The following is a 72,089-nucleotide window of genomic DNA, read 5'->3' on the forward strand; positions in this document are numbered from 1 at the left end:
TAAGAAGACCCCTATCATATTTGATTTAAAAGTGAGGGCAAGCATAGGTTTGGACACAGACAAACTTTAGTTTTGGACTTATGGACATCGATTGCACTTAGAAGCATCAGATGAGTGAACAATCCTCTTAGAGTTAGGGCCAGGTAGGCATTACAACAACCCCACAAAGTTTGATAATAAACGTTTTCAAACTGTTACTTTTGAGTCTGTGGGCCTCATTACGAGGAAGGCAGTAGGGGGTTAATGGGGCCAGTAGAGCTGCTGGCCCCGTTAACCCCCTACCACATCTTTGCGAGGTCCGCTCGTGGGACCCGCTAAGGATGCCTGGTTTTACCAGACGTCCTTAGTGTGTCCCGGGAGCGGTCCAGCATGCTAACAACGGGCCTGTCATTAACGGGCCCGTTGTTAACATGCTCCCCATTCCCATTGAGCCATATGGGGTCTAAAATGGTAATGGGGATGGACCGGTCCGGGTTCCTTGAATGGGGAAATACCGGGCCCTCCAAGGTCCGAATGGCCCGATATTTCCCCATTCAGGGAACCCGGACCCTGTACCCGGAATGGGGGTAGCCATGCCCTAAAAAGCGGCATGGTTACCTCCTTCCTCGTAATGAGGCCCTGTGTCTCTCTTAGTATGGTATGGTATTGTTTATTTATATAGCGCCTATATACAAGCAAGTGTTTTAAAGCGCTCAAGGAGGGTGGGAGCATGGGGAAAAAACAAACAGTAGCTCTGAGCCCTTGAAACTCTAAGACGATACAAGTCTGCACAGGTAGAGTAAGAGCGTAGAGAAAACATTTAACAGTTTGGGAGACAGCAAATAGGCCTGGCTGTGATTCTGCAGTTTAGCAGTGCAATTAAGGGGTGAACTTAAGGGAGACCAGACATACAATCTTCAGGCGTGTTGCGTACGGATCGAGCAAGTGCAAGAGGGTCACAGGGGGAGGGATCAAGTGCCCCCGGTCAGTTGAGACTGGGCTAAGTGCAGAGAGATTCACTCTCTAGGGTTAATTGTTCAAGTGCATTGAGTGTGTGTGTGTGGTGTAGGGCCCTGAGGCAAGTGCGAAAGAGGACTGGCGGTGGTGCCGGGGACCAGTGAGACTCTGAGGTACACCTGGTAGCCAGTCAGCATGCTGTAAGGAAGAGAAGGGAAGGAGGTGATAAAAACAGAGAGCTGGGTTAGCACTGTAGAGGGATAGAGAAGGAAGAGGAGAAGAGGAAATTGTTTAGGAGTTTCCAGCATTTAAGGAGATCTGGCTCAAGACGGAGGGCTGCAGGGAGGCTATTCCAGAAGGAGGAACCTGCTGAGGATATGATATCATATGATAGGTTATTTATAACGTGCTTGATACCCAGAGGCATCAAAACGGTGGTGCTCAGCGTCGTCTTGCTTCCAAGGCGAGCACATTGCCCCTGAGCTATCCTCCTGAGACAAGGATAAGGATCTCCCTCCAAGGAAAAGGATCTCCCTCCAAAGAACCTCTGCCTGGAGAACGGGCCCACTCGCAGAAGGTTGGAGGTAGATGGGTGGAGGGCTCATGAAGGACAGTATTTAGGTAGAAAGTATTGCAGGTAGGTAGGTGCCAGGCCCCAGAAAGCCTTGTAAACAGTGCAAAGGGTCTTGAATTTGATCCTTGCAGCCATGGAGAGCCATGGGGAGCCAGCGAAGGGATTTCAGCACCAGAGATATGCAGTCCCTGGGCTTGAGGCCAAGGATAAGTCTCACTGTTCTGTTGTCAATGAGTTGCAGAGGTCGCAGGGCAGAAGAAGTTAGGATGAGGAAAAGGACTCTGGAAACAGTGAGCCTCTGGGGAAAATTGAGAAAATGTAGAGTACTTCTGAGGAGGTGAAGCTGATAGTTAGATTTTTTTTAAAGATGTCTGAAATGTGAGAGGTGAAGGAGAGAGTGGAGTCAAAGATGACCCCCAGGTTTCTTGCTTTGCGGGTGGGAGTGGGTGCAGGTCCAAGGGAGGCCAGACAGAGCAAGAGTGGGAAAGCATGTGGGATATTTTGACCCATTCCAATGTGACCCACTGCATCACTTTACAAAGCATGAAAGAAACAGCCCAAAATGGATGCACTGACTCCAGTGTCTGCCAAAATCTTCAAAACTGCGTTTGGGTCACAACCAGGAAAATGCTGCACACCCTGCCACACACAGTCAAGGGGGGGTGAATACAGAGTTATCACTGCAGGAGCATGCCAGTGGGCTCTGCTACATTCAACATGGAGCAAAGTATCAGAATTGTGCTGAAAACCGAAAATGCCTTTTTAAATGTTAGCTTTGCAAACTTCAAAAGTGCTGTTTTTGGCACTAGATCCATTCATTTCCATTGAATCATTGAGTTTAAAAGGGTACTGAAATGCCAGGATCACCCAGTGTGGCTCAGAGGAACCAGGCCTCATTGACCGACAGCTTCATAAAAAGTATCTAAGCAAAAAGCAGCCCAGACACAATTGTTTTCATATTCACAGGAAAAACACAGCTAAAATTGCAACAAATAACAGAATGAGCTGTGCAAGCAGAAACGTTAAACAAAGGCAAGATACATGTATCCAGACTGCAAACAATCCCAGCACTCAAGGAAAGACCTAATGCTGAATCAAACTGTGTATGTGCTGCATAAGAAAATCGGATTTAAAAGAACTCAGTTTAATGTGTTTTTCCATGAAGAAAGTGCAAAATTGGCTGTTTTGAAAGCATGTTATTGTTGAAAGCCCTAATTCTTTAATAAATGTCAAAGGATTGCTAATGTAAAAATCCACCTATGAACTGTGTTGATTTTATATGTTTAAATGAAAGATGTAGTTAAAACTTAAAGTAACCCAGCTTGGAGATGATTAACTATTTAAAAAAAACAATTCTACCAGTTGACAGTCCTCAGCCTGGGAAAGGTTGACACTTCACTGCTGGCAGGAAGGCCTAATTGCTGCTGGGAGGCCTTGCATACCCATGACAAAGGACTTAATCAGACTTTGGTCTGGGCCACAGGCAAAGACAATGGCAGGCTTGAACACTCGTCCCTACAGGGGAGGAGCAGGATGCTGGGAGAGCCTTCTAATTGAACTTCAAAGGACTGGCCATTTGATCACACTTGGGAAGTAAGAAGAAAACTGACATGGATTTTGAATTTAAAAACTTCATGACATTTAACGAGGCAGCAAAAATAAGTAAAGGAATGAAAAGTACATACATTGAAATCTGAATTTATGATAGACATGCAAAGACTTGGTAGGAGTTCTTACTGTGTAAGGACCAGAAGTTATGCAAAAAGACACAGAAACTATTAATGCTGCAAATCTGATATTGTGTACCCATGTTCTAGGGGTGATTGCACATATATGTACCGAATTAGGAATTGTTAGGCCAAACCTTTATGATTAGAGTTGACAAAATTCCACAGAAAGACAAAGCCAGGTCCCACCGACTTGGGAGTTGGATGTAAATATAACCCACACATATACAATGTATGTGTCTGATTTTATTAGAGGGCATAATTATATAAATATGTATTTGTTGGAAAGTTACATTTTGGTCCAAAAAACTATGGGAGGTTCCCAAGTCACATCATAAAATACGACATCCCTTTCTGCCACCCAACCAGCAAAAGCAAGGCGGAAACTGTGCTTTTGACCAATCATAGCCTTGTGGGTGTAGGTTGTAAGTCTGCCCCTACCGTAAACTTAGTGATGTCATTTGACAGGATAAATAAGGGAACCTCACAACACAGAAGGACACACTGATTCCTGACTCCATCCTGATTTCCGCGTGGTGCTCTGTTCCTGAATTCTTCATCCTGTTCCTGTTTCCATATTTCTTTGCAAAGCCAAGGCCTCAGCATTGCTGAACTCTTCTTCAGCTATGCCCAAATCCTGAAACCATCCCAAACTTAAGGGAAATAATTCTGATCCAGTCTGGCTTGCTACCATGAAGGCTTGCCTGCTGAAACTCACCATCCCACTGATCTACAGTGACCAGCAACCAGAAGGGCCAATCCAATCCAATCCAGCCTGAAGTGCCCATCCAATTGACCAGAACCACCCAGCTGACCTATCCCGCCAGAAGTGCCCTGCTGTCTGTAGACCCTTTCAGTGATGACGAGAGCCCTTGACAGTCCAATCTTAAATTAATGTGGACTGTAAGTATCAATAGGAATCCTAGTAAACCATAGTATGTTGGCCTTGCCTTGTCCTATCCCTATCTATAACCTATTCCATCTTTAACTTAAGAACCACAATATTGTCAGAACCATTCTTGCAACCCTGTTTTGTGATTCTTAGTATTAGCACTGATTTTCTCTCATTTGTTTTTCTTGAACCTACGTCATTAGTGATTTGGAGCACCTAAAGTAATTCCCATAAAGAAAACATCGTATCCACCACGTGAAGGGTTACAAGCTGCCGTGTGTAACTGTCGAGATTCACAGGTAGCATTCTCTTTTTCTTAGACATTAATCTAGTGTAAGTAAAATCAACCTGTCATTTTAAAACTGATGTTCTGCTTTCTCTGTTCTATTTTTCTAAAAATGCCTCTCATTCAAACTTGCATAACTTCCTCAAATTTATAGCTAGAGACTTAATGTCAACTCTGACTTAAACTTAAGACCTTTAGCTACATCCACACCTAAATACTGTATCCAAAAACAGTGTATTTATCTTAAAAATTACATAGTAAAATTTAGGCGGGAATTTGCAATTTTGCAAAAGTTTTACATATGTTTTCCTATTCAAAGTATTTCCAAACTTCCATTCTGATTCAAAGTGTGTACTGTTGCTCATATTGTAGCTTATGTTTGTTAGGATCGTTTCCCTGTTGCTCCCATAGAGATCTATACCAATTTAAGGATTTTTGCACTCTTTTCATTGTTTCACAAAGCCGTTTTCAAATGTCATTTTAAAAGTGTACAATTTCCAAAACGTTTTTCTCTCTTTATTTGGGGAGGGGAGATTGCATTTAAACCCTGTACACTGTTCTATATTCCTGAATACCTGCTGCTTACTTGCATCTGTGTAGAATTGCTTCTTTGTGAGTTGGGAAATTTGCAGGGGGGAAATCCTAACTAAGCGCTATCTTTTCAACAAGCCAAAACTTTCCTTTCCCTGTGTTTTCTATTCTGTGTTGCTATAAGTGAAATCAACTGCCTTACCTACTTTCTGATTTGTATTGTCACCACATTGGTGATTGCTGCCCCATATATTAAAACCTGTGTTTGATTTGAGTTTTAAATAAATAAATAAATATTACCTTTACCAACCAGCCTGATTCCTGGTCTATTGTGACCTGGGGGTATTTTGAGAAGGGGTGTGATATGAGTGGTATATCACTCAGAATATTGAACCTATAGACACAATAAATAAGTCTTTCATTTGTGCATTGCATGGTAGGCTGTGACCCGGGTGTATTGCCTGATTGAAATCCTAAACAGATTTGTGGGCTCGTGCTGTGATTTTGTGTTCGAGTTACCACCCGTGACAGTCTAACACAGCAGACTAGCCTGCAGGGTACAGACACCTTGTTTGGTTGGTGTACTGTACCACACTGTACAAGCACCTCTCAAACATATACTCCAAAATCAGGCCTGTTTGTAAAGGTAAAAGCAAATAAACCCTGAAATAATTCATAAGAAAATTGATATTTCCAAAATGGCGATCCCAGTAGAAATCAATATGGCTAGGGAGCACCTCATGCACAAACTGTTTGTCAGGGGTGAGTGGCCAGAACAGAATGAGCAGGTCTAGCTGCAGGAAATCAAAGAACAGGTCACTGCCATGGACCTGGATACATGGCAGGACAAGGGCCCATTACACCAATCTCTTAGTGAACTGTACACGGCTCCAAACGTGAAAGAGGAGCAGAGTAAAATTGCCAAAATAGCAGCCTACCTATATCTTCACATAGGAGTAATGCAGGAAAAGCATGCAGAAAACATAGTTCTGGCAAAGAATGAAGTGGAAACACTAGAAAGAATCCAGACTGATCTGGAAGTGTATCGCAAGTGTACTGTTGGACTGTACACTGGACTGGACTGGACCTCGCACCCAACTGTGCTTTAGTGGACTGCATGTTCGTGTACTTGCTGTTTTTCACTGACCCATACGAGTGCACAAGAGGAAGGTCTTCATACCTCAAAACACACTGTTGCTGTTATCTTTGAACTCACTAAAGTAACTCCCTATAATCTTTACTTAAGTACTCACTAGTGCTGTTAGTACCACTGCCTTACTTGTCCTTGCTTGTCTATGTCCGGACTTGCTGTTCTATCACAGTAAACAACCTCTCTATCATTTTTTAGCCCTTCTCCTAGACACCTCCCCACACCGTCATCAGTCCCTCCCTCCTCCTGGAATCTGATTGGTGAAGTCAGCTACTACCTCTCCGGTCACGCGCAACTCGTGTGCACCGGAAGTGTATCGCAAGTGTACTGTTGGACTGTACACTGAACTGGACTGGACCTCGCTCCCAATTGTGCTTCAGTGGACAGCATGTTCGTGGACTTGCTCTTTTTCACTGATCCATACGAGTGCACAAAAGGAAGGTCTTCGTGCCTCAAAACATGCTGTTGCTGTTATCTTCGAACTTACTAAAGTAAATCCCTATAATCTTTACTTAAGTACTTGCTAGTACTGTTAGTAGCACTGCCTTACTTGTCCTTGCTTGTCTATGTCCGGACTTCCTGTTCTATCACAGTAAAGAACCTCTCTATCGTTTTTTCGCCCTTCTCCTAGACACCTCCCCACACCATCATCAGTCTCTCCCTCCTCCCAGAATCTGATTGGTGAAGTCAGCTACTACCTCTCCGGTCACGCGCACCGCGCACGCACTGGAAGTGTATCGCAAGTGTACTGTTGGACTGTTAGACGGTGTGGCGGGTGCCGGGTGGCCCAAATATAAGACAAATCTTTTCAAGTAAGTTGTGTTAAATGCACTTGTCTATTGTTTCAAAATGAATGTGCTGACCTGTGCATCTTCTGATTGTCTATATTGGATAGTGTGTGCTTCTTGTGCTGGTTCTAGCCTACTGTTTGATCATGGTTGGCAGTTTAAGAAGTGGGAAAAGTGTTTCCAAAGCTAAGTCGGCACTTGACGGTACAGTGCCTGTTCAACTTCATGATTCAACCTTGAACAAATCAGTTCCAATGCTCTATGACTTGCAATGAAAGGAACGAGAAATGGATGGTAACACGGTCCCATATAGCCTCCAATCATTGTCTGTTGAACCGAATGATGATGTAGGAAAATCTATGGGACCAAAGTTTGATTCGTTTATGGGAAAGGCTCACATGGCATGGGAAAGGCTCACATGGAGGATGATTCAAAAAACACTATATATACGACTCCATTCAAAGGCATACATTCCTTTTCCTCAACTACCAAGATTAAAAAAATTAGCTATCTGATGTTTCCATTTTGGCTCCAGCACTTATTAACGAATGGGAAAAACGCTGTCGTAGTTCCCTGGGACCTAGTTCACCTGCAGTGTTTCACCCAGCTCACATTGAAAGCATTTACTTACACAATCTGGATAACTCCTCACATGGTGCTTCCTCAATATACCACGATATTCCACCTATGCCATCACACTTAGGTCCCTCAACAAGCTCTCCCTCAAATCAAACTATGAGGGAACTATCTGGGATTGGGGTGGTCGGGCGGGGGGAGGCTAGAAATCAGAACGAAAACATGAATGAAGAAGATGAGGTAAATGATCAAATTGCCAATGAGCCACCGATCATTAACTCTGATATTGATGAAAATAATGGATTTAGTCCTACGAATGTGGTTGAGGAAAATGCGGCTTTTCCAGTAATTACTTCTAATCTAAATTTATTGGATAAAGGACACGATGTTACGCATGTTTATTTGAATTCTATTAAGGATAACATATCAGATCTAACAGGAAAAATATGTAAAATTGAGGGTTTTATGTTGGCATATGCCACCTGCCATGCAGAAAAAATGATGCTATTAGACTCTCACATATTCAAAATGGCGCAAACACTGCATATAGTAAATCATGATTCTTGTACTCAGACTGAAGAAGTCTCATATGCAAAAGCTATCACCTTAGGACCAAATGTCAAAAATATAGCTCCAAACACTTCCACCTGTGGGCTGTTAAAGCTAATTCAAGCTAATTCAGTGTTGTATCGTCTGACAGTACAGCAATGTTTGCAGAAAAATGGAGCTGCACCTGTTACTTGTGAGATAAGCCATACTATTCCATCCTCTCCTCATTCTGAAGACCATTTAAATAGCCCTACTCCACTTCTGGACATGATGATGAACGCTGAAATAGTACCAGTTAAAGAGGAGAGTGGCAAATCGACATCGGTCAAGGAAGAGGTTATTGGCCGATGTCTCAATATTGCCGTGTTGGAAGAAAATACTACTAAGGACACTAATGTAGGCTTTTTTTCTCGTAAAATGAAACGTGCGTAAGCAAAGGCCTTAAAAAAATAAACCAAAAAAATAAACAAAGTCCTGTCCAATCTGCACAGGAGTCCACAAAATCTAAAAAAAATAAAAATAAGGGACCACAGAGTAGCATTTATAATGGACATGAAAAAAAAAGTCAGATCATTCGAATGAGTCAGGTAATGAGCTGGTGATTGATTTATCACAACTCAACGATGAATCAAAAGCATTGTTGAACTTGGCTCTTCCAGGAGAACAGAAACTAAAAGGCGTAGGAGCAAAGCCTCTGGAAAAGGAAGGGAATGGTAAATTGAACACTGTTTCTGATGATCCAAATATTCATAAGCAAGGGCGTCTTTCCACATACTATCCTGATGTTAAAATTAAAACAAGCAGAAATTAAATAACATCTGAGCCTGAAATAAACTCACTTCTACCAGTAGGTGATTTGGCGAGTAATGAACAACCAAATTCGACTGAAACAAAACTGAGTACTAAGCACGGAAACGTTGCTGATGCTCAAGTCAGTGGAAGTAACGTAGACACTAATTTGGTCAATGAAATTACCAAAAACATTCTAGGTAGTGTAGAAAAAGCTGCCTTCTCGCAAGCTAATTTGAATCAAAAACAGAGCAATCCATCCGCTAAGATCAGTCACGATGAAATTGACTCCGGTTGTACAGGACAACTATCACGTAAAAACTCTGAGGCGACTTCGGAAGAGTTCTCTTTTTCTAGGGATGCACGTTATATACTGGGATGGCAAAGTGACCATCAAATGAATGGTCAACAAAGATTAAATAGATCATTCATATTTTTAACGTATTCAAAGGAAGTCCCCAACTGAGAACTCTACATTCCGATGACATTGAATGGATCAGGCTTGCAAAGCACAATAATCTACGCATGATCTGTGCTCCCCAATCTCTAATTATAACGAGGCTGTTTTGGGAACATAGGAAGGACTTTGAATTGCGTGGATTAGAATTAATTCTACTGAGAACTGTAGAAGAAGCTGATGCATTCTTGGATGCTCCGCTTCTTCGTGACCAAAATCAACCTGGTGAAAAAAGCCAGACGGGCAGTCCGGAGCAGGAAGTAGAATTTATCACTCAGATCTCAACACTTGTAGGTGCAGCCTCCAATCTAACCTGGTTAGCACCATTAATGACTTCCTTAATAGACATGGCGGAAAAACAAAAACAATCCTAATGAAATGGATCTTAGTTTCACCTCATGGAATTGCTGTGGGATGAAAAACCTTGGTGACTGGCTCAAGGGTTCGGTTTTTATACAGTCACCAACGATTTTACTCATACAAGAAACAATGTGTCCCAACACATTCTTTATCGATGGATATGAATCCTTCAGTGTGCCTGCTTGTCAAGGGCTCACTGGCCATCTGTCTGGGGGTGTGGCAATTCTGATCAACAACTCCAGCAATCACAAATCAAAAATTCTATACACCACAAGAAACTTATTGGCGATTGAATTTTATGTATGTGGACATCCTGAGTTCACATATTTATTGGAATGTGTATATTTTAATCCAGCTGATTGTTCTCTAGAAAACCTTTTGGTCTTATTAGATTTAGTTTTCTTGGCCTCAAACGAGAACAATCCGAATTATATGATGCTGATTGGTGGAGATCTAAATTCCTTATGTCCTAGTCCAGGGCACTCTGACACACACCCTAACACTTCCAAACACAAAGATACTCTTATTATCAGAGGAAAAAAATGGATTCAGTACTTTAGGGATTGGAATATAGTTCAGGTGGACTTTGATTCTGGACTCCATACAGGTACATGGTGTAGAGGTGGAGTAACATCCTATCTCGATTACTTTTTTGTTTCAGAACGTTTAATGGGGCGTGTGAATAAGATAGTTATATCTGATACTTTATATAGTGATCACGCTCCTATTAGGATGACCGTTAGAACAACTTCCTCATCCCTGGAAAGAAATCCTATCCTTAAAATGATAAACATCAAACGCTCTCATTTATCAGTGGGCCGGTCCCCGTTCTTGTGCAGACAATTAAATTATATGGTACATAAGGATCTTTGGAGAATTCCCAAAGGAAGCGATTTAAAGCTTAATGCCCAGCTTCGCGAATATTGGAATAATTTGATAATTAAAAATCATCCCTGTCTATAGCTAATACTTCACAAACTTTTCTTACACGACATTCTCACCCGTATAATGCCAAAATAGCTTTGTCAAAACGCAAAAGAAACCTTTGTCTGAGAAAATTGCAAAAATTGTCTTTGAATTTTGACATTTATTCACAATGTAAAAAGAAAAGTTGCTTAAAATACAAAAATAAGAACAAATGTATAAAATTTAAGAGGAAGTTATTTGACAACCAGCAGACAATGAAAGCATTAATATCTAATGACACCCGCCGGCTATGGTCGATAATTAACAATACCAAGAAACAGGAGATCCAAGAATTAAGCGCCTCTGTATCTGCTGATTCATGGATAGAATATACCTCTGAGAAATTTAAACTACCATCAAAATTCCGCAATTTTAACTCGGATGTTCTCAATGAACAATTCTCTGATGACTTTTCTTTCAATATGGAAGACATAGTCGATGCCATTAACACCTTAAAATCCTCAAAAGCGGCAGGACAAGATGGGGTACCTTCGTGCGTTCTAAAAGATGATCCGATCTTCTGGGAAGCCATTCTTTATACCTAATTTTATAATATCATTGATTCAAACTGCATTCCTGTTTCATGGCGGGATGCCATCATTGTACCAATTTATAAAAAAGCTGATTCTAAAGATCCGTCAAATTTTTGGCCGATCGCCCTCATGGACGCCTCAGCAAACGTTTTTGCTATTTTGCTATTGGAAAAACTGCAAAGCATATTGATGACAATGATATTTATTTGAAATTTCAATCGGGTTTTAGAAGGAACATCGGAACATCTCTCAACGCAACCATTTTAGCGCATGTATTTGCTAACTCAAGATTACCTGCGACTTGTCCAACATATGTCGCATCATTGGACTTAACAAATGCATTCGATTGTGTGATAAGAGAAGTACTATGGGCCAAACTTTTGTACTTGGGATTTCCTAAAAGACTTATTCAATTGGTAGCAATGCTCCACACTAATACATCTTTTCAAAATAGAATAAACCAAGGGTTGACTCTTTACAACAGAGTCAGCAGAAACTGGTGCATCAATTAAATTATAATAGAGTCCGTGCAGAACAGATAGTCACCCTACAAAACCACATACAATCCTTGAAAGTGGAAAATAATAAATTAATTATTAAAGACCTCCACTCTCAAGAGGAATTTGATGAGGAGCGGCAGAAATCCAATGCATTCAAAAACAAAGGGATGACCTGGCCGAACAGAGGGGCACCCTAAGTCAGGAAAGGGACACCTAAGGCCAGGAAGTAAGCCAATTAAAAAACAAGCTAGAGGGAAGAAAGATGGCCCTCCGGGAGCTCAATGAATTAAAAACAGAATATGAGAAGCTACTAGAGCACACCAAAAGGGTGGAGGATGCTCTGGAAAATAACACCCAGACCAATGAAGATAAAACTCAGGAGTTGAGTATCCTGTAGCAGAAATTGGCCCAGTATTTCCAAACCAGGCAGGAAGTGCAGAGAGACAATGAGGCTCTCTGTGAAAAGAATGATGTGCTCCACAATCAGGCAGCAATGCAAGAGCGAATTATTGAGACCAGTAAGGCCCTGATAGAGGAACAAAAGGCTCAGATTTTGGCATATCACCAGGGAATGGGGGCTGAAACAGAAAAGGTAGAGAGGGACAGAGAAACCCCTGAGCATCACATAAGGACCCCTGTAATCAGGGACTCTAACCCCTTCAATGCAATGAACTCTGCCACCTTCATGCCCACTGACTCATATGAACCAGGGGCCATGAGGATGGTAGACTTCAACAAAATGGGTAAGATGAGACTGACAAATCAGCCCCTCCCAGAAATGGATGGACGGGCATCTCTGTACAGATCCCCAAATGTTAGGGCTAACGTCTCTGATCAGCAAGACTCCTGTGAGGGGAGAGTCAGGGAACTGGATCCACAAAACTTCTGCCTTCCCAGAGATCAGTTTGTTAAATGTGGTGGGGAACTCCAGGAAATAAAGCCCAAAAAGAGTATCCTAAAGACCTCTTCCCAGCTAGGGCAGTGGGGGGGGGCTACTCTGCCAATCCTGGGAGCAGGGGAGAGTCAGAAGACGGTTCTAAGCACCACAGGAATAGGGAAACTAGGCCCCCACATTCTGCAAGCCCTTCTCAAGCTCACAGAATCAGGGAGGGCCTAGAGGATCAGATATCCACCTCCAGTAGTAGTGTCTATGAGTCAGAGGATGAGTGGATGTGGGTGACTAAGACCAAAAAGGGCAACAAAATCAAGAAGGCTATACAAAAAGATTCAGTATTCAGTCTGGGAACACCTTGAATTATACAAACAGATGATGGATACTTTTCATCTGAAAGATAGTCAGAGTTGCATCCAATATGTGAAATGGACATTCTCCCCTGAGTACAGTGCGGCCATCTTAAAACAGTTCTCTGTCCATAGAAATCCCCAAGAGGTCCGCAAGGCAGCCTACAATCTGCAGTGTGGGGAAGATCAAGCCCCACAAGAATGTGTGCAGGAACTCAAACATGCCTTTGCGCAGACCACCTGGAGGGTGCGCACAGATTGTAGCGAGTTCATTGACACCATTTTCCATGCACTCCCCAAATACATCATGACTCGGCTGGTGAGGGACTTTCACGAGAAGAGATCACTGGACTGGGTCATAGAACAGGTGAGCCGTATTTATGAGGTTCTGAAACCTGTAGATAGTAAGAACACCAATAAAAACACCAAACCGGCCAACACCCCTGCTGCTGCTAATGTGGCAGAGGTGAAGGTTGCCCCCATTTTAGATCTGGAGATGAAGGGGGCCTAAAATTATACTGGTACAGAATCCTTCCAGCCAAAGAACCAGAAGGCCCTTGGGCCAATCCTAGACAGGTAGTCAGGAAGGTAATCCCACAAATGGGACCCCTAACTCCCCTGAATACATTAGCCCCCGACAGAAAGGCAACAAACCCATCCTGGGATATGTGTGGACGCCCCCAGCCCACGGGCGGGATCCAACTAGGTAGGTACCAACCCAGGAAACTTCCCTCCTAACTTTCCCCAGGAGGGCAGTAAGCCCGCAAATACCTGGTTGAGTTTCTTTCCCCGGTACCCTCAAAACTTCAACCCACAAAACAACCCTCCTTTCTTTCTCCACTTTCCTGAGCCCAGACAGCCCAATCCGGGAGAGGGGAGGCCAAGGGTGGAGGGTTACTCAAACTATCCAAACCCAGGGTACTATACGAGAAGGGATAGCTACCGTTCCCGTGATCCACCACGGATAGTCCAGAGACCCCCGTATTAGCCAGAGCGGGTATCCCAACTGGAGCGCCAGGTCCAGAACTTGTCCCAGGATCTGGGTTGCATTTTGAGGGCTCAGCAGAATCCTCAGATGACCATGGCGGCTCAGAACTCCACAAACCAAGGGTCTGGTATTCCAGAGCAATGACGGGGAGAGAACCCCGACAACTCACCGGTTCCAAAGGAGGAGGCATGGGGGGAAGGGGGTGTAAAGCCTTAGAGGAAGCTTCCTTCCCCACTTGTGAAAAGCCCCTGGAAACCCAGGAACCGGAACCAAAATCTCCTGCCCCCGAAAGTCTACAACCTAAGGAACAGAGGGTGAGTAGGAGAAATAAAAGACCTAAAAAGACCACTTTTGTGGAGGAGGTTAGTGTCCTCCACTTTGAAGGAGAGGGGTCCTCAGAGGACTCTGGGAAAAAGATCTTCTCCTAAGTAAGACTGGGTAAATGTGGGGACTGAGTTAGAATCGCCCATCATTGAACCCCAGAGTGATAAGCCAGAAAATCACCTTGCCCAAACATATTCTGGGGACTTCCTCTGAAAAGGGGGGAGCGGCCCAGAATCAGAACCAGGGTAGCCCAAAACTCCCCCAATATCCAACTGCCACATTTTTCTTACAGATGCCCAATCCCCCACACAGAATCCTGTCCAAACTACCCCGGTGTCAGAATCAAGAATCAAGAATCTAACCCACCAACTGGCCCAAAATGCACATTATCTTTGCCCCCTTGAGAAGAAGGAGGGAATATTTTATGGCCCGGTCCAAGTACAAGGGCATTGTACATTTTTGCCACTGGTGGACACTAGATCCCTAGCCACTCTTCTGTCAAAGAGAGCCTTTGAGCAGCTGAATTCAGGAAGGGGGGAGAGATACCAAATCCCTCTCACCCCACTTCCTGTACAACTTCAGAACTTCGATGGGAATGAAATTCCTGTCGAGGGGACTGCGGATTTGGAAATAAAAATTGGGAGACACAAGGTGAAACACCCGGGCATAGTTGTGACTCCGGAGGGCACACTATGTTTAGTGGGGAATGACATCCTGTGCAGATTGTCTCCACTAATAGACTGTGTAAACAAGGTCCTCTGGACCCAGACTAACGGACCAATAAAATTAAAACATAGTGCCAACCATGTTAGTTCAAATGGCACATGCCACATGGTTGGACAAAAAAAGGATCACATTGAGTTCCATTTTCAAAACAACCAAATCCCTGATGTGACAGTAATTGCAGTCGGACAACAAACTGGTGATGGGAATTCCTCTCTATTTCTGAAAATCAACCTTCCTTCCAGTTTCACATGGCATTCCACACTGGCAGGATATACTCTGAAATTCTGTACTAATTCACAATCAGAAAACCCCACTTCCATAGTCCAAAATGATGAGAAACCAGCTCAAAGCTTAGCTGACAGTCAGAAAATTAGAGAACAGTTATACATCCCTATTCAGTTAAATGAGGTGAAGGACGCTGTTCTCGCACGAGTGTGCGTGAACAACGGTAAGAGCTTCATCAGTGAAGCCATGTTCCGAAAACTCCCAAAAATCCAGCCATTCCCATATTTAAATTGATAGACAAATGGGAAATGGACCTGGAAACTCCCAATTCTAAACATCTCCTGCCTAGCAGGTGCCTGCTCAAAATTTCTGTAGGCAACAAAAGCATAGTACATAACTGTTGGGTGGTGCGAGATGTCCCTGTTGCATTTTATTCAGGCAGTGACATTCTCAATTGCTTTGCCATTAGTTTGGACCTGATAGACTTCAAAGCCTGGTCCCAATTAGGGGGTAGTCCAATGGACTTTGATGATTCAGAATAAGTATTTCGCTCTGCTCAATTGCTGCCGTATTCAGTTGAAGTTCAAATTGGAGAGGAAGTCACCATCCCAGAATGGACCCGACTATTCTCACTTGAAGTAAACATTAAAAGAGGACAGAAACTGCAAAATCCTGATGCATATGTTCACCTCAATGCCCATCTCCAACAGAAAGGGCTGGGGTTAAACCAAAATCCATTAGTCAATATAGAACACAACACCATTGCAATATTGGTGGATAACAGTGACCTTAGGAGTATCACTCTGGGCACAGGCACCATTATTGGAATAGCGGTTGATGACCAACATTTTTCCATAGATTTAGGTAATTAACTGATAGGACCCATCCCCAATGACTGTTTTGACAGTGATAGCGACAATGACACAACACCAGACAGGATCTTCACCAGGCATGGGGGGAATTTCCTGGTGTACTCTTTCTGCCCTCATGGTAAGGAAGAGGTTGCCTGTGACTTCAGAAGGGATGAGGTGATCTTCCAAGTCCACAAGGACTGCCTTCCCTGCCTGAAATCCTCTGTCCAGGTCAATACTTTAACCAGAGACTTCTCCAACCAGATGGAGGAGGCCGCTGAGATAGCCAAACCAGAAGTCTTTCCAGGCTTCAGGCAGACTGTTGAAGAGAGAGTCAACCTAGCTGATGCCTGTGAGACTCTGGAACATAAGCAAAAGTTGAAACAAGTTTTCTTAGATTTTCAGGATCTCTTTGCGGTGGACTCATATGACTGTGGTTGCAACAAAATCAATAGAACAACAATTCCTACAGACCCTGGCATGACTCCAGTGTTTGTGAATAAATATTCCTTGCCTCTCGCATCCATGGAGTCCCTCACAGAAATAATTAAACCCTTGAGTCCCATGGGAAAATTTGCCAGTGCACAGTACCTTTAATAATCCGGTGCTGGGGATTTTAAAAACAAACGGCCAGTGGAGACTCTATGCTGACCTAAGGGAGATAAACAAACAGGTTCACACGTCCCAATGGCCTCTTCCCTAAATTGACCAAGGGATGGCCAGATCCAGGGGTCAAAGGTATACACTGCCATTGACTTGACCAATAGGTACTGGACCGTACCTGTCAGCAGGGCGGACCAATACAAGCTGGTCTTTACCTTTGGGGGGGCAGCAGTATACATGGACCCAGACTCCCTTCGGATACATCAACTCCGGCAATTAATTTAATATATTCTTACACAAGGTGTTAGGAAAGATTTCATAATTGTATGTAATTTTCCCTCCATGTGGCAACCCCCAAACTTTTTGCTGTTGTTTTACACCCTGATCTAGACTTTGCCAGAGAAGTGCAGCCTTCCGCCGCACTCCTCTGGGCTTTCGCTCAATTCTTATGGGGAAACTGACATGCCCTTAAGACAGTCAGTACTGGGAGACTTTGTTTCCCTTAGTCCTTACCTCATGTTGCAGCTTTTGTGCAACATGAAACAAGAGTGCACCGTAACTTACATTACCGTGCTCTTGGGTCTCTAGTCATTCCAAAGGCCCTAGAAACTCTCGCTGGACTTATCATGAACTGTGCAACTGTTTCACGGACGGGACTGGTGGCAGCTATCGTTTCTCTTGTGTTCTGAACCCTTTTTTGCCATTTATCCGCGCTTACCGCGTTTGGCACAAATAGGTGGCTGGCTCCCAAAATGGCCATGCTACGAGGTTCATGCACTTTCCCGTGAAACACAACGCTTTCGCGTGCTTCTGCATGCCTTGTGTGTGCCTCCAGGATGTGGGCTGGGATGTCTGTTCCCAATACACATCCTGGGTGCCAGAGAGTCTAGAGTGTCCTGAATGCCTGGGCCCACCGTGGTCCGTGATAGGTCCACGTATGGTGTGAGTGTTTGTGAGCAGATCTCCCATTGGGCCCTCTCCATTTTGGCGCGAAGGGAACTTTGGATAAGAGGAGGCTGAAAACACCACTACCATGTCGATCTCCTGAGTTCACACCGAACAAGGGATAAGGAGCCAAGTATCCTGCAAGAAGAAGCTGAGTCGAGGAACCGCTGGTGACCCGCTGAAAGTTTGGCACCCTGAACTGCTGTCGTCCTGCGAGACCCCTCTGCATCTGATCGTCCTAGAAGGTCTGCAAAGGCGCTTCGACCCATTGGAATAGTGGGATCAACTATTCCCAGCACCTTCATCAAACCCTGCAAGTAAGCCTCTTCGGAAGTGTCCCTGGGCCAACCAGTGAGCTGACCAGCTCACGCAGGGCGCTTTGCTCTGTCACCGCCGCCGTTTCGGGGAAGCCCTCGAAACTTGGTCTACTGCCTCTCAAGGCACAAAAATGGAAATGATCCAAAGAATCATGGTGTGGCAAGACGCTCAGCGCTATAGCTTCAGAGGACAGTGCAGAAGGAGGTGGGTCTGCTCTCACTGGTAGAACTGACAGTTCTGCCGCTGCACTGCTCCACAGCGACCATGAGGGCAGGGAGGATGAAATGTCCAATGTTTCCTCTGCCAGTGCTGATGGAGAAGCCATGCTTGAATTCAAGAAGCAAGAGCTGCTGTTTAGGCAGAAGGAGCTTGAGTTCAATATGGCCAAACTCCAGGAAGAGCTTGAGTTCAATAGGGCCAAGCTAAAGATCAAACAGGCAGAAACACAGAAAGACAGGGATCACCAGTTGGAACTGGCCAAGCTTCAAGTTGCCAATGGATCCAAGGGTCCTGGACATGGGTCTGGGGCCTCCTCTCATCCAAGGTTTCCAAAAGATCTGCTCAGTGTGTATGAGGAAAAGAATGACATTATGGACTGGCTGAATACATTTGAGTATGCATTTGAAGTTCAACAAGTTGACAATGCTGATAAAATTGCCTGGTTACATAGCAGACTGCCCCATTCTGGCTGCAGTGCCATTATGGAAATGTCGAAAGCCGAGAGAGCAGATTTTGCAATGTTGAAGCAGACTCTCATTTTAAAGTTTGGAAAGACTCCTGCCCAATACTTAAAAAGATTCAGTGAGTATAAGAAAAAAGAAGGTTGTACTTGTGTATCTTATGTAACTGAATCCTTAAAAAACTTGACTGGCTGGGTCTAAGTTTATAAAGTTTCTACCTTTGAAGGTATGATAAGTCTTGTCATGCTGGAACATATTTCTGCATCTTCTTCCCCTGAGCTTAAGCAGCATTTGGCAGATTCAAAGGAGATAGATCCTAAGAAGCTTGCCATTGCAGCAGATTAATGGGTGTCACATCGAGTATCCAATAAGGACAAGACTCATCCTGGTAAGCAGGAGGAAGGGAAAAAGTCCAAAGATAAGGAGGGTGGGGAAACTGATAAATCTTCTTCCCAAAAGGGACACAAAAAGAAAAATAAGGGTAAGACACAAGAGGACTCACAGGGTAGTGGAGGTCAGCCTCTGAAACAGAACTCTGGTTATAATAAGCCTCCCTATGTAAACAGACCCAATGGATCTTGTTTTGCTTGTGGAGCAACTGACCACGTGAAGGGGGATCCCAGATGTAAGGTCAAAACCTTGGGGGTCCACTCTGCTAATCTGGCCTTCTCCTCCTACGAGAAAGAAGGGATTACTGGAGCATCCTTCTCCTCAGACTCCTTCCCCAGTGGGATAGAAGCTGAGGTAGTTTTAGTTTCCCTGGGTTCCTGGGAGCCTAAAATCGCAGACTCTTATGCTAGGATTCCACATAACACCAAGCACTACTTTAAAGACAGTGTGATGATCAATGGAGTAGATATTCCAGCTCTTAGGGATAGTGGGTGCAGTCGAACTGTAGTGTATTCTACCTTGGTAGACTGAGAGGAAGTTGCCAGAGCTACTCTGATGCCCACTAAGTTGGCTGACTGCCCACCTCTCATGTTCCCAGTAATACCTGTAAATCTTACTATCAATTGTACAACAGTCAGGATTCCAGTGAGTATTCAGAGGAGTTTCCCAGGAAAGGTCTTGTTGGGCCATGATCTCAGAGCTTTTGGGCTTGTGGGAGATACTGCTGACAGACCCTGCACAAGGTCTCAAACGAGGGCAGCATTGGCCAAGACCAATGCCCTGCCCCAGCCAAAGGGGAAACCCAAGGCTAACGGAGTCAAGAAACCAAAAAGAGGGAAAGAAAATATTCCCCCTAACTCGCCACCCACTGCGGTGGAGTTAGTTCGTCAATCGCCATGACATGATGAGGAGGTGGTGATGCCTGAAGTGTTTGACCCCAATGACCATCCTGAACTAAACGATTTGTTAGTAGAAGGTGGTCCTGACAGGGAAGAATTCAGTAAAGGCCAACGTAAGTGCCCATCTCTGGAAGGCCTAAGGAGACAGGCCTGCTCCCAGCTTGAGGGTGAACCTCCTCAGAAGCATCGGATTTATTGGGAAGGTGGACTCCTGTATAGTGAGCCCACAGAGTCTACAGAAGGAGACCATAGGAGGTTGGTGGTTCCCCTTGCTGTAAGACCCTTCCTCCTGCAGCTGGCGCATGAAGTGCCCCTTGCTGGTCACCTTGGTATTAAGAGGACCAAGCAAAGGTTATCCATGCACTTCTACTGGCCCAAGATGGGGGTGCAAGTAGAAAGTCACTGCAGGAGTTGTGCCTCCTGCCAGTTATCTGGTAAGAGTGGTTAAACAATCTAAGCTCCATTGGTACCACTCCCAGTTGTGGGAGTACCATTCGAGAGGGTAGGGATCGACATCGTTGGTCCCCTTGACCCCAAAACATCCTCAGGCAATAGGTTTATCCTGGTATTGGTCGACCATGCCACCAGATATCCTGAGGCCATCCCATTGAAAACTGTGACTGCCAAGTAAGTCGCAAAAGCTTTACTCAGCATCTTTACTAGGGTTGGCTTCCCTAAAGAAGTTATGTCTGACAGAGGCAGCAACTTTATGTCGAAGTATATGCAGGCTATATGGAAAGAATGTGGGGTCATCTACAAGTTCTCTTCCGCATACCACCCCCAGACCAATGGTATGGTGGAATGGTTTAACAGAACGTTAAAAAGTATGAATGGGGCTCTGGACGAACCTCAGAGAAGAAAATGGGATCTTCTTTTACCATGCTTACTGTTTGCCTACCAAGAGGTACCACAGGAGGGTGCTGGCTTCAGCCCCTTCGAACTTCTGTTTTGTCACCCTGTGCGGGAACCCTTAGCCATAGTCAAGGAGGGATGGGAGATGCCCACTCCCCCTATTACTACCAACGTAGTAGACTATGTGTTAGGGCTCAGAAAAAGGATGGTACTCCTGATGGGTCTGGCTAGTGACAAGTTGAAGGCAGGACAAGCCCTGGTGAAACATTAATATGACCAGAAAGCTTCCCTCATCAACTTCACACCTGGTCAGCAAGTCCTGATCATGAATCCCATAAGACCTAGAGCTTTACAGGATAAATGGTCAGGCCCTTACACAGTGGTGGAGCCCCTGGGTGAGGTCAACTATTTAGTGGACCTTGGAAGGCCTGGACAGGCTCCAAAAGTGTTCCACATAAATAGGCTGAAGGCTTTCATCCAAAGAGTTGAAATCGCAGCACTGCTATTGGCTTCAGATGTTGAGGAAGAGGAGTCTGAACCTCTCCCTGACCTGTTTCAAAGCAGTCCTTCAGATAGCTCCTTTGAGGGTGTCGGAGTGGCCCCTCATCTGACTTCTGATCAGCAGGCTGAGGTGAAAAGTTTGCTTAGGCAATTTTCCCCCCTGTTTTCACAGTCCCCTGGTTTGACACCTTGGTGCAAACATAACATTAACACACGAGACAGTGTACCTACCAAAAGTAGGGGATACAGGATGTCAGCAAAATATGGTCTTACATTAAGACGGAGGTCAACGAAATGTTAGATCTTGGGGTGATTGAAGCCTCTAGTAGTCCTTGGTCCAGCCCTGTGGTTTTGGTTCCAAAAGCAGGCACTTCTGAATTGAGGTTCTGCGTGGATTATAGGGTTATGAATGCTGTCACCAAGACAGATGCCCATCCCTTGCCTTGAACAGATGAGCTGGTGGATACCTTTGGTGCCTCCAAGTACCTCAGCACGTTTCACCTCACTGCAGGCTATTGGCAAATAGCCCTCGCAGAACATGCCAAGGAGAAGACAGCGTTCCCAACTCCAGACGGTCTTTACCAGTTCAGGGTAATGCCTTTTGGATTGAAGAATGCACCTGCCACTTTCCAGAGGCTTGTGAATCATATGTTGAATGGGTTGCATGAATTCTGTCTTGCATATCTGGATGATATAGCAGTTTTCAGTGCCACAGTCAACTAGCTTCAGTCGCTAGCTTAAGGACAGAGAGCTCAGATGGTCCACAGTAGAGATACAATGTTTCTCTGTTGTGTGGGCCCTACGGAAGATGAGGCCCTACCTCTATGGGACCCACTTCACTGTGCAAACTGACCATAAGCCCTTAAAGTGGCTAATGAACATGAAGGGAGAGAATCCAAAGTGGCTTAGGTGGTCCATAAGTCTACAAGGCTTCGACTTCACTATTGAGCATAGGCCAGGTGTCCAACATAGCAATGCTGATGGGTCGTCCAGAATGTTTAACCGACCTGAACAAGAAACTCATCCAGGGGTGGATTAGTTCCCCCTGTCCTTAGTCTGGGAGGGGCGAGTGTTAGGAAAGATTTCATAATTGTATGTAATTTTCCCTCCACGTGGCAACCCCCAAACTTTTTGCTGTTGTTTTACACCCTGATCTAGACTTTGCCAGAGAAGCGCAGCCTTCCGCCGCACTCCTCAGGGCTTTCGCTCAATTCTTATGGGGAAACTGACATGCCTTTAAGACAAAATAGAACAAGTTCCCAAATGTGGGAACTCCCGTCCTCTGCACTCTATGGGTGGCTCTGTGAGGAGTCCTTATATATTTGATTATTTGTTAGGTAATTGATTCAATAATTTGATTTGTACTAAGCTGTAGGTAATTTACTTAGTGACATATATGAATATATATATCAAAACACATTGACACAGTTAGGTATATTTAGAAAAAATCCATTGGTTTATTAGAAGCCCAATGCGTTTCGTGAAACAATTCACTTCTTCAGGGGCAGTTTGCATAATTTTTCTTTCTTAAAGTAATCTGGAAGACATAATATTAAAGTATATGCATATTAGTCCCAATAGTTACAAAAGATAGTGAAATTTCCAATGGGCAAGAAGAACTTCTTTTGGACGATCCATATATATCCTATTGTCCACCATCTCATTACATTGATTGAAGTTTGAACTTAAGACAGATCATACAGTAGTAATTGGTAGTAACCACATATTCATCAAAGATAAATATATTGACATGTTGTGCGAAAATTACCTAAGGAAAAAGATTCCCTTGTTGATAAATGTTGGCTCTCCTTCATATGGGGAGAGCTGTCAGTCTCCTGTACTTGTAGTGTTGCCTTAGTCCCTAAATTGTTAACAAGAAAAAGTAGGAAAGGAGTCAGGAATAAGGAAACCTGAATCTAGCTATCAAACAGGTTGAAGTAAAAGTGAGAACTTAGCACCTTATGTCAGAAGATGGTAGGAAGATGGTGTGTTGAGTAAAGAATCACTCCATCTTGTCATGTGGAAACAAACGTAAAAGCCCAGGGTTGGCGTATTTCCGAAGTGTCTGAAAATAAATCCAAGTGTGGACTCAGTAAGCAGAGAAATATAATGGAGCTTAAAGTAGCGAAAAGAACCCCCTCGAGTACTTACAATTAAGGTTGTCTGATAGTTGTAAAGAGCGTGTTCTCCTTTCCGGACTCGCTAGCAAATACTGGCATTAGCGGTCCTCAAATACTTTCAAGATGGCCGCCCAACGTCAGGCGTGTGTGTGTCATAAGATGTATGTGTGTGTGTCATAAGACGTATGACGTCACGATGTAAACATCGTGCCGTCATCGCGCTCATGCGCATAGCGCTAATTATTTGATCGGATGGGATAAAGAATCAAAGACTACTTGCCCCTAAAGAAGGGGGCCTGATTACAACAAAATGGTGGTTCATAAGAAAGAGATAATCAGTAAAAAAAGGGAGCGCAAATATAGATGCGCTAGAGGTAACAAATGATTTAGATAATTTGTTAAAAACAGAGAAATTAATGCCTAAGTATGAAGGCAAGCGTCCCCAAACAGCACGATCCTCCCCGCAATGAGAGACAATGAAGGACTCTCCCAAAATGGGAATAAGGCCAAGACAGAGTGCGGGTGAGCGTAAATGGGAGTTTATCAATCAGAATTGGGCATGCAAAGAACTCTGCAAACTCCGAGAGCGCTCTGTCCGACAATAGCAAAGACAGGCGTATATATTTACAAAAAACGTCATAAGAACCTACATACTATAGGGGGCACAAGTTCAAGGGGATTGGGTGGCGACGACTAACTATAGGTGCTGCTGTGATGTGGTTGGCTTTGGCTGGAAGACGTCACTGGTCAGCCTCGTGGGTTGGGCTTGGCCTGGCAGGGTGGCGGAGTTCATCCGGCTGGTGTTGTCGTGCCATCGCGGCCAATGTCAGAGATGAATGTCCTTTCCTGACTTATTTGCCCTAGGCCATGCACACCGCAGTCATTCACTCGTTTCAGTATTATCTTCTTTAGTAAATCTTCCAATAGGTTATACTACAGGTTAATGCAACACAGGAGGAATGCACCTTGTGAGGGGACTGGAGGCAATACGTCAGGGCATGGTTACCAGTGTCCTGTTGACCGGGGTCATAGGTCGAGGGGCTAAGCTTCGGGGCCTGGGACGGGCGGTACATGTCTTTCTGCCTTGTTAGAAGTTGTTATGGATGTTCCGCTGTGTGTTGTCAAAGTGTTGGGTGTCCTGATTGCACAGGGCCATAAGTCTGAGATGGTCCGGTGGGTTGTAAGGTTTACGAGGGGGCGCGTGCGTTCAGGCAGAGGTTTACTGCTGTGCTGTAAATAATGCAGGTGGCGGGTGGTGGCCTTGGGCGCTACAGAGGGGGTTACAAGTCTTTGAAGCTCCAGGCTAGTTTGGGGGAGGTAAAGCAGCGCGGCGCGGTCTCTGCTCTCATGCCTTTGGCAGCCTTCACAGGGTGGGAGGGGGAATGGCCTTGCAAATATTTCACAAAGGTATCTCCCTCGTGTGTTGCTGAATATAAGTAAAAGACATTGCAAATATTTAAACACTTTCCATAATACTTATTTAAAATCACGTCAAAACATGCTTTTAACCTTTACTGGGTGCGTTTTGATTATAACCAGATCGAGAATCATATTTGTACATTACACTCTAGCAGCTACAGTGTTTCAGTTACATGCACATACATTCGCGGTAAATGAGGTAGTGGTTAGATCAGTGGGGTACACGAAAAACGATCCGCCACCGTTTGTGACGGTGGCGGCATATGAGAGGCTCAGACATTCACACATGATACGTGCACTCTCGCGCATTCTGTAATGAGTTCATAGTATAGTTGCATCTGCTTTCTCGTGTACTCTAGCAGCGTTAGCTTTAGTTATGGCGCGAGCCCATGGGGTGTAAGTATCTCAGCAATACGTGTAACAAGTAAATTCTTGGTGTGTTCCTTTGTTATTAGCATCCAACTGCAATGGTGTGTGTTCATGGTTGTATACATCGTGAGGGCATGATCTCTTTTAGTTATACATCTTACAGGCTTATATACTGTAAGGGATTATATTAAAGGAAAGCATCCCTTGCAAGTAGTTTAAACATGGATATACGAGGATTGTCGGGCCTGTGACGCCTAAGCTTGCTGGCCGGATCATGCTGGGAGCGAGGATACGATACACTACGGAAGGTGACTGTTACAATGTTAGTACATTACACTGGCTCATGTCCTTCTGGTTCGTGGGAACGGGCTCGCAGCGGATCTACCAGGGTGCTGCGGCAACAGGGATGTTCTCCAAGGGTGGGGGCCGCGCTGCAGCGCGCTGAGCTCACACCATTTTTTACTGGGCAGAGAATGGTTTTTGGGCCTAACTAAATTTGTGTTGTGATCAATAGATGTGGGCATTCGATATGTGCGGGCAATTAATACGTGCGGGCAATGTCTCCAGTGGGCGTGTTCTCCACCACCTGGGCCCGGGTGGCACGAGGAGACGCCCAAGAGAGCCACAGTCCTCACCTGGGGAGAGAGTGCAGGCGAGGGGGGTCGTTTTGGACCAGTCCTCCCCTACATTTCCCCCCTTTCGTTACTAAAGTAACGAATTCTTTAAATCTTCTATTCTCCTACATTCTGCCTCGTCCATCACTGCCTCATCCCATGCCGGAGTTCCTTTGATGGGCATCCATGCTCTGCACACTGCTCTTAAGCTCTCACCTCTCCGGGCATATTCATCTGGGGTACATGTTAGATATATGCACCCACCATCTGCTTCTAAATCTACCCAAACTTCCTCATACCATTCTAGTATACGAGGCTCTTTGATGGTGGTGTGCCACAACTTATCTACAATATCTTTATCGTGGTATATGGGCACCAGTTGGTACCTGGGTGAATTATCTATTCCTGGTTGTACTTGTGCTTCTTGCATTGTTTTCATTGTACCGTGTGAATTGCCCATTGTCACCATCATCATTGCACCGTTTGGTACTGCGTTAGCACAGACTCGAAGACCCACCTGGCACAGGCAAAAAAGTAGAAGGAGGAACACAACAGCTGGTATTAAAAATTTCACAGTTGTTCCAAGCCATGAGGGAACCCAGGAGAAGATGTTGTCAAACCAGGTGCTCGCTTCTGCTCCACCTTCCATTTTCATTTTTTCTCCCAGGTTGTGGACTGCTTCGATTACATGGGACAGGGAGCCATTCTCTGCGTCTTCGGAAGGTACGAAAGTGCAGCAGGCACTTCCTATTTTTCCGCAAACACCACCGTCCATCGCTGTCAACAGGTCCAGGACATACCTGTTTTGCATTGTCATTAGTCGTAAAGCTCTTAGTTCGACTCTGATGATATTGAATCCTTCTTCAGTGTCGTTTGCCAGCTGAATCAGTTCCCAGCGTGTTATCTGAAGCCATTTTGCATTTGCCCTTGCTTGGACACTTGAGACTAGTGAGGCAAAGAATGTTTCTGCTGAGCTGAATAATCGATATTTGTCTGGGATCTGGGCCAATAGTTCTGATGATGCTTTTGATATGTAATTTGATGCTCGTCTTTTGCGGGTCAGCACTTTTCCCTTGCTTCCAGAAGACAGGACGTATATTTGTGTCTCTGCAGTTGGTTGAGCCACACTCTGTTCCCGTGTCCCATCGACGTGGCTTTCTGGTATCACCATCAGGGCTGAGTGCAGAGTGGCCATTGAGCATCTGCCACTCCATGACTGGGGGAGGTGTAGGTATGCCTGTTTGCCGCACACCCAGTACGTGTCCATCAGGGCCGCTGTCCCTTTCCTTAGGTCTGGGATGGTGAGGGTCTTGTTGCAGTTCTTGTTTATTCCCATGGGGGTTCTCCCTTCTCCTTTAAAGCACAGTTTATAGTCCATTTCGCTCTGTAGTTTGAACGGCTTTTCAATGGCAGTTACCCAAGTTAGCTTTGAAATGTGTTCTCTCCATACTGGTGTACATGTTTCCACTATCCACTGTAATTTATCCGGTGCCACACCTCTTAGTGCTTCCGCTTTGCACAGTACTTCTTCATCCTTCTGCTTGTTGTCAGAAAAAAGTGTCCCTTTTATCACAAAAAATGGTTCTTTCAAACATACTACTCCTGCCGTTTTTGGGTAACATGTTTTCTCGTTCTGCAGCATTTGAAAAGTCACTTCGTGTGCCTGGAAGGTGTTCTTAATCCTGCACAGCGTGAGATGAAGGAGACATTGGGCATCCACAATAGGCAACTCTTTAGGTAACAACACTTTGGGTGTACCTGATGCATGGGGGATGAGGGAGCAGACATAACAGCTCTCGTTTGTTGTCTGTTTAGCTGTGGCACTCATGTCTGCATACCACTTATTTGTTTGATGGGGGTGTCGTGGGTCTTCCATCTCATCTAGACCTAGCCCATAGTACTCATCGTACTTTCTCCTCCCTGCTTCTCTCTTTCGTCTGTTGTTCTTGTTGCTCATGTACTTCCCACCCCCCTGGGCAGTGGACCAACTAGACCCCCCTTTCTCTTTCCTGCCCCCCTTGACCCATTCATCATATAATATTTCGTGCATTTCTAGTAGCTTATCGTTTTCTTTCCTGACGTTATCTGGCAGATTGTTTTCTGGGGTGGGGGCAAGCTGGCTGGTGGGGGTGTTATATAACCATGATATGGCAGACGGGTTTCGGTCATTGAGACTGTGGGCATTGTAAGTGGATACCCCTGGTGGAGACACTGTGTTGCTCTGCATTCCACCCTGTGGCTTTTCTCTTTGTGAGGTCACAACACTGGATGGTGTGGTATGATACCCCCACACAAGTTTAGTTCCGTCCCATATCAAAAAATCACCTTCCTTGGTATTGACCCCTGCAGTTGCATTGGGCCCGGTGGTACTGTTAATTGGTCCAGTGGTGTTGTTACTCCCTCCCCCCTCGTACATCTCGATAGAGATGAACGCTATAAACCAATATGTAACCAAACCGAACATTATCATAAAAAACAATGTAATGCATATTGATAATCCACACTCATACGAATATCTACATCTCTCATATACTAATTCTCTCATTCTACTAATTCTATCCGTTGCAGGCTGCCCGTTAGATGCCATGGAAGCTCCTGTTTGAGATATAAAAGTGCATTAAGTGCATGCATGTAAACGTTTTGCTGGCACCATCTGTGCCAATACATTTGACGGGGAATGGAAGCGGGTGGGGATGTGGGGGAGGGGTATTCACAGACAAGGGTATATACATGTTATAATATTATTATTTCATTAATTACATACCACTCAACAAGATAAAAAAAGGATAAAACACACACAAAATTTTTTTTTTTTTTTTTTTTTGTAATATCCTTGTCAGTCATTATTCCATTGAAGTCCAGTGCTGACCCACACACACACAAGTCGGTATTTAGATATTTTACTCATTTGCATCGTTTGCTGTTGTCTGTGCCTCCTCATCTATTTCCTCTTGTACATTGCTGTATGCTTTTCGTACGTCGGTCAAGTGCACCCAGTACCTCAAGCCCTTCACCTTTACTGCCGTGGGCGTGCAAAATATTACTTCGTATGGGCCATGGAATCGTGGTGCATTCCACCGACGCACGAAGCTTCTGACATAAATTGAGTCGCCTGGCATTAGCTGTAGCTGTTGCTCTGGCTCCGTGACAGATCCCATTACATTTCCCTCTTCTCTAGTGAGGGTGGGGATAGTTGCTTCGATATTGCGCGCGCTGCCCTTGTTAATTTTCTTAGGTAGTCTGTGAACTCATCTCCCAATATTGCGGCGCTCCTGTGAGCATCTGAGTGTTCACGCAGTGGAGAGTGTGCTGTGTTCATTCGTCTCCCAGTCACGATCTCGTGTGGGGACAAATGGTGGTCTTTACTTGGTTGATTTCTCAACTCAAATAGTGCCAGGGGTAGACAGTAAATCCAATTTTTCTTTAATGAGAAGCATAGTTTTGATAACCTGCCCTTTAACAGGCCGTTCATCTTTTCCACTACGCCATTACTTTGAGGATGATAAATCGAACATAATTTATGTTTTATACCCAATAACGTGGTAACTTCCTTGAAGAGTTCATTCACAAAGTGAGAGCCGTTATCTGAGCGAATCACGTCACAAATTCCCCAGCGCGGGAACACTTCCCTTACTAGGAACTTGGCGGCGCTTTTGGCATCAGGTCGCGCACAGGGTCCTGCTTCCACCCATCTTGAAAACGGGCACACAACCACGATCATGTACCGTGCGCCATTACACCTTTCCCCCATGTCTGCATAATCTATATGCAGTTCTCTGAAGGGGCCAAGGGGTTTGGGAATTGTTCCCCGGAGTGTGCGTAGGGTCATTCCTGAGTTGTATATTTGGCATGTTGTACATTCCATTGCCAATCGAGACACATGCTCCTGGAGACAAGGCACAAACCATTCTTCCTGTATTTCTGCTGCGATGTGCTGTTTAGTGTTGTGTGCGGGGAAGTGTAGCTGTTGGAATGCTACTTCTAGTAACTGTAGTGGCATTACCACTTTCCCTGAGTTATTTTGCCGCCATAATAGGTCTGTTCCTGATTGGCTGCATCCCCGTTTTGTCCACGTTAGTTTTTCTTCTGCACTAGCTCCTTCCTGCAATTCTAGAATTTGTGATAAGGACATCATGTTGTACCCTTCTGACAGTTCTTCGGTTGTTGTGTTCTTCATCATGAACTCACCTGTGTCGTATTTTTGAAAATAGGAAGCCTCTTTGGCGGCAGCGTCCGCTGCCGCGTTCCCTAAAGACACAACGTCTGTATTGGATGTATGGGCCTGGCACTTCACTATTGCTACAGCAGTAGGGTTTTGTAGGGCCTCTATTAATTCTTTTAACAATTCTGCATGCTGCACTGGCGTTCCGTCTGCCCTTCTGAATCCCCTACGGCCCCATCTTGCTAGACCTCCATGTACTGTCGTCGTCATGTAAGCTGAGTCTGTGTATATTGTAACTGCACAGCCCTTTGCTGCGTGTAGTGCTTCTATGAGCGCAACCAGTTCTGCTGCTTGTGCAGAGTAATGTGACGGGAGGCGGTACTGTACTTGTGTTTCAAATTCACCTTCCTCTAATCTCACTACCGCCATGCCAACATGCTTTTCTCCCGTATCCATATCAATTGATGCGGATCCATCCACAAAGTACACCTCCCCCTCGCTGAGAGCGTTTTCACACACAACTGCGCCCTCCCCTCCTTCTCCTGTGTGGGTTGTGCAGTCGTGATTTTGCATATCCTCCAATGTGCACGCTTCTGTGATAAACGTGGCGGGGTTCACTGTTTTACATCTCACTATGTGGATGTTGGCGCTGGACAATATGATCTCATATGCTGTTGCCCGCTGTGTGGTCAGCGTGCTTTTTGATCTTTCAAGTATTGCAAATAATGAGTGTTCCACAAACAATGTTACAGAGCATCCCATTACTATTGTGGCACTTTTCTCAATCGCGAATGCGGCTGCTGCGAGTGATTGTTCGCACGCGAAATGACCCTGCATCACGGCATCCAAAGTACCACTATAGTAAGCTAGGGGCTTGTGTCCTAAGGATGTCTTTTGTGTCAGCACCGCTGTCATAAGTGTTCCTTTGCAATGGGAAAATAGGTAAAATTCGTGTCCATAATCAGGGTTTGCTAGTACTGGAGCGCTTGAAATTAGTTCTTTCAGTGTTTTGAACGATGTGCGCATTTCTTCTGACCACTTTATTTTTACATTCTCCTGTTGTGCTTCTTTCAGTGCTTGTAGGAGGGGCCGGGTGTATGCTGCATAGTCTAGTATCCATGCCCGGCAGTAATTGCACATCCCCAAAAATTTCTGCATATCTTTTACTGTTGTGGGTTCTCCTACCGATCTTATTGCCTCTACCCTGTCGGGAATTATTCTTTTTCCATCTTTCGATATGAGCTGTCCCAGGTATAGGACCTCAGGCAGACAATACTGTAGCTTCTCCTTATCTACTTTGTATCCTTTGTTGGCCAGTAAAGTCAGAAGCGTTGTTGAATCTTTTCTACACGTTTCTTTGTCTTGTGCACACACCAATAAATCGTCCACATACTGAATAATCGTACTCTCTACTGATAGGTTCCCCAAGTCTTCATGCAATATGCGATTGAATATGCTCGGGCTCTCACAGTATCCCTGTGGCAGTCTGCAATGTTCATATCTTTTTCCCCCCAGTGTGAACGCTGTAAGGTATCTGCTCTCTTCAGCCAGAGGTATTGAGAAAAATGCGTTTTTCAAGTCCACCACTGTAAAATGTGATGCTGTTTTTGGGATACTGCATAGTATGGATGCAGGGTTCGGGACTAGAGGGAACTCTTTTTGTATTACATCATTGAGGGGGCGTAAATCCTGTATCATCCGCCAAGATCCCCCCTTTGCTTTTTTGATTGGATAAATACATGTGTTACATGGGGAGTTCGAAGGCACTATTATTCCTTGTACTAGTAGTGCATTTATCGTCTCTTTTATCCCTTCTTCAGCTTCACGGGACAATGGATACTGTTTAACTCTTGGTAAAATAGCTCCTTGTTTTAGGGTTATTCTCACAGGTTGTACTCCATGCAACAGTCCTACATCATGTGGGCCTGTTGTCCATAAATTGTTTGGTACTAGCCTCATGTCGTCATCAAAAAATGACGGTGGTGTTCCTACCACTGCCATCAATTGGACGGGGATCTCTCTGGCTTGGATCAAAATGTCACAGGGCATCGCTATTTCCATTACTATCTCACCATCTACTTCTGTGTCTGAAAAGAGATCCTCATCTGTTACCTCGCGCAGGGCAAGGTTGGCGTTTGTACACAGTACGGTGCGCCACTCACATCCTTCTCTGTCCATTCCAATCACAGCGATCCGTTTCGTTGATACCTGCACAGCGTGCAAATCCAACGACACCACTGATCCTGGTGCTGCATTTGGACACACTATGGGGCGGAAGAGGAATTCTGCTGGAATCCTCCAATCCATGTTTTTTAGCTCTGGGACTATAAAGGCCAGAGTCTTTAGCCCTGCAATGAACATCTCTTCCTTTTGTGGCAACCCTCGTATTTCCTGTGTGGTTGTGTAGGCTTGTACTACCAACATTGCACGCAAGGGGCATATCCCGGGTGTAGAACACACTATTCCTCCTTCGGTAAATGATATGGTCATGTTAAGTTTACTCATAAGATCCCTCCCCAGCAAATTTATCGGGGACTGTTCATAATACAGTAAGGGTGCTTTTACGGTTTTGCCCCCTATGGTCACATCCAAAGCTTCTGTGTAAGGAACTTCAATTACAGCCCCAGAGAACCCCTGCGTCTCTAACTTCCTGTTAGATAACGGGAATCGGCCCTCTCTGACACATGATTTCTCCGCTCCCGAATCAACCATGAATATAAATTGCCTGTCTCCTATCTGCGCCCCCACCAATGGTTCCTCTGCTGCACTGTGGGTGGTAGATAGAACTGGACACGCAAGTGTTCTCTGTGGGCTGTCCTATGCGGGGTGTCTCATGGCCCCCCCTTCATTAAATACGTTACCTGAGACCACTGACATGCCGTTATAGGGTGCTGGTGCGGGGGCCCCGTTAGCTGCTGTCGCGAAAGGGTTGCCTGGTGTATATTGCATGCTGTCGTTGTTGGGCATGTTTTGTGGGTGGTTCTGTGTTCTGTATTGGGGTCCCTGTTGCTGGCTCGTGTTACCCTGGCTTGGGTCTCTCAGTTGCTGCTGTCCCATCGGAAGGCCATATGGGCTTCCCGGATGGGGATGGCCATACTGTTCCACCTCCTGGAACCCGTTGTTTTGTCTACTTCTGCACTCCCTGGAGTAATGCCCCCATCGTCCACAGTTCCAGCAACTCCCCTGAGGGCCCCTGGGACCCTGCCATCCACTTCCTCCCATTCCTCCGTACCCCTGTGGTCCACCTCCTCTTCTGCTCCTGTACCCACCTCGTCCCCCTCGCGGGGTCCACTCTTGCCACTGCAGACCTCCACCCTGCTCCTGCTCGTTCCACTGCCGCTGTCCTGTTCCCGCCCAATTAGTTGCCATCCTTCCTTGTATTGCTATCAGCCCCTCCTCTTCCTCATCTCCCTCCCTACTGTGTGGGAGCGCGGCTACTGCTGCTGCAACCTTCACTAACTTTGACTGTACTAACTTCGCCTCGTCTGCCAATCTTTTCTGTGCCACCTCCTTCTCCCTCTCCTTTATTCTTTTGCAATGGTGTACTATTATGCTCTGAATTTCCGGCCATCCCTTTGCTTCTATACCTGCTATTTTGTCAAGCGCCTTCTGCACTTCCTTTGGGAGCCCCCTTTTTATAATAAAGTAAAATAAAGATGTCGATTGATACCAGGGCGTGCCCGTTTCCGCTCTCCACATCTCTTGGACCCGAAATATGTAATCCATAGCCTCCTCCCCGTCATTCATTGCACACTGCATCACGGACTGTAAGTCAGGTGTGTCTGGAAATGTTTCGCGTAAGGCGTCCCACACCCTAGCCCGCACTGTGTTAAAGGAGGCCCCATCATGGCGGTCACAGTCTAAGGTTACTCCCGGGAAACCGGCTTTAACCCATACTCTTTCAGCCTGGTCGCCCACCGCTGATACGAGCAGACTTTTCACATCTCCTACAGCTAGGGGTACCCCAGCTGTATGTTTTTCGAAGGCATATATCCACTTACTTGCCCCGCCTGATAACGGGGGCAATAGCTTTAATAAATTAGCTTTATCCATCTGTGCCCATGGGATATAGTTAGGCCTCCCTCCTCCCCTATGTATCAACGGGAGCTGTAGCTTTCCTCTCGTTGTTGCATCCGGACCCGTTTTGGCTGCTGATGTTCCCAGTGATGCCATCTTCCCCACTCTGTTCCTCAGTCGCCCCGCCCACTCATCATCTAGGGTTCGCATAGAACATGCACCTTCCTCCCCCTCGCTTCCCCCTCCTATTGCCATACTCAACCTGTCGCTTTCATCTAGCTCCTCTCTAACATCACATAGTAATTCCTCTCTGAATCCCCCAAGCCTTTCTTCGTTACCACTATCTTCCTCTCGGGTTCCTACTTCTATTATTCGCGTTGGTTCTTCCTCAATCCTAAACAAGATCTCGCCCTTTTTCCACCCCTCTTCGGGCCTTCTGCTTTCATCCGATGCTCTAGACGTACGTCCAGCTCTGGTTGTATCTAGTGCTGTTCGTTCGCATATGTTTTTTATCCTCGAGAGCTCATCTTTTGCTATCGACAGTCTTGATTCTAGATCATCTGTGAGTTTCTCTATGTCCACCCTTTGTGTGCTCGCCTGGCCTCGCTCCCTTGTACTTTCATATGGTGGGGGTGCAGTGGGCCGGTGGGGTGTGGTAGTTGTCGGGGGAGGTACATACGTTGGGTCACTGTATCCTTCTGCGGGTACAGGTTTCTTTAATATCGGGTATAAACTTATTACCTCCACTGGTGGTGTGACACCTGGCAATTCTTTGGTATCTTTCTGCAATATCAGTGGATTGTCTGTAGTAGATGGGAGATCAGGATTTGGTGCCGGCGCTTTAGGCGGTGGCACCTCTTCGAATAACCGCCAAAGATCTAATATTTCCCTCCTATTCTGCAGCTGTTTCCCTCGGTATTTCAAGAAAATGCATGTCATCACCATATCTAGAACGCTTTTGTCAAATGACCCTCCCTCTGGCCATATCTGGGGTAGCCCCTCTCCTTTCAGCTCGGTTACCCATTGGTCGTGGTATTTCTTGATCCGCTCCGCGTGCCCTGGAAGGCTTTTACAAATATGTGATAATGGTGTTTCAGGCCCCATCTTTGTGTGCTCCCCTGGTGCTTATGTGTCTCTGTATCTCTACACCTCCAATGGTACTATAGTATAGATATTACTTTTTGTATTCTACTCCACTTCCAGTGTTATGCTCGCTTGAGCTCTCCCTCCCTTAACTGTTCGATACAAAAAACTGTCTGTACACAATTTCTACTTTGTTCTCTTGGGGGGACACATACAAGAGCAATCCATCATTTATTTTGACACTATCAACCCGGAAATCAAAGGGTACCCACTCACGTCACTTTCTCAGCGTTGCTTCAAAAAGAATTTTTATCCGGTCACACTTACCATGACCATTTGACAATTACACATTCATGGCCGTTTTACACATTCGCAATGACAAAGTTATCCCTTAACACATACGAGGTGCACACACCTCTTGGTAACACTCCGTACACCAGTCACGCTGCCCTCCCTTTCCTCCCTAGCCGGCTGTCCCTGTCTATCTTGCTTAGCACATGTGCATATATTTATAGGTTTTTAACCTTCTCTCCCCCCTCTAGTAGGACCCTTGTTCTCTTATTTTTCTCTCAAGTTTGTGCTAATTTCGTTTTTATTCTCCCCCTGCCCTTAAAGAAAAAGAAAAGAAGTAGTAGCGATCACTAATATATTCTCAGTGCCCCCTTTTGCTGAACACTTTTATCTTATATTTCACTTCGTCATATATTCCCAGCACTAGTCAATATAGCACTATGCGGCGCCGCCTTCCACCCCCTTTCGGAGCTATGTTCCCGTCACTTCTATCTCTTTATTCACCTCGTATCCTAATGGCCATATGCAAAGAAAAAGAAAGGAAATTTTAGAATGATCTTTAGTATATCTTCGTACCCCCTTTTCGTTCCCTGTCCTACGCTTCTCTCCCCGCTCCCTTTACAATCGCTCACACTCAGTACTCACGTGCCCGTCTTGAACCGATAGTCTCCGAAACTGGGTCCGTCCAGGCAGTGTCACCGGTAACTCAACGGTCAGCCCCTGGCTCCGGCGAGCGGCACTCAAAGGGGATTTTTTTCCAATCGGGATCCCGTACCCTTTCTCATTGAGTGCGCACTTCTTAGTGTGCCGGTCGCCGTTGGCGGGCAGCCTCCCGGAGCCGGCTCACCGTGCGTATCCCTTTTCGACCGGAGATTCTCGTGCCAAACGGGGACGGTTATAAGGAGTTTAGGAATATAATCACGCTATCGGGGTCACCACTGAAGGCAAGCGTCCCCAAACAGCACGATCCTCCCCGCAATGAGAGACAATGAAGGACTCTCCCAAAATGGGAATAAGGCCAAGACAGAGTGCGGGTGAGCGTAAATGGGAGTTTATCAATCAGAATTGGGCATGCAAAGAACTCTGCAAACTCCGAGAGCGCTCTGTCCGACAATAGCAAAGACAGGCGTATATATTTACAAAAAACGTCATAAGAACCTACATACTATAGGGGGCACAAGTTCAAGGGGATTGGGTGGCGACGACTAACTATAGGTGCTGCTGTGATGTGGTTGGCTTTGGCTGGAAGACGTCACTGGTCAGCCTCGTGGGTTGGGCTTGGCCTGGCAGGGTGGCGGAGTTCATCCGGCTGGTGTTGTCGTGCCATCGCGGCCAATGTCAGAGATGAATGTCCTTTCCTGACTTATTTGCCCTAGGCCATGCACACCGCAGTCATTCACTCGTTTCAGTATTATCTTCTTTAGTAAATCTTCCAATAGGTTATACTACAGGTTAATGCAACACAGGAGGAATGCACCTTGTGAGGGGACTGGAGGCAATACGTCAGGGCATGGTTACCAGTGTCCTGTTGACCGGGGTCATAGGTCGAGGGGCTAAGCTTCGGGGCCTGGGACGGGCGGTACATGTCTTTCTGCCTTGTTAGAAGTTGTTATGGATGTTCCGCTGTGTGTTGTCAAAGTGTTGGGTGTCCTGATTGCACAGGGCCATAAGTCTGAGATGGTCCGGTGGGTTGTAAGGTTTACGAGGGGGCGCGTGCGTTCAGGCAGAGGTTTACTGCTGTGCTGTAAATAATGCAGGTGGCGGGTGGTGGCCTTGGGCGCTACAGAGGGGGTTACAAGTCTTTGAAGCTCCAGGCTAGTTTGGGGGAGGTAAAGCAGCGCGGCGCGGTCTCTGCTCTCATGCCTTTGGCAGCCTTCACAGGGTGGGAGGGGGAATGGCCTTGCAAATATTTCACAAAGGTATCTCCCTCGTGTGTTGCTGAATATAAGTAAAAGACATTGCAAATATTTAAACACTTTCCATAATACTTATTTAAAATCACGTCAAAACATGCTTTTAACCTTTACTGGGTGCGTTTTGATTATAACCAGATCGAGAATCATATTTGTACATTACACTCTAGCAGCTACAGTGTTTCAGTTACATGCATATACATTCGCGGTAAATGAGGTAGTGGTTAGATCAGTGGGGTACACGAAAAACGATCCGCCACCGTTTGTGACGGTGGCGGCATATGAGAGGCTCAGACATTCACACATGATACGTGCACTCTCGCGCATTCTGTAATGAGTTCATAGTATAGTTGCATCTGCTTTCTCGTGTACTCTAGCAGCGTTAGCTTTAGTTATGGCGCGAGCCCATGGGGTGTAAGTATCTCAGCAATACGTGTAACAAGTAAATTCTTGGTGTGTTCCTTTGTTATTAGCATCCAACTGCAATGGTGTGTGTTCATGGTTGTATACATCGTGAGGGCATGATCTCTTTTAGTTATACATCTTACAGGCTTATATACTGTAAGGGATTATATTAAAGGAAAGCATCCCTTGCAAGTAGTTTAAACATGGATATACGAGGATTGTCGGGCCTGTGACGCCTAAGCTTGCTGGCCGGATCATGCTGGGAGCGAGGATACGATACACTACGGAAGGTGACTGTTACAATGTTAGTACATTACACTGGCTCATGTCCTTCTGGTTCGTGGGAACGGGCTCGCAGCGGATCTACCAGGGTGCTGCGGCAACAGGGATGTTCTCCAAGGGTGGGGGCCGCGCTGCAGCGCGCTGAGCTCACACCATTTTTTACTGGGCAGAGAATGGTTTTTGGGCCTAACTAAATTTGTGTTTTGATCAATAGATGTGGGCATTCGATATGTGCGGGCAATTAATACGTGCGGGCAATGTCTCCAGTGGGCGTGTTCTCCACCACCTGGGCCCGGGTGGCACGAGGAGACGCCCAAGAGAGCCACAGTCCTCACCTGGGGAGAGAGTGCAGGTGAGGGGGGTCGTTTTGGACCAGTCCTCCCCTACAAGTACAAGAACTAATGAATAAGGATAAATATAAATAAGGATAAAAGTGTGAAGAGATAGAAAGGCAAATTAAAATGAGGAAATGTTAAGAGGAACTAATTATTCTTGGCCAGCCATTAAGAAAAAATAAGGCAAAGATCTGGGAAGATAAATTCGAGATAGTTACATGATAAAAAGGAGTGAGCTGATAAGGTAACATAACATAGTCATAAAGTGTAAAATCTGGAGAAGTAAAGACAGGGTTACAGATTATACCAAAAATACCATCAGTAATTGAGCTTATATACCTGTCTCATTTCGAACTCACATTCTGGTAGATCACAGTTTGTTAAAAACCAAACACAATTTATATCATATACAAAATTGACAACCTACATCCTGTTATGAATAGTACTGTGTGATTACCAATCAGTAATTTATAGAAAAGGACCCATATAAAAATCCTCATTGAGCCCAAGTAGGGCTAGTGAGTCAAGTTTGTGGATCCAGTATAGCTCTCTCTGAGCCAGACGTTTAGCCAGGTCACCTCCCCTTGATAGCTGTTTCATGATTTCCAGGACTACCCATCTGATTTGGGAAATGTTATGTCTGTTCTCTTTAAAGTGTCTGAAAACTGGAGATTTGTAGTTACATGTTCTTATGTTCAATTTATGCTCAGTGAGCCTTTCTTTAATCTTTCTTGAGGTCTTCCCCACATAGTATTTACCACAGGGGCATTTAAGGGCGTGGATCAGATTTTTACTCTCACAGGTAGAAAAGTCTTTCAGTAGAATTTTTTTGCCGCTGTTGGGGTGTCTGATGTGATCTCCTTTCAGGATGTTGGAACAGTGTTGGCAGTTCAAGCATGCAAATGTGCCATGCTTAGGTTTAGTCAGGAAGGTTTGTTGTTGGCTTTTTGATTTTTCGGCTCTGATCAATGAATCTCTGAAGTTTTTGCCTCTTTTGAAGGCTAGCGTAGGAGGTTTGGGAAAAAGTTTATTGAGGTTGGCGTCAGATTTAATGATGTCCCAATTTTTCTGAATTATTTTTTTGATTTGGAAGCTCTGGCTAGAGAATTTGAGAGTATGAATTAATCTTGTGTTTTCTTTCTTAGTTTTATCCTTAAGGAGTTCTTTCCTTTCCAAAGGTGTTGTTCGTTCGATAGCTTTGTTGAATGTATGCTCTGGGAAACCCCTTTTCATAAATCTTGTTGTCATGTTGTCAAATTCTTGTGTCAATTTTGTAGCATCAGATGTGATCCTTTTTGCTCTCAGGCATTGGCTGTAGGGTAAATTCTGTTTTAGATGTGACGGATGAAAACTTGCAAAGTGTAATGTACTGTTGGCATCTGTCGGTTTTCTATAGATCTCTGTTACAAATAAGTTGTCAATTCTTGTAATATTCACATCTAAGAAGTGGATCTGTGGGTTACCAATTTCCAGTGTAAATTTGATCTTCCCATGGCAGCTATTTAAATAGTTGAAAAATTGTTGTAAGTCTTCCTGTGATCCATGCCAGATACCGAAGATGTCATCTATGAATCGCTTCCAGAAGAGCAAATTCTTTTTCCATGGTTCTTTGTTCAGAATATATGTTTTTTCAAAATGATACATGAAAATGTTTGCATATGCTGGGGCTACCGAAGAGCCCATTGATGTGCCTGAGATCTGAAGAAAGAACTTATTGTTGAAATGGAAGTAGTTGTTGTAAAGGATGATATTAATTATTTCAATTGCAAATTCCTTGTGTATAGTGATATCTCCATGTTGTAACAAAAACCATTCCAGAGCTGCAATGCCTTCTGCATGGGGAATTGACGTATAAAGGCTGCTTACGTCCAATGTAAATAACAGGATTTGTGATTCGTTACAATGTAGATCCTCCAGTAGATTCAAAAAATGAGAGGTGTCTTTGAGGTATGTTTCAGTCTTCTGCAATAGTGGTTGTAGTGCCTTGTCCAGATAAGTTGCCAGTGGATGAAAAACACTTTCCATTCTTGCCACTATGGGCCTAAACGGTGGATCTTGCAAATCTTTATGTATTTTAGGTAGCGTGTAAAATACCGGGATGACAGGAAAGTTTTTGATGAGAAATTCACCAGTGCTATCTGAAATCCAATCATATTTCAATGCTTTATCGATAGTCTTCTTAATGACTTCTTTAATTGCCATTGTGGGATCATTGTCTAGTGCGATATATGTGTTTTCATCTCTTAGAAGTTTCAAACAACCTTCATTGTACATAGCGGTGTCCATCATTACCAGTGCCCCATGCAGGCTTCTGCATGCCTTGTGTGTGCCTCCAGGATGTGGGCTGGGATGTCTGTTCCCAATACACATCCTGGGTGCCAGAGAGTCTAGAGTGTCCTGAATGCCTGGGACCAAAGTGGTCCGTGATAGGTCCACGTATGGTGTGAGTGTTTGTGAGCAGATCTCCCATTGGGCCCTCCCCGTTTTGGCGCGAAGGAAACTTTGGATAAGAGGAGGCTGAAAACAACACTACCATGTCGATCTCCTGAGTTCACACCGAGCAAGGGTTAAGGAGCCAAGTATCCTGCAACAAGAAGCTGAGTCGAGGAACCGCTGGTGACCCGCTGAAGGTTTGGCACCCTGAACTGCTGTCGTCCTGCGAGACGCCTCTGCATCTGATCGTCCTAGAAGGTCTGCGAAGGCGCTTCGACCCATTGGAATAGTGGGATCAACTATTCCCGGCACCTTCATCAAACCCTGCAAGTAAGCCTCTTCGGAAGTGTCCCTGGGCCAACCAGTGGGCTGACCAGCTTACGCCGGACGCTTCGCTCTGTCACCGCCAGCGTTTCAGGGAAGCCCTCGAAACTTGGTCTACTGCTTGCTCGGCGTCCACGGGACCCTCACACCGAATTCGTACACTTGGCATTCCCAGGTCTGAAGTGAGACGAGTGCGCCCGGACCAGAGTAAATGTGGTTGCCGTGTTGCCCTGCTGTGGTAACAACCTGTGCACATCCGCTGCATTTGGGACACCCTCGACCCTGCATCCTGCTACGCAGAATCTACAAGGTGTCGAGACGTCCGGATCATCACAGCTGAACCTGCCAGCAACGTGAACTGAACTGGAGAAGTCTGGGTCTGCCTGCGCCGGGGACCGGTGAGTAGTCCATACCCCAACCGGTGGCCCCTCGTGCAGGAGCCCGTTTCTTTTCTACCGCTGTTGCGAAATAGCGACTCTATCCCGCACTCTCTCCCTGCCTATGCCCACAAGTGGAGGCTTTGCTTGAGAAGGGGGGACTTGTTCTGCATCGCTTCATTCACCTTCCTGTACTGCCTGATATCCTTGAAGAGGCCCTCTTTTGTCCATTGGCACCAGCACGTGCAGGTACTTTTGAGCGTAAGGCTCCGCACTTCGTAGGGCTCCGATTTCCTCCTAGTTAGGTGTATTTCGGATGTCGAACTGGGTCTAATGATTACTTGCACTGCCTTTTTTCCTCCCCATCTAGGTGGTCTACAAATGATGTGCTCCTAACTCCTTAGACCCCGCGGTCTTGTATATATATCGTGTTGATTGTGATGTGTTGGTTTACTTTAGTATTATTGTGATTCTTTGCTATGGTCGAGGTTACAAAGGCCTTGTAATAAATGTTTTTATATTTTTAATATAACACCTGTCTGGAGTAATTTGTAAGTGTCCTTGCTTAGTGTGCTCATTGAGGTCTTTCCGTCACCCTCACCCCTCTCGAGACTTAGGGCCTCATTACACGGTAGGTTAATGAGGTCCTAAGGCTATTAGCACCTTGGTCCATGCCGGTAAAATACCGGCACCGCCTTGGTGGAAAGGGGAATTACCGCCCTATTCCAAGGTTGGTGGGGCGGTAATTCCCCCTTCCCCCATTGCCCTTCCACATTCCCATTTTTGCCCCATAGGGCTTTATGGGAATGGGGAAAGCGCTAATTACGGTGCCGCAAATTGCGGTACCGTAATTAGCACCCTGGTCCCTTTGCGGGTTGGTTTTTAACGCCTGCTAAGCAGCAGGCGTTAAAGTACCTACCCGCAAAGGGACCTCGTAGTAAGGCGGTAAGGGTTTAAACCCTTACCGCCGTCCGTGTAATGAGGCCCTTAGTCTTGACTGCCACCATTGCTACCCTGATTGGTCTGGCTTGTCCAGAGGTTACCCTGTTCCAAGAAACTAGGCTGGCCTTCTGAACCTCTGCCCCTCCAGGTCAGAGTTCAGAAATCCATCTTAACACAAGGCCATGCCCGACTTGGGTGAAAGGGGTAACCTGGCCTATGTAGATGATATTCTTATCAAAAGCTCAACTGTGGAGGAACACATAACGGAAATCCGTTATGTTCTGACACAGTTGAGCGCTGCCGGAGCAAAACTATCTTTCCAAATGACACAGTGGTGCAGGACCCGTGTAAATTTCTTGGGGCGTGAGATAACTCCTAAGGGTCTCTGTCCCCAGGAAAAGAAAGTGGAAGCACTCCTGAAGCTAAAAGACCCCACAACTCTGAGTTAGTTAAAGAGCCTCCTTGGACTGACTAATTACAGTAGAAAGTTAATTGAGGTTTACGCAGAGATCACAAGATCCCTGATCCATTTGTTGACGGGGGGATCAAGTGGGAGTGGGGTCCAGAACAAGCCGAGGCAGTAAAGCATCTCAAAAGAAGCCTCTCACAAGCACCTTGCCTAGCTTACCCTGTCAAAAACAAAGAGATCTTCTTGGAGACAGGGTTCTCAAATACATGCTTGAGTGCAGTATTATACCAGAAACATGACTAGGTCAATAAAGTCATCTCCTATGCAAGCAAGACTGTATTCTTTTTGGAGGAAAAATTCAACGATTGTGAGAAGGCACTCTTAGCAATGGTGTGGGCATTGAAGAATTACCGCCCATTAATCCAGGGGGAGCACATCATAGTGGAGACTCCACACCAGCCTCTGCAATATCTTCAAAGTGATAGAATCAGGGCCGGAAATGTGAGTAATTCCCGAATTACTTCCTGGATTCTCTCAATGCAAGGCTTTCCTGTGGAGGTCAAATATGGCCAAAACAAGAAGAGTCCCCTCGCGCAAGATCTGGGTGACTTGCATGATTGTGCCAGAGAAAACTGTCTCGAGGACGAAAGTCTTAAAATCCAGGACAACATGGAGGCGTACCTGAATTCCCCACACAAAGTCTATGAAGAAGACAAGTGTGAGGGAATGCCCACTATCTATGTGGATGGATGCTCCTACCATGTTGATAACAACCGGGAAAAGGAACTAGTAGCTGGCGTTGGGAATGCCTGGGTGAATGATGCCCCGGAACCCTCCGCTTGGTACAAAATCTGTCCCCATAGTAGTCAGGTGGCAGAGCTGATGGCAGTGCATCAAGCCATCCTCACTGCTGTCCAACACCAACTCCACAAACTGGTCATAATCACTGATTCAGATTATGTCCAGAAAGGGTTTGTGGAGCACCTGGTCAATTGGAAAACCAGAGGCATGCTATGTGCTAACAACAAACCACTCAAACATGGCAAGCTAATACAAAATATTGATGATCTGGTCACCTCTAGCGGGATGACCATCTACTGGAAAAAGATCAAGGGTCATTCCAAAGTAGGGGGACCAGACAAAACTGCAAATGACTTAGCTGATCAGCTGGCCAAAACCAGAGCCATCCAAGGGGATCTCCTTGAGATTGAGTCCCTGTTGGGGGAAATCCAGGTCACTGCTATCACTAGGTCCCAGACAAATGCTCACAATGAACTCTCAACTGCCCACTGGAGTAAGGAGACTCCAGATGCTGATTTAATCACAGCTCCTAAAGGGGATCCAATCATTGCTAAGTTTTATAAACACATTGAAGACCCTGAGATCTTTCCCCTGACGGATACCGATTCATTGGGAAAGAGGACCTCAGAGTGTTGATGAAATGTCCAAAAATGTTCCGAATCCAAGACGGTTTGTTGGTGTGGAGATCCATCTCTGGCTGTGACCAGTGGGTGGTCCCTACCTCATTCCGAAGCCTGATGCTAACTCACGGCCATGATGCAGCCACAGCTGGCCATTGGCGATTTCATACGACATTAGAAATCTTGCAAGAGGTTGCATACTGGCCACACATGGGGCAGGACCTCGACCAATACTTGAAGGGGTGTCTTGTGTGTGCAAAATTTCAGCCAACATCACTCATACACCGTGCTCCCCTCCAAAAGGTGGGGATGACACTGCCTTGGTCAGATTTACAAGTAGATTTCATTGGGCACGTGATTTGCTCCTCTAAGGGGATCAAGTACATTTTAACTGTAACATGCTTGTTTACTAAATGGGTGGTATGTCTCCCAGCCCCAAATTACAAGGCAGAAACAGCAGCTGCCCTGATGATCAACCACATCTTCTCTCGTTTTGGACTAACCCAATGAAATGAGTCAGGCTGAGGTAGTCACTTCACTAGCAAAGTGATGACAAAGATGTGGGAGATACTTGGGGTAAAAAGTAAACTACACATTGCGTACCAACAGTCCTCTAGTGGTGGAGTTGAGAGGTACGATAAAACCATTGTGAGCATCTTAAAAATGTTTGTGGCAGACTCTGGGCCAAGTTGGGATATTCAATTACCCCTTGTCCTGATGGCCCTCAGATCTACCCCTTCTTCAGACCACTAAAATGTCTCCATTTGAGCTGATGAATGGACGAAGGATGGTGCTACCCCAGCATCTGCTCTATAGAACCCAAGAGCATACATTGATAAATGCCTCCACAACTCATGAGTATGTTGAGAATCTGAGAAAACACTTTCAACATGCTTTTGCGTATGCTTAGTGGAATCTAGAAAGATCTGCAGACAATATGAAGACCCACTATGACCTTAAGACAACCAAAAAGGAATATCGAGTAGGAGACAGGGTCTACTTGTACAATTTCCAAAGGAACCAAGCAAAGGAATGCATATTTTTGCCCAGCTGGCGGGGACATTTTGAAATTGTGGACAAAATCTCATCAGTTGCCTACAGAATCCACATCCCCAAAGGCGACTTGACAGAAGAAAACCAGTGGGTCCACATCAACCAGCTAAAGAGTTGACATCCCAGGCATACTTTGCGGCAAATAGAAGAACCTACAGAAAACCCAGAGGGAGAGAATGATGAAACCTAGGAAAATGTTAAATTGCCATTATATACATGCAGGGAATATTGTAAATTGTCACTGAATGCATATGTATATCCCACAGCTGCAATCCCTATTGGAGGCAGTTGTGGGAACATTTTCATAACTGAGTTGTGTTCTGTTTTATAGTTGCACGAATCATACCTAATAACCAAGGAGGACCTCCTCGGGGACCCGGGAGGAAAAACCAAAGAAATCCAATGTGTTGCTCCACACTGGAGAAGAAAGCATTAGAGAAGACGGGGGTATCGTTCCTATTCCAACCAGAGCCGGCGAGGATAGGGTGTCGCATCAATCGCTGAGGGAAGAAGAATTTACACCTAAAGTAACCTGTGTTCGTCACGAACAGAAAGAAAAATCCCACATGCCCGACTTCCCCACGCTGGAAGTCAAGCTGAAGTTGGGGGGGGCTTCTGTGGGATATTTTGACCCATTCCAATGTGCCCCACTGCATCACTTTACAAAGGATGAAAGAAACGGCCCAAAATGGATGCGCTGACTCCAGTGCATGCCAAGATCTTCAAAACTGCACTTGGGTCACAACCAAGAAAAGGCTGCCATACACAGTCAAGGGGGGGTGAAAACAGAGTTATCAATGCAGGAGCATGCCAGTGGGCTCTGCTACATTCAAAATGGAGCAAAGCAGCAGAATTGTGATGAAAACTGAAAATGTATTTTAAAATGTTAGCTTTGCAACCTTGAAATGTGCTGTTTTTGGCGCTAGATCCATTCATTTACATTGAATCATTGAGTTTAAAAGGGTACTGAAATGCCAGGATCACCCAGTGTGGCTCAGAGGAACCGGGCCTCATTGACTGTCAGCTTATTAAAAAAGTATCTAAGGAAAAAGCATCCCAGGCACAATTGTTTTCATTTCTATAGGAAAAATGTGGCTAAAATTGCAACAATTAACAGAATGAACTGTGCAGGCAGAAACTTTAGAAAGACCTAATGCTGAATCAAACTATGTATGTGCTGCATAGGAAAATTGGATTTAAAAGAACTCAGTGTAATGTGTTTTTTCCATGAAGAAAGTGCAAAATTGCCTGTTTTGAAAGCATGTTTTTGTTGAAAGGCCTAACTCTTTAAGAAATGTCAAAGGATTGCTAAAATATAAATCCACCTATAATCTGTGTTAATTTTATATGTATAAATGAAAGATGTAGGTAAAACTTAAAGTAACCCAGCTTGGAGTTGATTAACTATTTTTTAAAAAGAAACAATTCTACCAGTTGACAGTCCTCAGCCTGGGAAAGGTTGACACTTCACTGCTGGCAGGAAGGCCTAATTGCTGCTGGGAGGCCTTGCACGCTCATGACAAAGGACCACATCAGACTTTTGTCTGGGCCCCAGGCAAAGACAATTGCAGGCTTGAACACTCATCCCTACAGGGGAGGAGCAGGATGCTGAGAGAGGCTTCTCATTGAACTTCAAAGGACTGGCCATTTGCTCACACTTGGGAAGTAAGAAAAAAAAAACTGACATGGATTTTGAATTTAAAATGCTTATTTTGCTACAGAACTTCATGACATTTAACTTGGCAGCAAAAATAAGTAAAGGAATGAAAAGTACATACATTGAAATCTGAATTTATGATAGACATGGGAAGACTTGGTAGGAAAAGTTATGCACAAAGACTAATTGCACAGAAACTATTAATGCTGCAAATCTGATATTGTGTACCCATGTTCTAGGGCTAATCGCACATATATGTACCGAATTAGGAATTGTTAGGGCAAATCTTTATGATTAAAATTGACAAAATTCCACAGAAAGACAAAGCCAGGTCCCACCGACTTGGAAGTTGGATGTAAATGTAACCCACAAAATATGTAATGTATGTGTCGAATTTTATTGGAGGGCATAATTATATAAATATGTATTTGTGGGAAAGTTACATTTTGGTCCAAAAAACTATGAGAGGTTCCCAAGTCACATCATAAATTATGACAACCCTTTCTGCAATCCAACCAGCAAAACACAAGGCGGAAACTATGCTTTTGACCAATCATAGCCTTGTGGGTGTGGGTTGTAAGTCTGCCCCTACCATAAACTTAGTGATGTCATTTGGCAGGATAAAAAAGGGAATCTCACAACACATGCGGACACACTGATTCCTGACTCCATCCTGATTTCCGCGTGGTGCTCTTTTCCTGAATTCTTTATCCTGTTCCCAGATTTCTTTGCAAAGCCAAGGCCTCAGCATTTCTGAACTCTTCTTCAGCTAGGCCCAAATCCTGAAAACATCCCAAAACTTAAAGGAAATCTTTCTGATCCAGTCTGGCTTGCTACCATTAAGGCTTGCCTGCTGAAACTCACCATCCCACTGATCTACAGTGACCAGCAACCAGAAGGTCCAATCCAATCCAATCCAGTCTGAGGTGCCCGTCCAATTGACAAGAACCTCCCAGCTGACCTATCCCGCCAGAAGTGACCAGCTGTTTGTAGACCCAATCCATGATGACTAGAGCCCTTGACGGTACAATCTTAAATTAAAGTGGACTGTAAGTATCAATAGGAATCCTAGTAAACCATAGTATATTTGCCTTGCCTTGTCCTATCCCTATCTATAAACTATCCCATCTTTAACTTAAGAACCATAATATTGTCACAACCATTGTTGCAACCCTGTTTTGTGATTCTTAGTGTTAGCACCGATTTTCTATCATTTGATTTTCTTGAACCTAAGTCATTAGTGATTTGGAGTAACTAAAGTAATTCCCATAAAGAAAACGTAGTATCCGCCACATGAAGGGCTACAAGCAGCCATGTGTAACTGTGGAGATTCATGGGTGGCATTCTCTTTTTCTTAGACATTAATCTAGTTTAAGTAAAATCAACCTGTCATTTTAAAACCAATTTTCTGCTTTTGTCTGTTGTAATTTTCTAAAAATGCCTCTCATTCGAACTTGCATAACTTCCTCAGATTCATAGCTGGAGACTTCATTTCAACTCTGACTTAAACCTAAGACCTTTAGCTATATCCACACCTAAAAACCGCACCCAAGAACAGTGTATTTGACCCATTTTTCTTAAAAATCGCATAGTGAAATTTAGGCTGGGATTTGCAATTTTGCACAAGTTTTGCACGTGTGTTTCCCTTTTCAAAGTCTTTCCAAACTTCCATTCTGACTCAAAGTGTGTACTGTTGCACATATTGTAGCTTATGTTTGTTAGGATTTTATTTTTCCTGTTGTTCCCATAAAGATCTATCTCAATTTAAGGATGTGTACACACTTTTCATTGTTTCACACAGCCATTTTCAAATGTCATTTTAAAAGTGTAAAGCTTCCAAAATGTTTTTCTCTCTTGTTTGGGGAGGGAAGATTGCATTTAAACCCTGTACACTGTTCTATATTCCTGAATACCTGCTGCTTATTCACATCTGTGTAGAATTGCTTCTTTGTGAGTTGAGAAATTTGCAGGGGGGAAATCTTAACTAAACTTTTCAACAAGCCAAAACTTTCTTTTCCCTGGGTTTTCTATTCTGTGTTGCTCTAAGTGAATTCAACTGCCTTACCTACTTTCTGATTTGTATTGCCACCACATTGGTGATTGCTGCCCCATATGTTAAAACCTGTGTTTGATTTGAATTTTAAATAAATAAATAAATATTACCTTTACCAACCAGCCTGATTCCTGGTCCATTGTGACTGGGGGGTATTTTGAGAAGGGGTGTGATATGAGTGGTATATCACTCAGAATATTGAACCTATAGACACAATAAATAAGTATTTCATTTGTGCATTGCATCTAGGCTGAGACCCGGGTGTATTGCCTGATTGAAATCCTTAACAAGTGGGAACAGGGGTCCGAATGCGAACAATCTCAGTCTTAGTGGCATTGAGGCAAAGGCAGTTTCCGTGCCTCTGGATGCTCTAAAGCCAGATTGATGGTTGTGAAAGAAACTCAGATTCAGTGTGAAGGGTCAGCTGAGAGATCCAGTTTCCCCAGGAGTTTGTACAAGAAAAGAGTGATGGACATAGGGCGGTAGTTTGCCAGAATGGTAGGGTGGGCAGAGCGTTGTTTGAGCACAGGGTGCACAAGAGAGTGCTTCAGGGCAGTTGGGAAAGCTCAAGTGGAAAAAGAGAGATTGCAGGTATCAGCCAAGGCTTGGGCGAGGGAGTCGATATTGTCTTTAATGGTTTTGGAGGGACAGGGGTCCACCTATTTGAATGAAAAGTACATAGATCGGACTTTTCTGGTGACCTCATCCAGTGTGACGGGTGAAAGAGAAGAGAGGGTAAAAGGAGAGGTGGCCAAGGCGGTCTCCATTGTTGGTGTATACTGTGGTGTAAAGAGAGGGTGGAATGGAAGTCTTGGGGTTTTCTGGTGAAATGTGCGGCCAGGGCCGAGCAAAGGTCCTGGGCGGGTGTAACAGAAGAAGAGGCTGCTGCAGGATTTGCCAGTTCCTTGCAGACTTTGAAAAGTTTGGCCGTGTTGTTAGATGCCACGAAGATGCAGGCTTGCATAAAGACTCTTTTCTTGGTGCAGATGCAGAGTCGATAAGGCCTTTGAAGGAAGGAGGCGGCAGGCCATTTTGTCAGATGGTTCGCCCGATGCATTCCATTTCCACTTAGCTGCCCTACACTTGCTTTTAAGGGCAGCCAGGTGAGAGTCGTACCAAGAGTTGCACTTTTTGAAAGCGTGAGTCGGTCCCCTCATGACACAGGCAAGAATGTCAAGAGTATTGAAAATAGAGATTGTGGTTAATTTGGGGTGAGTCAGCCGAAGGGGTGGGTGAAGGAGAGTAGGGGGTGGCAAAGGCAGCCACTGTCACTTTTTTCATGGACCTGGTGACTTTGAAGCCAAGTGGCTGTGCCAAATGTGTTGCTGCTAGAGGAGAGGAGAGCTTCATGTGTTTTGAGAAAAGAGATTGGTCAGTCCAAGTGAGGGAGGTAGTGAGAGGGATAGAGAGCGGGGTGTCAGTAGAGATGAGAGCATCTAAGGTGTGGTCCATGGTGTGTGTGGAGTCAGAGGGAAGGATATATAGGGTGAGAGAGTCACAAAGGCTGTGGAAAGGACCTGAGGAGTTAGGCACGTCCAGATGTATGTTAAGATCACCCATCAGGAGGAGTTGGGAGGACGAGGGGATTAGGGGGGAAGCTAGGTCAGCCCATTCAGAGAGGAAGAGAGTGGCCTGGCTTGAGACCATGCTTGTCTCACAGGACCCATTTTCCTTTGGGAGAGATCCACCTGTTTCTAAAAGAGAAGATCTGCTTACCTCAGTCCACCAGGGACTGTTTTCTCCGAAAAGGGAATGATACTGAGTTCCTCCACAAAGTGGGTTCTTTGTTGGCAACTCCTATTTACCCATTGCTCTTTTGGTTCTAATTTTCCAGGTGTAGAAGAGTCAATTTCTGGATGAGAGGTTTCTAGGGATTCTGTCTGGGTGAGAAAGGAAGCTTTCTAAAGCGCTTGGCATCTCCCCTCCACCTGGGGACCCTCCTCAGAAACATGTGGTTTGTCGGACGTTGGCTCCTGTCATTCTCCCCTGCGGCATCGGACTTGAGTGTTGGGGAATTCTGGGAAGCAGGGTTAGGTTGAAAATTGGAATGAACCCTCAGCATGCGCCCCAGCTTGGCGGTCAGTCGCTGGACCTGTCGCTCCAGCTGCAAGACTTTTTCTGGGTTATGTGAACGTCTCGGGTCATGCATCTGCTGCTCCCGAAATGAGTAGCTCGGGTACTGGAAATTTCCCCCATAATTTTCCATCCTGAATCTCCCTTCTCCCAGGTTTAGGAATCTATTGTCCCCGATCAGGGTGAGAAAGGAGGATGATTATTTTGAAAGTTCTGGTTTGGTGGTGTATCTGGGGAAAAAGTTCAGGTTGGGAGGTAGAGTGATCTCTCCTGAGGCAAGTTTTGCTGGGAAGTTTCCAAGGGCAGTACTTGCCTGATTGTTTCCCCCTCTTGCACCAGGGGAGTGTATACATACCCCAGGAATGGCTTGGTACTCTTATACCTAGGGCTTACATAGGTGGCATGGTCAGAGGTATAATTGTTCTGCCCCCCTGTATGACTACCATTCGATTGGGCCGGGGTGGTGGGTCACTTCTGCCTTCCATTTTACTTGTTGGCAGGAGAATTGCTTTTAGCCCCCCCGCCTACAGGTCCTGGGAAGGGGTAGTTCTCACATCTGCCACCTTTGCAGGTGTGTTGGATGTCTTAGGGGTTTTGGGGATGTTATTATTCTCAGTGGGCTTCCCGACCTCATAGATCCTGGTGGCTTGTTCAAATACTTAATCAAGGGTCCTATGTTCATGGAAATTGCACACCAGCTGAGTTATTATGTATTCGGGGAGCGCATGTAAATAGGTGGTCACAAACTCCCTAATATGTGTGGTCACTCACCGGGAAGTCTGCACAAAAGCACGCCTTATTTACTGCACAAACTCGCTACATGCCTGCTCCTCCCCACATTGCAAATTATATGCAGCCTTATGTGCCTCTTCAGGGTTTCTGTTTGAGGAGAAATGTTTAAAAATTGCCACCTTGTAGGTGAACCTTTTATAATGATCCTGGTCCTCCAGCCCTGCAAGGAAACTACAATACTCAAGTGAAAATATCCATTTTGCAAATGTGACACAATTCACATAATTTCTGATCTAGAATGATGCCATCATCAGCTCATTATATTCCCGGTGCTCCCATACCGAATACTTGGCATTTTTATGTTATGGGGACAGGAAGCTCTTTATGGCCGTAAATTGTCTAATTGGGTCTTTCACAAAACCCCTTGCTCTGAGTCCATTCATGTTCTGACTCAGAGCTGCTCTGTGTACTCCATTCCCTGTTCTCTAGGCACTTCCTATCTGTGTGAGATCAGGAATTTCTCCCAGAGTCATAGGATCTAGACTCCTCGTGCATGGACCACAGTGAACTCTCAGTGAACTCTCAGGGTCACTTTCCCTGTAGTTACTTATAGGCCCAGGATAGAACACAGTTACCTCATCCCTCCTTCCAGGGAGTCTGGGTAATTCCCCCCTTCTGCTGAATGTACAGAAGTTTTTATATGCCCTTCCTATGCTGAGGTTCTGGCTTTTCTCTTTCAGCGAAGCAAGCGAGGTGGTCTCTTTTTAATTTAATTTCATCTGCAGCAAATGTAACTCCTTGACTTTCTCACTAGAGGAGATTTCATGGTCTCACTAGAGGAGATTTCATGGTCTGAAATACTTACAGTATAATTTGTAGTCTCCCAGGACACGCTGTTATGGTGTTTGCATATTCAAGGCACTTTTCCTTCAGGAGACTAATTTCTTTCTCTTGCTCATCCCTACAATTCGCTGCCTCTGATAGTTCTGCTTTTATTTGTCTCACACGCTGTACTAGGTCATTCCTCTTGGTCAGTTCCTCAGAACATGACTGTTCCTTTTCTGAATTCACTTTTAACCTGAATGCATCTTTGTCTTCGACCATTTGTAAAATCTGTTGATTCAGAATGTTTACATTCTCTTGAATTTTATCCTTTTGTGAGTCTATCTCTTTAATAATGAACTATTCTCCCTTTCCAATAACTTAATTTGTTGCTTTAGGGCCACAATGTCATCTAACAACCCTCTATTATTACCAGCATTGTCATTCATTTGGGAATCCAGGCATTTTACAGCGTCTGCACCCTCAGGGCATGCATAATTCAGTACAGGAAACTCTATCTCTCTCTGCACTGGCTTGCTGTTGTGTTTTCAGCTCTTCCTGCAGTTGCTCAAGGAGCCTTCCTTGTTGTACTTCAAAACATTTGCTCTGCTGCACTTTATTTCCAAACTGTGTGAGTTCTTTCTGAGCTTGTTTCCATGCCTCAGTCTGCTTCATCACATCAGCGTCTTTTGTCTGCAATCTTTGCTCAAGTAATTGCATTTGCAAATATAAGTGAGCTGTGAGCTGACCCGTTTGGATCAGTTCTTCACTGGCATTTCCAGTCATATGAAATGCTACTAATGCAATACCCCACCTTCACACCAAATGTCAGTGCTCACTGAGGTGACTTGTTGGACCATTCTGGTTTGCCAGCTCCCAGACTCACCCTCACTCCAGTCTCCTTGACTGAAAAGCTTAGCCAGGAGATGTTTCACATGCTTCTATGGTAGTCATTTTAAAATGTCTTTTTGCAACTTTTGTAAAACCTTCTTTGTGCAGGGGCAAACATCACCCTGGTCCCACTTGATTTCCACACACAATGGCAAAATCAAAAATCAATTCTTACTCAATCTCCTTTTTGTCTCAGTACTCTACACAGTCTTATTTCTCTACACCTATACACCTCCCTGGAACTCAGTGGTCAAGTGTTACAGTGGACTTTCAACAATGCAGAGAAAACTCATATCTACCTCAATGCAGTTACACCAAAATGAATGCCCTGTTACTGATACACTTGTCATGAGTTAACATTAATGGACCAGTTCCCAGCAAACAAGCCCTCAATTTGAAGAGTTATATTGAGAGACCAGCCTTAACCTGGGGAGTCCACCCCCCAATCAAAATGCCTGACAATATTTCATGTAAATTCTCTTTTTAGGGCTGGACTTATTAAAGACTCATAGAGCCACAAAAATCCTCCCCACCCCCCACCCCCTCTGCCAACGACCATGCCGGAGTATAGAAAGAATATATATTTATTTTAATCATAAGCTCAATGAATAATAATCTTGTTCAATCACCACCACCACCTTCTTTGTTACAAAAAACACAACTTCAATTACAAAACACACATTGGGCCTCATTACAAGTACTCCGGTCCGGAATTAACACTGCCGTAAAACCATACCGGCACCGTTTCCATGTCCGCCCAATCATGACCCGCGGCCCCGGCAATAGCACCACCCTCAACTGCCACCGCGGAAATGGGGGTCCCGTTAAGTCCGTCTGCACGGAAACCCCTCCGTTACCGTCAACACGAAACACCGTGAGCATCACAACTAGCGCAGACACGGAAATACCGGCAAAAAAATTGCGTAAATACTGTGATCACGGTTGCGGAACCGCCGCCACCGCGAACATGGCGTTATACACTGCCTGCTGAACTGAATCAGGGCACAGGTGCACCAAATCAGCCCAGCTGGACCTAGCAGGCCACTGGGAGCCTACAAAAGGGCCACAACCAGCCCAACACAACACAGAACCATGCAGGCAGCAGGTCTAGTAGCACTGGGACTGGGTCTACTCAACCAACAGGCAGCACTGCACATGGTGGCAGTAATGGCGCAGAGGAGGAGGCGTAGGCGGAGGAGGCGCAGGCGGCAACCAGCCAACCCTGCAGCTATGGCAAACCCCATTGCCCAGCCAGCACGACCCCGCCGCCAGCCAGCAACACCACGCATCAAGGCCTCACCCTGGAACCTCACCCCAGGACAGATCCACGCACTATACCGGCTGGACCGTGCAACAATCCTGCACATCAGCGCCATGATTGAGGACAACATCAGCAGCCAAATTGACACCCCCACCGCCATCCCCCCCTCTTGAAGGTTTTCTCAGTACTGCATTTCCTTGGCACTGGCACCTATCAACACACGGTTGGTGAGCTGCACGGCATATCACAACCCTGTTTCTCAAAAATCCTGGTACAGGTACTGGATGCCCTGTTGCGCCATGTGTCGGAACACATAGCCCTACCCCGCACCCTCCCCGAGGTCATTGCCACCAAGTTGGCCTTCCATGCCATAGCAGGCATGCCAAATTGCATAGGCGCAGTTGACTGCACCCACGTTGAGCTGACAGTACCACGTGCAATTGAGGCGGTGTTCCGCAATAGGAAACAGTATCACTCCTTGAATGTCCAGATGGTTTGTGATGCCATGCAACTGATTACACACTGCTGCACACGTTTCCCAGGCTCATCACATGACTCAATGGTACTGCGGAATTCCACATTGCCACGGTACATGGAACGCTATGCCGGACAAAGCACATGGCTATTGGGTGAGTACAGCTGACAATGCTACAACCCTGTCGAAGTGGTGTGTGTGTGTCCAGGCCAATGAGCATTGTGAGTGTGCCGCTGTGACCGCACATGCATCATCCCCCTTCCATCTACCAAATACACAGCGGATGCCAAACATCAATCCCGTCACTGTCCCAAAAACCTTGTGCCACTGCAGACACCCACCCTCAATTGAAACACTGCCTCAAAAGGCATGAGAGGCGTGTAAATGAGACAACGTGTATTTACTACTTCCGTACAGTGGAGTCACTCTGCCATGTGTGGACAGCACTGCACCGTGACATGCACACAATCAAATGTCACCCGCAGGGCACAGTAAACATAGTAAACATGCAAGTTAATGTGTAGGCCCATATCCAGTTAGCGACATACATCGTGATGCCCAAAACATACCTCCATACACTGCATGGTACATATGCATGAATGAATGATGATACAAGAATGCACAGCAGCAGATGAGGACATGATGCCACAAACACTGACATGTTCCCCCATCTACATCCCATGTAGGTGATGCGGGATATGCACTCACGCCATGGATGATGACACCTGTACGGAGACCAAGGAACAGGCATGAAGAGGCATACAATAGGGCACATATCCGCACACGTGGAATGATTGAGAGGACATTTGGACTGCTGAAGGCCCGTTTCCGCTGTCTGAGCCGATCTGGCGGATCACTGCTGTACAGCCCAGTGAAGACGGGTAAAATCACGCTCGTATGTGCCATGCTGCACAATATATGCCTGCGCAGGAACATCCCAATGCCACCAGACGCAGATGAGGAAGATGGGGATGGGGATGGGGATGGAGATGGGGATGGGGATGGGGATGGGGATGGGGATGGAAATGGGGATGGGATGGCACCGCCTCCCCCTGGGGGTCCACATGATGGCCAGAGAGCACGGGATGCCCTGATTCGCATTTACTTTTGAGTCACAGCACATTCACAGAAATGCACAAACATGGTGACGACAATGAATTAATAGTTGCACTGCAAAATAAATGATCAATGTCCACACATGTATGTCTTGATTCGAAATGGTGATGTATTGATGTAATAACAACAGGGAAGGAGGTGCATTGGTTAGGGAAGCTGTACACCCGGGGCCACCCACCACCCAAACGTGCCCACCCCCACCCAGGCCCCATTGTTCAAACCCCCAAAACTACATACCCCACCACCCAAATGTGCCCACCCCCACCCAGGCCCCATTGTTCAAACCCCCAAAAGTACCTACCCCACCACCCAAACGTGCCCACCCCTCTCACACCCTTGTAGTCCACATGTATCCTGCACTGCCCCACACACATGCCATCACTTCCGTGTGCGCTTCTGTGCCTGTGCAACCTTGCCCGAGGGACCCGTTAGCCTACTCGGGCGCCTCCTTGGACTGGCAGTAGTGGAGCTGGATGGGGTGGTTGTGTTTGATTGCGCAGAATCTGGGATTGAGGGCATCCATGCCAGATTTGCCTGTTGGCCAACCAACATGGCCTCTACAAGCCTGGAGGTGTGGTCGTTGCCCTCCCGCACATGGCGTGCAAGGGTTACTATAGTGCTCGCAAAGCGTCCGATGGACCTCGACAGGCGACGCACTGAGGCGCTGTAGCTCTCCCTCTGCAGCCTGGATTCCTCTAGCTGCCTCTCCACCAGTTGGGTGAGGGTAGCCTGCTGCTCCTCCATCCGCTGCATGCGGGCATTCAGTTCGGCCATGGATGGGGTGGGCGACCTCATGGGACTCCCTAGTGATGTGGGGCTGAACTCCAGCTCATGGAAGGAGCCCAGGTCTTCCAATGTGGGCATCTCCCCCTCTGGCCCCGTTTCCGAGTGCTCTTGCGGGGCACTGTTATCACTGCAGGCCGCCCCCTCTGCAGTGCTGCTGCCTTCGGTGTTGTGTTGGGTGGCCATGATAGGTTCCCGTGGCACCTGTCTAGACTCAGGCAGTGTGGAGACGGTGGGGATGTTGGTGGTGGTGGGTGGCACATCTGTAGTGGCTGGTAACGTGGCCAGAGGTGCAGAACTGCCGGCAGCATCCTCCTGTGTGGTGGCGGTGGCTTGTGTACTTGCCGGTGCAGATTGGCTGGCCTGTTGTGCAGTATCACTGTCACTTGAAACGGCTGTGGGGACACAAAGGACATGCAATTAGTGTTGTTGTGATGGCAGATGGGTGCATCACATGCGTCATTAAGATTGTACATTGAATAGTGTTAGTCACATGCATCTGATTGCTGGTGTATGCATTCTGTGATATTGGTTGCCATACGGATCATGATGGGTCCTTTGGCCCACACATGCACTGCCTGGGGGGGGGGTTGTTAATGGGACCTTTGGCCCACAAATGCACTGCCTGGGGGGGTTGTTAATGGGTCCTTTTGCCCACACATGCACTGCCTGGGGGGGGGGTTGTTAATGGGTCCTTTGGCCCACACATGCACTGCCTGGGGGGGGGGGGTTGTTAATGGGTCCTTTGGCCCACACATGCACTGCCTGGGGGGGGGGGTTGTCAATGGGTCCTTTGGCCCAGTACTCACAACTGCATGTTTTCATGTGGCATTCATGTTTGGGCACTTACCGGCATCTGCAGGTGGGCTCACTCCTGCCTCAGCCTCCCCGATCCCATGGATTCCCTCAAGGTGGAGGACGCTGCTGCAACGCTCCTCCCATGCTTGCAGCCTCAGTGGGGAAGGTGGTCCTCCGCCTGTCCCACTGCTGCATTGGCGGTGCGTGGAAATGAGGTTGCGTACCCTCAGCCTCAGGTCGTCCCACCGCTTGTGGCAGTCCTTCACGCTCCTCACTGTCACGCCCACAGCGGTGCACTTGAGTGCAGCTTCGGCCCACACCTCCTTCCTCCGCTGCTGTGTGGCACGCCGTTGGTCGGCGCTGAACAGCATCTCCGCATTGTCCACAATGTGCTCCACCAAGATGGTTAGCTCCGCCTCGCTGAAGTGCTGTTTGCGCTGCCTCTGATCAGGAATCCTGGCAGACATGCTGGTGGTCCCTTTTGGCTTCTCAGAGTTAGGATTGTGCTTGTGCTGACTCTGGATGGCAATGGATTGTGCTTTTATATGATGGCCGCCTCTCTGTTTCCTGTTTTGGCGATCATGGTATTTCCAGTTCCGTGTCCGTGGCGGCGGAGGCGGACACGGGTTTTGCGCCACTTGTGGCTGCGTTATTTCCATTTCCGTGGGGTTTTCCGTGATGGCGGTAACAACGTTTCCGAGTCCATGTGGTGCGCGCGACCGACAGCGTGTAATCGGACGGTTTTTCCGCAACCTTGCGGACACGGAAACGTTTTTACCGCCGTCACGGATTTTGCACGGTCCCGGACTGGCAGGTTGTAATGAGGCCCATTGTCTACATTTACTGTTGTCTCTCAAACATGGAAAACAGGCTACATAAACTGTCAAAACTCTTTTCCCATGAATCCTGTTGCAATACGAATTCCAATCATAACGATATGGCACAATGCTAGAACATAATCTTCAACAATACTGACTGCGAGTTTCAGTATCAAAACATCAGCACCATTTTCATTTTGTGGAAACTAGTTCACCTTCAAGGCTTGATATACGGAGTTCCCTGTGCACTCAAAATGCTAGCAGTTAAATCACAGATTTGTAAAAATGCACATGGCAAGTAACACTTTACCACAATTTAGCTTATGAATTGACATAAGGCTTATTTAAAAACAAGACATACATAACACGTTCAATTTTGGATACATGAAGTCTCACTTTAGCAAAACACTTCTCCCCCAGCTCCAAAAACCCAAGCATCAAATGATTTGCCGCACCCTACTGTTTATAGGCCAGGTCTAGGGAGTGGGGACAGTTTATGAATTTTGCTGTGCAGACCCCATGTACTTATAGGTCCGTGCTGGGGAAGTTGGACAGTAAAATGAGGATGATTATGAATTTTGGTTTTTCAGACCCCCCTTCACTTAAAGGCCTGTGTTGGGGAAGTTAGCCAGTTCAAAGATTCTTTTGTGGGGCAAAGGGCACCCCTGTTTTTAATACAATATTGTGGTAACAATTGGTAATTTTGTTTTTAAGATAAGAATACCTTTTATTTAAAAGCAAGTTTTGGGAATTGATTTCAGTTGGGAATTTTCGTTTTAGGAAGCGACACCCATTCTCATTAGAGAAGGCGGGGCTAAACAGGAAATTCAAGGCACCCCGATTCCTTTAAATGACTACCTTGTATCTTCTCACTAGGAGGGAGAGTGAACGTTTTGAATTCTTCCAAGGTCCCACATGTCAATCTATTTGTGAGTTAATTAAATTAAAATGCAGTCAAACTTCTATGGGTCTAGACAAGTTTACGCCACCCCCCACTAATGGAAGAGAACCCACTATGAAAGGCAATGGGTGAATTAAATAGATCTCCACGCTGACATTTTGTTAGACAATCTACTTCCTTTTGGGAATCTCTGCACTCGTGGAAACTGAGCAGGATTTTGCTGTTAGGAAAAAAACTGAATTCTGGCTAGTAAATCAATCAATGGAATTCCACAGGAATTCTCCCTCTATGGTTCCAAGGAAGCCTCACAGTCGCTGTTTTCTAGTCTCCACAGCTCCATTCCTCTTCAAAGCTTCAACCAGCTGAAATTTCAGCAAATCTCCTTCAGGGACATCATTTCACCAAAATGCCAGGGGTAGTGGAAGTGATATCACACAACCCTTGACCTCTGATGACATCACAGTCATTTGACCCCACTCCAAAGTGACATCACAGAAAGCAATGGAGCACAACCTTTCACCCTTTGACAATACTGGAAGTAGCATCAGATAGCAATGTTCCTAAGTACACTACAAATAATATGGTTATGATATCACTATAATGTGATATACATTTCATACAAAAATGGATCACCATATGTATCAGTATCATTAATATCAGTGTGTATAGGCTGATATTACGAAATTACTGGGACTGCAGGGTTGGATTGGCCCCTCAGCCTTTTTTTCACATTTTTTTTTTTTCAAAAAGCCTTTCATCCTTCTTAGGTCGATAAATGAGTACCAACACAGGTTGGGTGATATTGTGTGCATATGTGTTCTATAAAAAAGAGCTTAAGCGTAAGTGCTATACAATAACATATTATCATTTGGCCTTGGACGTCTGCTTGGATTCACAGTAATTTAGTGTACTTAGGAACAATGCTATTTGATGCCACTTCCTGTTTTGTCAAGGGGTGAAAGGTCGTGTTTCATCACTTTCCGGGATGTCACTTTGCGGTGGGGTCAAATGACATCACATCCAGTGCTGTCAGAGGTCGTGAGGCAAGGGATAGGCCACTTTTTTAAGGTGAGGGCTAGGCCAATTTATTTGGGTGACGGGGCCTATTTCTTGTCCCAGTCTGACCCTGTGTGACTGCAAGCAGACGTCGAAGGCAGATGTGTTATTATATAGCACGTACGCTTAAGTGCTTTATATAGAACAATGATACATACAAAATCACCCAACCTGTGTTCATATTCATTTATCGACCTCAGAAGGATAAAAGGCTGAACTGAGGGGTTTAAGAACCAACTAAATCAGTGACTCACCCCCTGACATGTGCCTGAAATAACCCTTTAATGAATCTATCAATTATGGTATAGAATTCCAGAAAGACAAATTATTTGTTATTCCTATTCTTTCTTATTTAGGGTCACTGCTCAAAGTGTTACATTTTTGGGTAACCCTTGTTTTTAAGAGGTCTGAACAAGAAAGCCAGCCACTCCAGAAACAACAAGCCACAACTAGCCACATGGCACTGGCTACAGCCCAATAGCTTACATCTACATCTACATCTTTTTAAAGTGTAGCAAGGGAGACCACAGGGGTAGCATGGGAGACCTCCGGGGTCACAGCTGTGACCACTGGTGACCCCCAAATGACATCTCTGATCTCCTTTGCTGATGTCTGGCAGTTGTCTATTGGTAATTTTTTAGCAGCCCTCACCTTCTCTCATAGTGTATCCACCTTATTTACCACTTATCACACCTACTTTTTGAATAACACGCCTACTATTTGAATAACCTAAGGAGGTTCGAAATGTATTATCCCGCAAACCAGGATTGGACAGTTACATTTCTCTCCACCCCTAAGTCCAGGATCTCTCTAAGAAATGGTTCAGGAGTCTAGAACAGAAATATTGCAACTCCCATTTGAAATTTTCATTTTTTTCCATGTCAACTTTTTGCCAAAAAGTACCTATATGGCAAATGTTTGTAATTTACCAATAAATGCCATGGAAAATGTATATATATATATATGTATATTCCAATTCAGCTAATGATGGGGAATTTGTTAAAACAACAGCTGTGTTTGCACCATGTTGCAAAGGCATGTGTTCCTTTTCCACCATTTATACAAAAAGTATAATAGTTATGAACATGAAATCCACTCTCCTGATACCTAATGTTACTCTCCATCACCCATTGTTCAATTTGGGACATTTTCAGGGCAGCCAGACACAGAATTCAGGTGAGAACATGAATTCCAAAAATTGCATGTGGATCAAATATACATCGTAATAACCAGCTCATTGCTGGCTTTCAAATGATCTATGAATGAACACAGTACGACTTATTGTTGCAGACAAAATCACTAGTTATGATACTCCATTTAAACTAATGGGTAATCTTCACATGTATCCAAATCTTAGTTCTCAATTATCTAGGCCAGGTTCATTTCTTGGAAATCATGTGACCAAAGCCTCCTGGAATGAATGCTTTTTTAAAGGATGGGGTAAAAGCCATTAGCTTCTTTGCTGTTTGTAGTTGAAGGCCTGAGGAGATCCTCCTCATCCAGCAGACAGTTCACCTCTGCCCTGTGATGCAATAAAGCCATGCTGGCATATGGCACTTTGTTCTGTTTTCTGAAGTTGACCACAATTTTGATGTGAAAATCTTCTATTTGTTTGTATTTTTCCCCACTCAGGGCTAGGTCTGTGTTGATCTGGCCCGGTCATAAATACTTGGAGTGTACATCAGCTTTGAGATTTCCCTTCCAGATAAAGAGTCAGGCAGGCCTTTGAAAATCTACCCAGCAACAAACAACAGGACCCATCTTGGGCCTAAATGAAATATACATGTGACCCAAGGAAACAAAGTGGCCTTTTCTTTTCAATTGATGCCAGTATTTTGCCTGCAAAGCATATTACCAATTTTAATAAATTGCATCTTGTCAACACATACCAAGCCTTTTTCCTGATATCTTTATTTTAACAGTGAACATTTTTCTCATGTCTTGATTTAAAGACTGCAAAATGCACATGCAACGCCATTTTAGTGTCTGTGTTTGAAAACCCTGTTTTTCATGTAGAAGGGGCCTTTGATTTTCTTCTGCAAATTCAAATTAATTGCTGTTTTTCATTTCTACCTTTGCCCTTGTAATGAAAGATAGGTCTTTTGGTTTCCAATGTTTGGCCATTCACATAGCTCTTCCTTGTAATACTTGCAGAAACACACACAGTCTGCATTAATAGGTCCATTTTCAGTGCGGAAGTTTTTGAAAGTTGGCAGGTCATTTTTCCAATGGGCCTTTCAATTATGTTTGTTTGGGCCTTTGATTAAACCCTGCAAAATGGATCTGGCTGCACTGCCTGCCGCTGCCCCTCTTCAGCCTAGTAAAGACCACCACCTCATGCCTCATGAAGTGGTGACAGGCATGAGAATGTTTTCCCCCACAATACCTACATGAACAGTGTTTGATACTCATCAAAGTGCAGACTTGATAGGAGAAAATGTCCATGTGTGTCTCCAGAACATGTCAACCTATGTAAAGTTACTTTCTTCAAAGATAAATAGGATAGCAGAACAATAGGCCACAACGGATCAGCAAGGTGCTACAACAGAGATACCTCTTCAGCTACAACGAGGCAACAAAGTATATGCACAACGGCACCTATGTAAATGGCATGAGTCCAATTTCACTGAGACACACAAAGTGGAGTTCACAACCCCAACAACAGCAAAACTAAAGACTGATAATGCTTGGGTATATCGGTCCGCCTGGGAAAAGACACATGCATAGTACTTCAACTCTGATGAACAACGGTCGGCAACATCAGAAAAAAACCATGAAAGTTGAGTGTATTTACTAACCATAAAAAAATATAAGATGAAGCTGAGGCCCTTTGGGCATAGCAGGACAAGTCAACGCCATCACTATGCAAGAACTCTCAGTTTTGCAGAGGGACTCTATACTACCTAATTGACTGGGATGGCTACGCTCCTGCAGCTCGCACTTGGGAACCAGTCTCTCAAGTACATGCCCCACTTCTGGTTTGTTGCTTTAATCCCCCTTACACAGGGAAGACTGCTGTTCGGCTGCCCCCCGTGGAGGGGCAGAGTGTCATGCACTGCCATGGCCACTAACACCACCTGCACCTCTTACCTGCTGGAGCCGGGAGATTGCATCACCAGTGGTGCGGGTGGGCGTCCTTTCATCTTAGTCCCAAAGGAGCCTTCGGAAACGGAAGACACGGCGGAGAATTCTTTGGAGGTTCCACGGTTGCCCAGGATGCTTCCGGGATAGGAGTGCTGATGTGTTGACATCACGCCGTGGCCTTATGCTCTATGGTCAACTGATCAGCAACAGCGTTTGGTTTCCAAGGAAATCGCTGACGCCGGAACACACACTTCAACCATAAAAGGCAGGTAATAAGCCAGAACAGTGCGTCTTAATGCTTCAATGGTCCTGGTCAGATTTCTCTCCCTTCTGTGGTTCTTGGGTCCTTCAGCCCTCGTTGCTCTCACCCTGCTCTCTGTGTGTTCCTTGCCTGATTCCTGTTCCTGCCGTCTGCCTCTTTCTGCCTGAGCTTGTTCCTGCATGCTGCTTTCCCCAGCCGGAGTGCTGTTCCTGCCTTCGGCTTTCCTCTTCCCTGGTTCTGTCTCTTCTTTCCTTTTACCTTTCTGCCTTTACCATCCCTTATCAGAGAGTTATTATGATTATGATTGTTTATTTATAATGCGCTTAAAAACCAGAGGTTTCTAAACGCGGACCCAGGGATCGAACCTGTGTTACTCCACGTTGTCTTGCTTCCAAGGTGAGCATGTTTGCCCTGAGGTATCCTCCCAAGAGTGGATCCTCTGACATATCCTTGAGACCATCAATTCATCCCGGCTCAGTGGCACCCCTGTGGTTCCACTGCCTTACACCACGTTAAATCGCTGGGAGGAGAATATATCCTGTGGTGTTGGGGAATCGGTCCCAAACCTAGCCCAAGTTCACACAATCCACTTGGGACGGAAGAGGGCCGAGTCTCCTGCCTGCACTGACCCCGATCATCCTGGATGGCTTGTGAACTGGTGCCTCCAAGAAGAAGAGAGGAAGCCCATCACTGAAAGGATCTGGTAAGTCACACACTTGTGACCAATCCCTTGACAATGCGACTTCTCAGGCCCTCTCTGCATTTACCATTGTACCTTGGGTCAGAGAAGGATTCCTACACACATCCGGCATCTACGGTAAGGCTGAAGTAATAAGTGGTCAGCACAGGAAGGGGACATATGGTCTGGGGTCTTATCAACCATTGCCATCCACTCAGTGTCAAGAATGTGTGAGAAACCAGAGGTTGTCTCACCAGCTAATCCCCGGGGATCGCTCTTTTAGGAGGCCTAGTGCATGGCCATCGCCTTTGGATCCAGAACCTGGTGGTTGGTGCACCAGTGCAGGAGGATCACCTGGGTGAGGGGTCTTCACGGAGGGGGTGAGACAGGCGATGGTAAGACGCAGTATTCATCACCAACATTATATCACAAGTGAAGGCAGCATGCGTGTGGATGAGAGGCGAAGAAAGGCAGATAAAACTGTGAAGTTAAAAGTAGCTGTGAGATCAGTGATACTAACTAATGGAGTGGTCCGGCGAAAGGAAGTAGCCCATTTAAAAGTCTCTGTGAAAGGTACATTGTTTGTAGTTATAAAGTGAACAAACAGCAAGAGTGAATTAAGCGCAAGTAAATGTGAACGTTGACGTTGAAGTAGTCCTGTGGTGGCCCGTAAAGAGATCCACTCACATTTGAAACTCTTTGACATTCGAAAGGGGTCCAAGCCCGATTGAGGGAGACTCAAAGTACAATATATTTGGGGAAGGGAACCCCCGGCAGGTTTTTATTGAACTGTGACTTGAGAGGTCTGAGCCCAAAAGAAAGGGACGTATGTGATCTCTGTGCAGTAAGGTCTAAGCCCGACAGAGGGGCTTTGTGAACTTTATGTTGGAATACAATTTAGAAAGTCAAGAAAGAGACTTTAATGTGCAAGGCCAGATGGACCTTGTTAGGAAATATTTCCCTTAGGTGCAGTTTTCCTTCATTTGTGAACCCCCAAACTTTTTGCTTTTGTTTGGCTTACCTAACCAGACTGCACTCCTCTGGGTTTTCACTCATTTGTTATGGGGAAACTGACAAGTCTTTCAGGCTGTCAGTACAGTGAAACTATGTTTCCCATAGTCTTTGACTATGTTGCAATTTCTTGGTAACTTTTTATCTATGTGCCAGGTACCTTACAGTACCGCGCATAGGGGTCCTTTTCTTTTGTGACCATAGCCATCCTCTAAGGATTTTTTGGTATTTGTACAAGTATGCCTAGGACAAACTGGTGGCAGCAGTTTACTTTTAAAGTATTTTTACTTTGTTTTTATAGACCAGACCATACTTACTGCGTTTCACCCAGTGCTGAAATTGTCTGTGCCACAAAGTCATTTGTTATGTCCTTTGGCCATTTTGTCCCTTTGTATTCCCCCAGGTGAGAGACCTGAATATTCCTTATTTGGGCATGCAGCCTCCCACAAAAAACACATTTTTCACAGGCTCCTGCATGTCACGTGTGCTGGTGCCCAGGAAGAGGGTTGGGACTGTCTGGTCCCAATTCACAGTCCAGCTGCCAGTATGTCCGGTAGCAATGCATGACTCGAAACACCATGGGCCATAATTGGCCGACGCCTGCGGTGCCTGCAATAGAGCAGATCTTCCATTGGATATCTGAGATTTGAGCACAAACTGAATCTTGGATAAGAGAAGCGGCTTTGCATCCATTCCAGGTCAATCTACTGTGGTTCACACTGAACTTCATAAGATGCAAAGTATCCTTAATGAGAAAGCAGACTCAAGGAACTGCCTGTGACGTGCTTGGAAGGTTTGGCACCCTGACCCCGCTCTTGTCCCATCGGATCCCTGTTTCTTGATATGATATGGCATTTGTAACGCACCTATACACAAGTGTTTCAAGGCGCGACGAGGCGGGGGGGGAACAAGGGGAGGCAGACAACGATCCTACTAGGCCAGGTGTCATTCAGATCACGCAAGTGCAAGGGTAGAGGGGAGGGGAAAAGTGCAAAGGGGAGGTGGAAAGGGGAGAGTGCAGTACAGGGTTAAGAGCATACAGGATAAATAACAAGGGCCAGCTAGTGGCAAGTGCAAGATAAGTGCAGAAAAGTGCTGGGAAGGGGGGCTGTAGGGATACAGACACAGTCCCGCGGTGCAGGGGGTTGCCAGGGAGGCAGTGCAGGGGAGAGTGGCTGGGCCAAGGACCAAGAGCGGTAATTGGCCCAGTTGCAGATTCAGTGCAGTTTCAGTAAGTTTAGCAGGGGGGAGGGGGAGAGAAGGCGGAGGCAAAGAGGAAGGTTTTGAGGTGCTTCCGGAACCGGAGATGGTTCTCCTCGAGTTTCAGGGAGGCAGGAAGGCTGTTCCAGAGGGAGGCCCCTGCAGCGGAGAGAGATCTGCCCCCAACTCGTTGTTTGGAGCAGCGGCTGACCCTGAGGGAGTTGGAGGCGGATGAGCGAAGGGCTTGAGAAGGAAGATATTTAGGAACATCGAAACAAGAAGGCCTGCTAGGGTGCTTTGCCCCTTTGGAGTAGTGGGAACAACTACTCTCAGCTTCTCCTACTTACCCTTGCAAAGAGCCTCTTCGGAAGTGCTCCAGGGACATTCAGTGAACTGTCCAGCTCAAAACATGGTTTCGCACAGGAAGGCCGCCGTCCCAAGTTGAGACTCACAACTTAGGGAGTCGCTAGCTTGTATTCCTTGACCCTCTCCCGCCAAAGCTTGTTGTCCTACCTCATCTGGGTCATGATCTATGAGAATGCGCCATGCCATGAGCATTTGTGGTCCCTGGGTCTCCCACTGAGGTGACCATCGCTGACAGCCCCTGCAGTTCTTACGTAATGTGTGCTGAGACATGCTTCACCAGAATTATCGTTCTTCTTCCTTCGAGGGCTGAGAAGAAGCAAACATCCTACCATGGACGATCGTCCCATACCGCAACCGCTGAGAGCCAGAGCGTCCTGAAAATGCAAGGTTATCACCTACATGCAAAGTGGGATAGACTACCAAAGCTTGGTCCGGACTGTGTCGAGGGTCGGTGAGTACTTTCCCAACTTACTGCTGATCTCCTGGCACATCCATTAATTTTTACGCATGAGTGGCCTTCAAAAGATACTCACCCTGGCTGGGATAGTCTGCGCTCCCCAGCTATTCACATTCTCCGAAAGTTACTCTGTCCACAAGGGTAGACCATCTTCTAGGAATATGAAGTTATTCTTCATTACCTCAAGCACCTTCCTGAGCAGCTACAGCCCCTGAAGAGAACTCGCTTTCCGTTTTACGCATAGTTTTACGCATAGTACTTTGACCACTAGGCGCCTCACTTCATATGGCTGGACTACATAACTTAGGGATTGTTGGAGGACTGCCTAAACTGATATATGTGCCAAACTAACCCCTTTACTGTTACAGGTTGTGGTTATTTTCCTCCCCCATCATTAGTATGGGGCTATTCACAGAATTGCATATATGTTAGTTAATGAATGTACATGTGTGGTATTGTTTCTTTATAACAGTGATTTAATTGTGTTTTGATGATAAAGGCCTATCAAATTTTTATTTTTTATATACATCTGTCTAAGAGTAATCTGTGGAGTTTTGCTGTGTGTGCTCATTGTGGGCTTCCGATCACTCTCACCCCTTCTGAGACGTCTTGTCGGCCTGCCAAGCTAACATAGATTGGTCTGGTTTGTCCAGATGTTTCCCCTGTACCACTTAACTAGGGTGGTCTCCTAAACCTTTGCCCACCTGGTCAGAGTTTAGAAATCCATCTTAACAATTTAGTGTACAGCTGTGGGACATGATCAGAGGTTCCCATGTGAAGGGGGAACCATATGTAAGGTCAAAACCTTGGAGGTCCAGTCTGGCCTTCCCCTCATATGAGGAAGAAGAAATTATCAAAGGGGCATCCTTCTCTTCAGACCCCTTCCCCAGTTGGTTAGAATATGAAGTAGTCTTAGTATCCCTGGATTCCTGGGAGCCTAGAGTCTTAGAGGCTTATGCAAGTATTCCGGATAATACCAAGCACTAATTTCAGTACAGTGTGCTGATCAATGGAGTAGACACTCCTGCCCTTTGGGTCCAGCAGAACTGTGGTGGATTACACATTGATAAACCGAGAATAGGTTGCCAGAGCTCGCTTGTTGCCCACCAAGTTAGAGGATGGGCCCCCTCTCAGGATCCGAGTAATGCCTGTAATTCTAACCATTAATGGTACAGTAGTAAAGATACCTATGAGTGTACAGAGGCAAGTACCTGGAAAGGTTCTGCTGGGAAATGACCTCAGAGACTTAGGTCTTGTGGGGGACACAGCAGAACGACCATGCTCAAGGTCACAAATAAAGGCTGCCCTGTCAAAGTCCAAGGCTGAGCCAAAGCCAAAGGGGAAACCCAAGGCTAAGGGAGTCAAGAAACTCAGAAGAGTGAAACCAAATATTCCCCCTAACTCACCTACCACTGAGGTGGAGGTAGTTGACAATCACCTGAACCTGTTGAGGAAGAGGTGCTGCCTGAAATTCTTAACCCACAAGACCATCCTGAAATCCAAAGTTTACTGGTTGAAGTTGGTCCTGATAGGGCCAACGTGAGTGCCCATCTTTAGAAGGCCTAAGGAGACAGTCCTGTTCCAAGCTTGAGGGTGACCCTCCTGGGAAGCACAGGATTTATTGGGAAGGTGGACTCATGTGCAATGAGTCCACATAGTCTACTGAAGGTGACCATAGGAGGTTGGTGGTCCCCCATCAAGTAAGACCCTTCCTCCTACAATTGGCGCATGAAGTTAATCTAGCTGGTCACCTTGAGATCAAGAGAACCAAGCAGAGGCTATCCATGCATTTCAACTAGTCCATGATGGGGGTACATCAAGATGGCCTTTGTAGGAGTTGTACCACTTGTCAGATTGCTGGTAAAAGTGGTTCAATAATCCAGTCTCCATTGGTGCCACTCCCTGGGGTGGGGGTGCAATTTCAAAGGGTAGGGATTGACATTGTTGGTCCCTTTGACCCTCAGACATCATCTGGCAATAGGTTATCTTGGTGCAGGTTGATCATGCAACCATATATCCTGAAGCCATCCCACTGAAGACGGTGACTGCCAGAGGCAGCAGTTTTATGTCAAGGTACATGCAAGCCATGTAGAAAGAGTGTGGGGTCACTTACAGGTTTTCATAAGCTTTTGACCCACAAATTAATGACTCAGTTGAGAGGTTTAACAGAACTCTCAAGAGCATGATTGGGGCTCTAGAAGAACCACAAAGGAGAAAAAGGGCTCTCCTGTTGCCATGCTTACTTTTCGCTTCCAGAGAGGTACCTTAGAAGGTGGTTGGTTTCAGCCACTTTGAACTTCTTTTTGGTCACCCTTTTAGGAGTCCACTTGCCATAGTCAAGGAAGGGTAGGACCTCCCTACTCCTCCTATCACTACCAATGGGGTGGCAAGCCAGCTGGAGCCAAGTTTGCTGCTGTCCCTGTGGCTGTTGGTGTGAGTTGTGCAGTGGCCACACACCCTTTTTGCCTAGGAGGAGGAAGAGGAAGAGTACCTTAGCCCCAGCAGCTCACCTTTGTGGCGCAAGCCTGCTGGAGCCAAGGGTGCTGCAGTCCCTCACTGTCCCTGTGGCTGTTGGTGTGAGTTGCATGGTGGCTATGCCCCCTTTTTGCTGAGGAGGAGTACTTAAGCCCCAGCAGCTCGCCCTTGTGGCACAAGCCCACTGGAACCAAGGGCACTGCTGTCCCTCGCTGTCCACGTCTGGCTACAACTGAAGTTCCTAACGCTGGAGGAAAACTCCTTCTGGACCTTATCACAGACAAACCGGTAGGTGCTCCCCTGCCTGCAATGATTCACGTGTTTAGTAAACCAACTGAAGAGAAGAAGTGAGTGGCTCCGCAGGGGTTTGGCTTGGCGGTTTCTCCAGAGCTTTTATTTATTTTATGACTCGCAACTGACTTGCAATGGATCCTCAAGGGACTTTTGTGTCATGAGTGATTCACATGTCCTGCTTTAAGATGGTTTGAGCTGCTTATCTGCAGTTTTTAAACACTACAATATTTGTTTTAGACATTGTTGGTTCTGTGTTGGACTTGTGCTGGATTTGTGTTTTTATTTTTGGGATATTTATATTTTTATTTCTTTAGGTTTTTTGCTGGCTTTTTAACCTTTTTGTCCTCACAACTGTGTTCACTTCTATTTCGTATCTCACACTCGTTGATAACTCTGAAACTAAGGGCACATTTTGTTCAGTGTGAAATCATATCTTTCTTTCTTCCTGTTATTCTTCTTCTTCACTGGAGCCACGAGGAAGTGGGCTTCCTGCCTGCCAGCCCTGGACTACACACCTTGAGTGTGCTCCCCGATGCCTCAATGCCTGCATCGTCCACTCCACTTGGATGAAACATGTGGTATACCTGATATTTGAAATAAAAGAGCTTGAAAAATCGATAATTGCAACAAATATTTTTCTTTTTTTTTTTAAAGCGCTTAAAAAGAATAAGCCCACTTCATCACGCTGACTACTGCGCTGCTTTTGTGTGGGGAACGCTGGCCACCAAATCTCTGAGGTTGTGCACATTGTGGCATAGGGGGAATCCTACATCTGTGGGCCATTTGCTCTCGGCTCCACGTGGCAATTCCAAGATGGTCGCTGCCTTCTCCTCCTTGTAGAAGGGCATTGGAGTCCTCTTCACTTTGCCTCTCCCCCACCTCGATTGGCTGCTGTGATCTTCTTTTGGCCTATTGGGGGACCGGCTTTCTTTAGCTGGCACCCTCATCAAAGGTCCACATCTCAGGCCCTGTCCGTTACTGTCAGGGCCTGGCCGTGCATCAGGCCCCACTTTCCTGAATCTTCAGTAAAATGCTCTGCATGTTTTATTTACATTCAACGGCCCTCTTGACTGTGTCTTCTGTAATCTTCTCTTTACGTGACTACTGAATCTTAGTTTCTGCCTCGGTGCCACTGAACTCAATTCATCTGCCTCTCAAGCCATCCACCTTGCAGATGCCCCTTGCTCTGCGGTGACGCTGCATTCTGCCTTCACTCACTGTGACTCATTCTCATGGATACCAGCTACTGCATTGCTGTGCTGCACTTCCTGTGCCATTCCTCAAAGACTTTGTGAGTTTGAAAATAGTTTTTAGCTGTGCCTCCATCCTGCATTGAAAGCACCTCTTTGTGTGAAAATCGCTTTATAGCTGTGCCTCCTTCCTGCATTCAAAGTACCAGTTTATGTGAAAATCCTTTTTTTAGCTCTGCATCCATCCCGCATTGAAAGTACCAGTTTTTGTGAAAATCGCTTTATAGCTGTGCCTCCATCCTGCATTGAGAGTACCAGTTTGTGTAAACATCGTTTTTAGCTGCGCCTACATCCTGCATTGAACCCACCTGTTTGTGTGAAAATTACTTCATAGCTGTGCCTCCATCCTGCATTGAAAGTACCAGTTTGTGTGAAAATTGTTTTTAGCTGTGCCTCCTTCTAGCATTGAAATTGCCCGTGTGTGTGAAAATCCTTTTTTAGCTGTGCC

The sequence above is a fragment of the Ambystoma mexicanum genome, chromosome 4p (assembly GCF_040938575.1).
Source record: "Ambystoma mexicanum isolate Mex_15411 chromosome 4p, UKY_AmexF1_1, whole genome shotgun sequence".
Taxonomy (NCBI): Eukaryota; Metazoa; Chordata; class Amphibia; order Caudata; family Ambystomatidae; genus Ambystoma; species Ambystoma mexicanum.